The 72,089-nt window shown below is 38.8% G+C and overlaps 3 protein-coding genes across 3 annotated transcripts; 2 read left to right on the top strand and 1 right to left on the bottom strand.

The window, feature by feature from the left end:
• The first annotated feature begins 17,392 nt into the window (after positions 1 to 17,392).
• Positions 17,393 to 18,074, top strand: LOC128193448 (receptor-like protein EIX2). The gene has a single exon (XM_052866708.1). It carries the CDS (start codon positions 17,481 to 17,483, stop codon positions 18,072 to 18,074), a length of 594 nt encoding a protein of 197 aa, XP_052722668.1. The 5' UTR covers positions 17,393 to 17,480.
• A 308-nt stretch (positions 18,075 to 18,382) lies between these two features.
• Positions 18,383 to 20,548, top strand: LOC108344192 (receptor-like protein EIX1). The gene is made up of 2 exons (XM_052867883.1): positions 18,383 to 19,424; positions 20,469 to 20,548. Exons 1-2 carry the CDS (start codon positions 18,383 to 18,385, stop codon positions 20,546 to 20,548), a joined length of 1,122 nt encoding a protein of 373 aa, XP_052723843.1.
• Positions 20,549 to 26,707: 6,159 nt separating this feature from the next.
• On the bottom strand, positions 26,708 to 47,299 carry LOC128193780 (verprolin-like). The gene is made up of 5 exons (XM_052867882.1): positions 47,141 to 47,299; positions 46,785 to 46,944; positions 28,516 to 28,902; positions 26,854 to 26,868; positions 26,708 to 26,793 (listed from the first exon to the last, which is right to left on the bottom strand). Exons 1-5 carry the CDS (start codon positions 47,297 to 47,299, stop codon positions 26,708 to 26,710), a joined length of 807 nt encoding a protein of 268 aa, XP_052723842.1.
• Between the last annotated feature and the right edge of the window lie 24,790 nt (positions 47,300 to 72,089).

The raw sequence follows: 72,089 nt of genomic DNA, 5'->3' as shown, positions 1-72,089 counted from the left end.
TGTGACGTAACACTGATAATGTCACGTGTCACTGTTAGATCATGTGTAGGATTCAATCAACATGTTTGTTTCTATTTTTGGCTTAATTCGATTCATTTTAATCTTTTCATATATTATAATGGTAGTCTTGGCAGGTTCTTTTCAATTGTAAGATTCAATCAACCTATCTCGATCTTTAACTTAAATTGGCTTATCACAAACTTTAACTCAGGTCAATTCATCTTAACTTTTTGACTATAGTCACTTTGTCTCGACCTTAAATACATTTTTTTTTAATTTCTAACATTAAAAATAACCGTATATAAACGTTTGCTGCAGTAATGTTTTAAAGTAATTACATATTTACTTTATTTTTTTCGTTTAACAATGTAATAATTACTAAGAAATAAACATATATTTATTTAATTATCTTAATCATTAATAAATTTTAAAAATTACTAAAATTAAAAATTTTACACTAAAACTATAATTTTTTATTATTAAAAATAAAAATATCTGAAACATGGGTACTCCGAAAGATGTGGGTATACTGAAAGTGGGAGTTTTCATCTTTGGCATTTCCAATGGCAATTTTGTATAATAAGTAATTGTGAAATAGTATATCTTCTTGAGTTTAATTAATATATAAAGTACACAGCACGTTATTTTTTACTTTCCGGTTTGACCTTTCTAAATTAATTCAAAAGGATTTCTTTTTGTGTTGGTAATTTAGACGTAATAATGGCGGTATACATTAGTATAAAAAGACCTTTAACGTCATTCTTTAGACGTCCGATAACAGAATATTCAACATAAAAAATGATCGATGACATTGTTGTAATTAAAATCACTATATAGCAGATAGGGAGTCTCCGATGTCTAAAGAAGAATACACGTCAGCCTCTGCAATTAGACGCCAAAAATAGACGAATGAATTAAAAATATTAATATTTTAATTGGTTTTAGACATTTGGGTTTAGGGTGGCCGACGTCTAAGACCTATTTCCACGTCGAGGCCAACCATTGGACATCAATGGGGTAGTCAAAATTCCAAAAGTCACCACTTAGACGTCTGATCCCGCCACACTAACGTTTAAAGTCTTATTTGGACGTCGGCCCCCATCCCAGACACCAAATTGCCTGAAAATGTGACTGTTCCATTGCCCTTAGATGTCCGTCAGTCAGCCCCGACGTCTAAATAGGTCTTAGACGTCGGCCCCTCCTAACCCAGACGCCAAATGTGTCTGCTATTATATTTTAAACCCTTTAAACGTCGGCTCGGGAGGGGCGCAAACGTCTATAGTCATTTAGACGTCGACTAGCAGGGGGCCCGACGTCTAAACGTCTGCTATTACCAAAACCGCGAACATGAGGCAATAGTTATGCGCACTCATTGTTCATCATCTTCCTTGCATTTTCTCTCCACGACCAAAGCTTTTGATGTTCATTTTCTCTCTTTTGACCGTTTAAAATTAGTTTTACTTCGATTACATTACTCTTTGATGAATTATCTTCCATTTGAACCGATTATAATGCGTTTTCGTTACGTTTTGGTGTAGTTTTGAGCGTGTCCTTGGACGATGATTTTGAGCGTTTTTGGATGACAATTCTTGCATTTTTGAACGGTGTACTCCTCCATTTCCCTCCACTGCGTTTTTAATTTGTTAAAAAGGTTAGTTTTCTTGTTCAAAAATTTTTGTTTATGCATGTTATTAGCTTTTGGTTATGCATGTTATTGGCTTTTGGTTATGCATGTAATTGGCTTCTGAATACGCATGTGATTGGGTTGTTAAAACATGTGATAAAGTTTGTTGTGTTATTATGATTGACATGTTAATTAGATTATAAGTATGAAATCATTGAGTGAAAATTAATTCCCGTTTGAAATTTAACACAAATGATTAATGTTTTAATCGTTTGTGTTAAATTTTGAATTGTTCGATTGGACAGTTTGGGAAAATTATTTTTCATAATTTGCTATAACATGTACATTGGAGTTTATGGATAAGATTGATAAAATTTCGGTTAAGATTATTTGTGTTGTTCTCCGGATGCATATTTGATTGTGGTCATCCTTGACCACTCTTATTTCATGTATTTCAAAGACCAATGCGAAATGCTGTCGTAATCTTATCAAATTTATCATGTTAGACTTCTTTGCACGTGTCTTAGTAAATTATGAAAAATAATTTTTCTGAATGGGTAAAGCCTAACCTTGTGAGAGTTCAAAAATTGAAACTGATGAAATATGTTACGAACATAGTATGGATCGAAGCTGGATGAATGAACGTCGCATCAATGGAGAATATGAAAAGGGTGTTTCAGAGTTCTTGCAATATGTTGAACAAAATGCAAAGTTTGTGAATGGAACATATTTTTGTCCTTGTGTTCGTTGTCTTAATCAAATACTCCAAGACTTAGGCAATATGCGTGACCATCTATTCATGTTCGATATAATGAGAACTTATACCATTTGGACTTGGCATGGAGAAGTACTGGACCAGCCTACCACGTCACGAGGAACAAATTATGTGGAAGAATAATTGAGTGATCATTTAGAGGACATGATACATGATGTTGGTGAAGATAATTTTGGAAGAGCTAATTTACATGATTCTCTTATAAATGATTCATAGCAACTGTTGTACCCAGGATGCTCGAACTTTACACGTCTGTCTGCAACTTTGAAGTTGTTTAGTTTAAAAGCAAGGAATGGATGGACCGATAAAAGTATTGAAGGAGATGTTTCAAGAAAATAATACTCTACCTAATCGTAATTGTGAGGCAAAGAAAATTTTATGTCCAATGGGTCTCGAATATCAAAAGATACATGCTTGTCCTAATCATTGTGTTTTGTACATAAAGGAGTTGCTTCGCTGAAGTATTGTCCAACATGTGGTTTATCACGGTTTAAAAAGAAAAGTGACAGAAACACTGGTGATGAAGGTAATGATGGTGCACCTGCTAAGGTGATGTGGTATTTGCCTATAATACCTAGGTTGAAATGTATGTTTTTTGTTAAAGAATATACAAAGAACCTTAAATGGCACGTGCGATAATTTTCTTCGACACTCAGTTGATTCACCACAAAGGAAGAAGATCGATGAAACATTTCCAGAATTTGGTGCAGATCCAAGAAACTTAAGACTTGCACTTGCAACTGATGGTATGAATCCTTATGGGAACTTAAGTAGCAAACACAGTTCATGTCCAGTTATGTTGTGATATACAATCTTTCTCCTTTGTTGTGCATGAAGAGAAAATATGTCATGTTGTCCATGATGATATCGGGTCCTAGACAACCTGGAAATGACATTGATGCTTACTTGAAACCTTTAATTTATGATTTGAAAATGATGTGGGACAAAGGGGTCGAAGTGTTCGATTCAGATGTTCAAGAAACTTTCCGTTTGCATGCAATGTTGTTTTGCACTATAAATGATTTCCCAGCATATGGAAACTTGAGCGGTTATAGTGTTAAAGGTCATTTTGCATGTCCCATTTGTGAAAAAAACGCTAGTTACCTTCAATTGAAGCATGGTCAAAAGACGGTATATACAAGACATCGAAAATTCCTTCATCGTAATCACCCCTATCGTAGATTGAAAAAAACATTTAATGGAAGTGTTGAGGATGAGGTTGTGTCCAGACCCCACAATGGTGAAGAAGTGTACAACGAAGTCAAAAACATTGACATTGTCTTCGGAAAACATCAGAAAAAGACCTTTGCAAAAAACATTTGGAAGATACGATCAATATTTTTGATTCTTCCATACTGATGTAAACTTGATGTACGACATTGTATAGATGTGATGCACGTTGAAAAGAATGTTTGTGACAGTGTTATAGGAACTTTATTAAATGTGAAAGGGAAGACCAAAGATGGAATAAAGGCACACTAGTGCAGAATTGGCTTTTAACGTCCCCCCATAGACGTCCGTCCACAAAAGCCCCAACGTAAATAATTGACTGGTGGCATATTCCTTACTTGATAATATTATAGACGTCCGTGGGAGGGCGACGGACGTCTACTAGGCTGAACAACTGAACGTTTCAACTCCCCATGTCAGCCCCTTAAACGTCAGTCCTGGGAGGGGCCGGACGTCTATAATATTATAGACGTCCGACCCCCCATATCGGACGTTTAAGGGGCTGAAGACAATTAATTCTCCAACCACCCTGTCAACACCTTAAACGTCCGTTGGAGAGGGGCCGGACGTCTATAATATTATAGACGTCCGGCCCCTCCCGGGACAGACGTTTAAAGGGCTGACATGGGGAGTTGAAACGTTCAGTTGTTCAGCCTAGTAGACGTCCGTCCCCCTCCCACGGACGTCTATAATATTATAGACGTCCGGCCCCACCCAGGACAGACGTGTAAGGGGCTGACATGGGGAGTTGAAACGTTCAGTTGTTCAGTGTAGTAGGCGTCCGTCCCCCTCCCACGGACGTCTAATAATATTATAGACGTCCGTCCCCCATACCACAGACGTCTAAAACCACCCGCGAATATCAATTTTAAATCCCCAAAGACGTCATATTAGTGATGGGTCGGACGTCTATAATATTATAGACGTCGGGGCCCCAGAGTACCGGACGTCTAACAGTATTAATATGGGAAACACGAACCCGCGATCAGTTACGCTCACTGTTCATCGTCTTCCCCGCGAACGCTGTCTGCGCCATCGATTTTCCAGGTGCGTTTTCTCTCTTTTGGACCGTTTAAATTGACTTTCCATCCGATTACATTGCTCTGTGATGAAATATCTTTGATTTGAACCGATTAAAAATCATTTTTGGTCCGTTTTTTTGCAGTCTCTTGCGTGTTCTTGGGCTGCTTCTTTGATTGTTTTTGGGCTATGTTTTAGGCCGTTCCCTCCTCGATTTTAGGTCCATATTTTTTTAGACAAAGCTAGAAGATGACAAAAGTATAGTTCAAAATAGTAGGGTTACACTACAAGTTGAGGCTGTGCACTTTGCTAGTTCAAAAGACAAAAATTCAATCACAACATCCATGAGTTATCTTGGAATAATACAAGAAATATGGGAAGTTGATTATGTCAGTTTTAGAGTCTCAGTTTTCAAGTGTAAATGGGTTATTATAAATTTCGGTTACATATGACTTTGGTTTCACATTGGTGGACCTTAACAAGATGAATTACACCGATGAACCATTTATTATGGCTAGTCAAGCAAGACAAATATTTTACATAAATGATCCAGCAAATAAAAAATGGCCAGTGGTATTGGGAGGAAAAAACATGCACGGATATGATGATGAAGATTCTCTTGAAATACTTGAGCCAACAACTTTTGCATTAAGACCCATTGAAGGCACGGTTGATGACATAGCCGATCCACACAATTCGGAGTGATCAAAACAAAGAGATTTGGGAGAGAATAATATCTTAATAGGTTTTGTGATATTTTTTTTAGTTACTTTAAATGTTGTTTTGTTTATCATATTTAATGTCGTACTAACCATAAACAATATTTTTCAGGTATGTCGACCTCAGGATCAGGAAAGAACAGACGTGGTCGATCTGTCACACGATTGCCCGATGTGACATCCCGACGTGTTGTGGAGGAGAGGATACATGTTGACATTGACCCGAGATTAGGTCTGCCTTCAGGGCCAAATCCTGATGAGTTTAGGAGTTATTTGGGTGTGTTAGCAAAAACCCGTGTTTATATCGTTCTTGCATCTTGGGATGACGTCCTAGAGGTCGACAATAACCTTTTATGGCAAGACATTCATGTATGTTTACTTAAAAGAAATTTTATATACTTTTGTCTCTGTTCTTATTATGTCATTAACATGTTCTTTGTTTTAAATATCAACATTATGATATTCCAAACACTAGTCAAATTAGAAGGAAAGTGTTATCCCATGTAGCAATCAAATGGAGGGATTTCAAGACAAGACTCACGTCTATATGTCTTTGGAGACAAACAACATGAGTCTCCATGTGACAAATATAGAATAACATAGGAGGAGTGGATGAAGTTTCGTGCATCTAGAGAGTTTGAGGACTAACAAGTTTGTTTCTTAACATATTTCTTTACTTAATTAATGCATTTTATTATGATTTTACAATTAAGAATATACATGGTGTCACAGGGTAAAAGCTTAGCCGCCCAAGAAAGACAAAGGCTAAATGATGCACATACACGTGTTATCACGAGGTGGTTATGCAATACTTGAGAAGAGTCGAGCCGAGGCCTTAGGACTTGAGTCCCCCGACCTAGCACTTGCACCCGCTAGGTACGAGATGTGAAAGGTTGCTCGGACTAAGTCTGATGGAAACATGACATCTTTCTCAACTGCCTTGATCTCACAAAAAATTGTAAGTTCAAATTCTAAACAATTGATTGTGTATTTATCATCGCATGTATTTTATGTAACAAAGTTTTTTTTATATGCAGGATGAGTTGGTTGAGCAGCAGCCTCAAGGAACATTTGTTGGCCAAGGTAGGGACGACATTCAAACAACGACCATTGGAAAGCCCAAGCACCCAGGACATGTATTTGGAGGTTGTGGGGCGATTGGTCTTCGTGACTACTTTGGCCCTACACAATAAAGCACTCAATCCATGAATCAGGAGGCACTGAGGAAGATGGATCTTCAGTGGGAGGAAAGGCTCAACCAAAGCATGAGATCTATGGAGCAGCTACAAGAACAAAAAGAAATCCAAAGAGCGCTTGAAGAGAAGCTACATTCCATGACACAGGGCACCATGGGGTTGCCCATTGAAGCTCCCACAACACCTCAAGTCAGCACTAGAGGATCATGCTCTACTATAGACCCTACTGAGTATAGTGGTCAATATAAGCTATTGATTGATAGGGATCCTCCATGCATTGTGGTTGTCGGACGAGTACTTGAGGGAGACCAGACTATTCATGATGTTCCCTTATTACCCCACCACGTGCGTGTGATCATTGACGAGGTTCCAGATCCCCAGGCTGAGGTGCCTGTACCCACTTCAGAATATAATATTTTTTTATTATTATATCTATGTTAAATTTATAAATGTTGATTGATAACTTTGAAAATTTTATCTTTAGTTTCATACATCCTCAGAAGCAACCGATGCATGAGATGAAGATGATGAGATGGTTGAAGGGGAGGATGATCCTCTAGCAAAGCTCATGAAAAAATTACCCAGGTTGTCCAGAGGACCAGTAGAATTGTACTGGGATTTGGGAGTATTTAACGTCCAGTGCCATGTGCAGTATATATCACATTCAATGATGTACTGGAGGTCATTGGGGAGACAAGATGTTGAATATTTCCATCCTTCAACTATGGTGAATGTAAGATAGTTAATTGTGTCTTCCATATTAGTTATATTTAAATTCTTAGTTTCTAACAACTTAACTTTGTTGTTTTAGGTACATGGACATAGTCAATGTGGACCAAGATCGGTCTTCCATGTACAAATTTGTTGAACCTTAGACCATTCAACCTTCTCGTAACACAATTGAGATCAAACAAAATTATTTGTAAACATGGATGACTGAGTCAAATAGAGACGTATACCTTGTGACATACATTGATGAGTATGAGTTGTTTTATGTAAAAGTTCATTAAGGTTTACTTAATTAGTTTACTAATTATTTATGATTCATGATAGGTCTCACTGGCAGCTAATGGTCATCATTACCAAACAATGCAAAATTATATGGTTTTGTTTGCTGCATAGGAAGATGAAAACTGACTTGAAAAACAAGCTTCAAGGATAAGTGTTTCTCTTTTTATGTTCACTAGTGCAGAAAGGACTTTAGACGTCCGATATTTTGGCCTTTTGACGTCCGACGTACGCCCGACGTTTATGTGGGTGACGTCGCTCAGACGTCCGTTGTGTCAGGACGGACGTCTATATAGACGTCCGTTGTACCAGGACGGACGTCTATATAAACGTCCGTTGTGCCAGGACGGACGTCTATATAGACGTCCGCCTCCTCCCTTCCCGGACGTCTAAGTGGTTGAATTGTTTTTATAGGGGCTGGGGGTGGACGTCCGTGTGTGCACTGACAGACGCCTATAGACGACCGACTGTACACTAACGGACGTATACTAGGCGTTTTTTTTTTAAAAATTAGTTTATTTTTTCAATAAAACCACACCTGAAAAGCAGAAAAATGTCCCAAAACAATTTTGCAATAATATAAATATGCGTTTTATATAAACAAAGTTCTACTTAATGTGGAGTTTAATCCACTACCAAACTATCAACATAAAACTTAAACTAAAACTAAACAATGTTCAAGAAGAAATATAACTATTCCTAACTCCATCTTTGCAGAAGATAAGCGGTCCACTCCTGCCTTATCTGTTTAATTGTGTCCTCTGTAATAGGAGATGTACTCTTGAAGCGCTGCAAAATTCAAGAAAGATTCATTATTGTTTCATATATAGTTGAAGATGAATTTGATTTGTAATGTATTGAAGGTATACATCATTACCTCATTCCAGTCATCTGTAATGACAACTCGAATGATGGTCTTAATCCAACACATCACATAGAAGCCACATTCCCATGAATCTAGCTGCTGGTTACACTAAAATAACAAACTAAATAGTTAAGAATTTAGATCATTCAATAACATAGAAAATGAATTAGAAATTATAAATGACTTACAACCTTTGGATACAAAATTTGAACCAGTTGACCACGAGATTTACCAATAACTCTGTACAGATTGAAAACACAAAGTATAATTAATATGACTATTTTATCATAAAAGTTGAAGGTGAACATCAAATTCAAAGTCATTTTTGGAGAAACACTTAACCTTGAAGCATGGTTCTCAACTCAGTTTTCATCCTCCTGTGCAACGAACAAAACCATATAATTTTACATTCTTTGGGAATGATGACCATCAGCTGCCAGTGCGACCTATGACGAAGGACAAATAGTTATTCAACTAATTAAGGAAACTATAATAATGAGCTGACCACATATAACAACACCTACCCGTTAATGTATGGCACAAGGTATACGTCTCTTTTTGACTCATCCATCCATGTTTGCAAATAATGTTGTCTGTTTTGAAGTGTGTTACCAGACGATTGAATGGTCTGAGGTTCAACAAATCCATACATGGAAGACCGACCTTGGTCTACAACGATTGTGTCCATGTACCTAAAACAACAAAGTTAAGTTGTTAGAAACTATATAACAATGTAAATAAAAGTAATATGAAAGACCAAATTGACTAACTTACATGCACCACAGCTGAATGATGGAAATATTCAACATCTTGTCTCCCCCAATCACCTCCAATGCATCAGAAAATGTGATATAAACTGGCACATGAGGGGAAGACCAAATACCCTCAAATCCCAGTATAGTTCTAATGATGCTTTCTTCAATCTGGATAATTTTGTCATTAACTTTGATAGAGGATCATCCTCCGCTTCAGCCATCTCATCATCTTCATGTATGACTGTATCATGAATTGGTTGCTTCTGAGGACGTGTGAACTGAAGATAAGAATTTACGTCAAAGCTTTATCAACAATTATATGAATAATAAACATAGAAATACTAAGGAAAAAGACATTATACCTATGGAGTAGCGATGTGGGACATGATCAATGCTCTAGGCCAGGCAATAAATGATCCTATGGCCTCCCCCACAAAGTTAATTTCTGGAGTGGGTACAGGCACCTGAGCCTGGGGATCCCGAACCTCGTCAATGGTCACACGCACGTGCTGGGGTAATATGGCAACACCATGAATGGTCTGCCCTCCCTCAAGCACTCGTCCAACAGCCATAATGCGTGGGGGATCCCCATCAACCAACAGCTCATATTGACCGCTATACTGAGTGGGGTCTACAGCAGAGCATGATCCTCTAGTGCTAACACGAGGTGGTGTGGGAGTTTCATCGGCCCCCATGTTGCCTTGCGTCATGGAATGCAGCTTTTCTTCAAGCGCTCTTTGTATTTGTTTTTGTTCTTGTAGCTGCTCCATGAATCGTTGCTCCATTGATCTCATGCTTTGGTTGAGTCTTTCCTCCCACTGAAGATCCATCTGCCTTAGTGTCTCCTGACTCATTGATTGGGGGGTTTTCTGTGTAGGGTCAAAGTAGTCACGAAGACCAATCGCCCCAGGAACTCCACGTACACGTCCTGGGTGCTCGGGCCTTCCAATGGCCGTTGTCAGAATGTCGTCCCTACCTTGGCCAGCAAATGTGCCCTAAGTCTGCTGCTCAACCAACTCATCCTGCACATAAAAAAACCAAGTTACTTAGAAGACATGTTGTGATAGATACACAATCAAATAACTGCTTATAATTTGAACTTACAATTCTTTGTGAGATCAAGGCAGCTGAGGAAGATGTCATGTTCCCATCAGATTTAGTCCGAGCAACCTTCCACAGCTCGTACCTAGCAGGTGCAGGTGCTAGGTCTGGCGACTCAAGTCCCAAGGCATCCGCTCTAGACTTTCTCAGTTTCTTCTCCAGTTTTGCATATCCACCTCGTGATAACAAGTGGGGTGCGTCGTTTAGCCTTTGTCTTTCTTGGGCGGCTAACCTTTTACCCTGTGAAGCCATGTATATAAGTAAGTGTAAAATCATAAAAACTCAATGAAAGACGATCTTAAGAAACATACCTTCCATTCCTCAGACTCTCTAGATGCACGAAACTGCATCTAATCCTCCTCTGTGAAGGTATAATACTGAGATGTATTTTCATGTTGTCTATCTCCAAAGACATATAGTCGTGTCAGCCTTGTCTTGAAATCCCTCCATCTTATCGCTATATGCGATAACACTTTCTTTCTGATTTGCATTGTGTTTGGAATATGAAAATGTTGCTGTTTAAAACAAAAAACTTTTTACCAAAAGAAAACATAACAGATAAGTATATCACAAATTGCATGAAGTCTAAACATACCTGAACATCTTGCCATAAGAGGTTCTTGTCGACCTCTGGGACGTCATCCCAACATGCATGAAGGATAGAGACATGACTTTTTGCTAACTTGCCCAGATAACTCCTAAACCTATCAGCATTTGGCCCTGATGGATGACCTGATCTGGGGTCGATGTCAACATGCCTCCTCTGACCATCCACGCGTCCGGATGTCATATCTGCCACTCGGGTGACGCCTCGTCCACGTCTGCTCTTTCCCGATCCTAAGTCTGAGGCCGACATACCTGAAAAATTATACAACGTTACTAATAATTCAATTAACCTATTAATTAATTGTTTTTTCCCAAATGCCTTCGTTGTGGTCAACTGGGTCTTCAGTGGGTCTACATGCAACAGATGTTGTCTCAAGTATATCAAGAGAATCGTCATCATCATGTCCATGCATGTTTCTACCTTCTAAAACCACTGACCATTTGTTATTCGATGGATCACTTACGTAGAATATTTGTCTTGCTTGACTAGCCATGATAAATGGTTCATCAGTGTAATTCATCTTGTTCAAGTCTACCAATGTGAAACCAAGGTCATCCATCATGACACCAGAATTTATATCAACCCATTTACACTTGAAAACTGGGACTCTAAAAGTGACGTAATCAACTTCCCATATTTCTTGTATTAAAATAACTGATGGATGCTGTGATTGGATTTTTGTCTTTAGAATTAGCAAAGTGCGCGGCCTCAGCTTGTAGTGTGACGCCACTATTTTGAACTCTGCTTTTGTCATCTTCTACCTTTGTCTGAAAAGAAATATTGTTTATATAGTACCCACCATGTGGAGTCGCATACATCTTTTTCTTAAACCATTGCAAGAAGGTTTTCACATGTTCATTAAGATGCCATTTTTCACTCATTTTTAGGTTTGCTGCCTTTATTTCATTAACGTGGTCAGAAATGTAAGGAATCACATCAACAGTGTTGTTTAAGACGTACAAATGAGCTTGGTCAATTTCTTTTCTGCTAACACTTTGAATTCTCACACCTCGAACACCCTTACCTTCACATTTTCCTTCATTTTTGCTCTTGGGAAGACCGACGGGTTCACAAGATGGCATATAACTTGAACAAAATTCAATGGCTTCTTCTGCAACGTATCGCTCTATGATTGAAGCTTCTGGTCTATACTGATTCTTGACATATCCCTTTAAGATCTTCATGTATCTTTCAACTGGGTACATCCACCTTAAGAAGACCGGCCCACATATTCGAATTTCTCTGACTAGATGAACAATCAAATGTACCATGATGTCAAAAAAGGAAGGTGGAAAATACATCTCCAATTGACATAGTAGTCTTATTCCCTCATTTTCCAATTCATCTAAACCTCGAGGGTCAACAACTTTCTTGCAAATGGCATTAAAGAAAAAACTCAGACGTGTCAGAATACCCCTAACAGAAGGAGGTAATATACCTCGAATAACAACTGGTAACAACTGTTGCATCAATACATGACAATCGTGAGACTTTAAACCAACTAGCTTTAAGTCTTGCATAGACACAAGGTTACTAATATTTGAAGAATAACCTTGCGGAACCTTCACACTTCTTAAACAGTTACAAAAACTTTGTTTTTCTTTTTTGGAAAGTGTGTGATAGGCTGGGGGCAGATAGGTGCGTCTTCCTATTATCTGTGGATGTAACTCAGATCGGATTCCCATGTCAGCCAAATCTTGTCTTGCTTTTATTCCGTCTTTGCTCTTCCCTTTGAAGTTTAATAAAGTTCCGATGACACTGTCACAAACATTTTTTTCAACGTGCATCACATCAATACAATGTCTAACATCAAGTTCACACCAATATGGAAGCTTAAAAAATATCGATCGTTTCTTCCAAATGTTCTTTGCAGAGGTACTTTTATGATGTTTTCCAAACACAATGTCAATGTTTTTGATTTCGTTGTACACCTCTTCACCATTCCGGGGTCTGCACACAATCTCATCCTCAGCACTTCCATTAAATGCTTTTTTCAATCTACGATAAGGATGATTACGAGGAAGAAATGTTCTATGTCTTGTATATACCGTCTTCTGACCATGCTTCAACTGAAGGTAACTAGTGTTTTCTTCACATATGGGACATGCAAAATGACCTTTAACACTATAACCACTCAAGTTTCCATACGCTGGGAAATCATTTATAGTGCAAAACAACATTGCACGCAAACGGAACTGTTCTTGAACATGTGCATCAAACACGTCGATGGCTTCTTCCCACAACAATTTCAAATCATCAATTAAAGGTGCTAAGTAAACATCAATGTCATTTCCAGGTTGTCTAGGACCCGATATCATCATGGACAACATCACATATTTTCTCTTCATGCACAACGAAGGAGAAAGATTGTAAATCATCAACATAACTGGCCACGAACTGTGTTTGCTACTTAAGTTTCCATAAGGATTCATACCATCAGTTGCAAGTGCAAGCCTTAAGTTTCTTGGATCCGCACCAAATTCAGGGAATTTGTCATCAATCTTTTTCCATTGTGGAGAATCAGCAGGGTGTCGAAGAAGATTATCGCACTTTCTTTCGTCAGAGTGCCATTTAAGGTTCTTTGCATCTTCTTTAACTGAGAACATACGTTTGAACCTAGGTATTATAGGCAAATACCACATCACCTTAGCAGGTGCACCATCATTACCTTCATTACCAGTGACTCGGTCAGATTTCTTTTTAAAACGGGATAAACCACATGTTGGACAATACTTTAACGAAGCAAACTCCTTTGTGTACAAAACAAAATCATTAGGACAAACATGTATCTTTCGATATTCAAGACCCATTGGACATAAAATTTTTTTGGCCTCGTAATTACGAATTGGTAGAGTATTATTTTCTGGAAGCATTTCCTTCAACAAATCCAACAACTCGGTGAAACTTTTATCGGTCCATCCATTCCTTTCTTTTAAACTAAACAACTTTAATGTTGAAGACAAACGTGTAAAGTTCAAGCATCCTGGGAACAACGGTTGCTCTGAATCATTAATAAGAGAATCATACAAATTAGCCCTTCCAAAATTATCTTCACCGACATCACGTATCATGTCCTCTAAATGGTCACTCATCCATTCTTCCACATAATCCGTTCCTCGTGACGTGGTAGGCTGGTCCAGTACTTCTCCATGCCAAGTCCAAACGATATAAGTCCTCATTACGCCGTACATGAATAGATGGTCACGCACATTACCTAAGTCTTGCCGTATTTGATTAAGACAATGGACACAAGGACAAACATATGTCCTGTTGACAGACTTAGCATTTTGTTCAACGTATTGCAAGAACTTCGAAACACCCTTATCATATTCTTCACTGATGCGACGTTCATTCATCCAGCTTCGATCCATACTGACGCGTTCGTAAAACCATCAGTTCAAGTTTTTTAACTCTCACAAGGTTAGGCCCTACCCATTCAAAAAAATTAATTTTCATAATTTGCTCAGACACGTGCATTGAAGTCTACATCATAAAATTGATAAGATTTTGGCAACATTTCGCATTGGTCTCCGAAATACACGAAATGAGAGTAGTCAACGATGACCACAATCAAATATGCATCCGGAGAACAACAGAAGTACTGAACCGAAATTTTATCAATCTTATCCATAAACTCCAATTGACATGTTATTGCAAATTATGAAAATTAATTTTATCAAACTGTCCAATCGGACAATTCAAAATATAACACAAACGATTAAAAGATTAATCGTTTGTGTTAAATTTCAAACGGGAACTAAGTGTCACTCAATGATTTGATACTTATAATAACACAATACATCCATATTCAAAAGCCAATAACACATGCACACTTTAGAGTAAAAATCATGCATACACAAAACCCAATTACATGCATTCAAAAATTTATCAATAACAACAAGCTAACCTGGAAAGTAGATTCGAAATTAAAGGAGGGATATCGAGGAGGAAACGGCCTAACACGTCGTGCAAAAACCGTCAAAAAAGCCGCCCAAGAACACGCAAGAGACTACACAAAAATGGACAGAAAACGATTTTTAATCGGTTCAAATCAAATATATTTCATCACAGAGCAATCTAATCGGATTAAAAGTCAATTTAAATGGTCCAAAAGAGAGAAAACGCACCTGGAAAATCAATGGCAGACAGCGTTCGCGGGAGACGACGATGAACAGTGAGGGTTCTGCTCGCGGGTTCGCGTTTCGCGTATTAATACTGTTAGACGTCCGGGGCCCCCACTGACGGACGTCTATAATATTATAGACGTTCGTCCAGTCACTAATATGACGTCTATGGTAATTTAAAATTGATGTTTGCGGGGGGGTTTTAGACCACGGACGTCTAAAATATTATAGACGTCCGTCATTGGGGGGCGGACGTTTAAGGGGCTGAACAACTGAACGTTTCAACTACCCTGTCAGTCCCTTAAACGTTCGTCCTGGGTGGGGCGGGCGTCTATAATATTATAGACGTCCGCTCCCTCAGGACGGACGTTTTAAGGGACTGACATGGGGAGTTGAAACGTTCAGTTGTTCAGCCCCCTTAAAAGTCCGTCCTGGGTGGGGCGGACGTCTATAATATTATAGACGTCCGCCCCCCCAGGACGGACGTTTAAGGGACTGACATGGGGAGTTGAAACGTTCAGTTGTTCAGCCCCCTTAAACGTCCGTCCTGGGGGCGGACGTCTATAATATTTTAGACGTCCGCCCCACCGCAGGACGGACGTTTAAGGGACTGATAGGGTGGTTGGAGCACTAATTCTCCTACCACCTTTCAGCACCCTAAACGTCCGTCCTGGAGGGGCGGACGTCTATAATCTTATAGGCGTCCGCCCCCTTCCTGGACGGACGTTTAAGGGCCTGAAGACATTTAATGCTCCAACCACCCTGTCAAGACCCTAAACGTCCGTTTGGGGGGCGGGGCAGACGTGTATAATATTATAGACGTCCGCTCCCTCACAGGACGGACGTTTTAGGGTTGATTTTGTTCAGCCCTTAAACGTCCGTCCCCACCCACGGACGTTTATAATATTATAGACGTCCGTCATGGGAGGGGACGAACGTCTACAGTTTCAGTTATTTACGGAAATGCCACCGGTCAATTATTTACGTTGGGGCTTTGGTGAACGGACGTCTATGGGGTGACGTTATAAGCCAATTCTGCACTAGTGGTTTCAAATACATGTTGACCTTCAATTTTTATGATAAATATAGTTATATTAATATTACCTTGTGTTTTCAATGCAAATAGAGTTGTGGGTAAAGCCCGAGGTTAGCTAGTTCAAATCCAGTATCCAAAGGTTGTAAGTCATTTATAGTTCTAATTCATTTTCTATGTTATTGAATGATCTAAATGCTTGACTATTTAGTTTGTCATTTTAGTGTAACAAGCAGCTAGATTCATGGGAATGTGGCTACTATGTCATGTCTTGCATTAAGACCATAATTCAAGTTGTCATTACAGATGACTGGATTGAGGTAATGATGCTTACCTATAATTAATTACAAATCAAATCCATCTTTCAACAAATGCAAACATAATGAATCTTTCTTCATTTTGCTGCGCTTCAAGAGTACATCTCCTATACCAAAGGACACAATTAAGGAGATAAGACAAGAGTGAGCAGCTTATCTTCTCCAAAGATTGACCTAGGAAGATTTGTTATTATTGTTGAACATTTACATTTAGTTTAACTTTAACTTTTGATAGTTTAGGTTTTGGATTGTGTTTTAGTACTTTGTTAATTTCAAACGCATAACGTATATTATATTATGTTGTTCTCGGACAACTTTCTGTTTTTCAGGTGTGGTTTTAATGTAAAAATAAAATAATTAAAAAAATAAACACCAGTAGACTGTTATGGCACTGTCCGACGTCTATTGACGTTTGTCAGCGCACATGTAGACGTCTAATGGATTACAGAGACAAGATTCGTTCTAGGACATTAAACGTCTATCGTCCCATAGTCAGACATCTATATACTGTCCGACGTGTATATAGACATCTAACCTGTACTGTCAGACATCTATATAAACGTTTGACCTGTAGTGTCCGACGTCTACATTGTCGTCTCCCAAAAAGACGTTGGTGCGGGATCAAATATTAAAAACCCTAAGAGACATTAAAAGCTTTTTCTACGTAATAATATAACACTAAGAGAGAAAGAGGTGTGAACTGTTTTTATTACAAAAAGTAAATGCACAATCATTTCATTCTTTAAAATTAAAGCAATGCATAAGCTTAGTCATTATAGCTTAGTAAAACGTGGTAGGCAAAAGCACGGAAAGTAGCTCTTGCTATTTGGTGGTCTTTAAACTTAAATTAATATTTTCATTCCAATAATAGTAAGAGTAGTGGTGGAAATAGGTACCACTTTTCATATATAAAAACTAGAACGCGGGTTTCATCTTTATGTTGTAATTAAGGACCGACGACTTAGAATAAAGTAAGGGAAAGCAGTGCAGTAGAGTGAGAAGAATAGGTAATGAAGGAGTTGGTGTGAGTATAAATGTGGGTATAGGGAGCGCTAAATTCACAACACATATCAATCTAATTCTATACTATTCACTCTCTCTGTTTGATGATGAATATTCTGAAAGTAATGATGTTTATGTTTGTGGTGAGTGTGGTGTTGCAGGTTGCTTATGGACAACACCATATCAGATGCCTTCCAAAGGAGAGGGAAGCACTCATTCAATTCAAGGCTGCCATTGTCGATCGTTACGGCATGCTCTCCTCTTGGACCACTCCTGACTGTTGCCAATGGGAGGGGATTCGCTGCACCAACCTCACCGCTCATATTATAAGCCTTCACCTTCCTGGACAGTATAATGAAGTCTCTCCGCGTTACATCAGGGGAGAGATCCACAAGTCGTTAATGGAGTTGCGACACTTACAGTATTTGAAGCTCAGTTTCAATGATTTTACAGACACTAATATTCCAGAGTTTCTTGGCTCTCTTACCAACTTGAGATATCTTGATCTCTCTTCATGTCGTTTTAGCGGACAAATTCCTAGTCAGATAAGTTCTCTTTCTCATTTGAAATATTTGAATCTTGCAAGAAATTATTATTTGGAGGGTTCAATCCCTTGTGAACTTGGAAATCTCTCTCGACTGCAGTATCTTGATCTCAGTGTGGCAATTCTTTTGAAGGATACATTCCTTCCCAACTAGGAAACCTTTCAAATTTGCATAAACTATATCTTGGAGGAGGATATCATAGTACTCTCAAAATTGTCAGTAGTGATCAATGGTTATCTAATCTTAATTCTTTAACCCATCTTTCCTTCATTTCCATATCTAATTTTAACAGTTCTCCTAGCTGCCTTCGAACCATTGCCAAGCTACCAAAACTAAAAGAACTGAGTTTAATTGAATGTGGCCTTTCCGATCATTTCCTCCTTTCATTCAACCCTTCCAACTTCAATTTTTCTACTTCCCTTTCTGTCCTTGATCTTTCTGGAAACTCCTTCACACAACCAATGGTATTCCAGTGGGTGTCAAACACCACTTCCAACCTTGTTGAGCTTGACCTTAATGGTAACCTCTTGACGGGTTCCACATCAAATCATTTTGGCATGGCCATGAATTCGCTTGAGCGCCTTGACCTCTCCGATAATGTGTTGAAGGGTGAAGATTTGAAATCATTCATCAACATATGCAACCTACTTTCTTTATACATGTCTGCAAACGATATGGCCGAAGACCTTTCGTCAATTCTTCAAAATTTGTCCAGTGGTTGTGTTAGATACTCACTACAAGATTTGAGTTTGGAAAACAATCAAATCAAAGGCTCCGTACCTGACCTTTCAGTGTTCTCATCTTTACAGATATTGGATATTTCTGACAATCAATTGAGTGGGAAGATACCTGAAGGCACTAGATTGCCATCTCATTTGGAGCAGTTGTCAGTTGGGTTTAACTCTTTAGAAGGTGGTGTTCCAAAATCTTTTGGGAGCACATGTACTTTGGAGTTATTGGATTTTTCTTCCAATAAGTTGAGTGAAGATCTCACAGTGATATTTAATCATTTATCAGGATGTTCTAGATATTCATTGCGAGAACTATATTTCCGTCAAAATAAATTCAATGGCACCTTACCTGATTTCTCAATATTTTCAAAGTTGGAAACGTTGGATCTCAGTATCAATCAAATTAGCGGTACTTTGCCTAACACCCTCAAATTGTTCCCATCATTAAGAAGATTGCGCCTTGATAATAACAAGCTAAATGGGACTATTTCTGAAGATCTTCGATTTCCAACAGAACTTGAAGAATTATCCTTGATGTCAAACTCTTTGAAAGGTGTGTTAACTGACTCTCATTTTTATAATATGACAAAGTTAAAGAGATTGATGTTGTCATATAACTCATTGACGTTAGAAGTTAGTGAAAATTGGGGTTCAACTTATCAATTGGAAATTATTGAATTGAGGTCTTGCAAGCTTGGTCCTTTGTTTCCCAAATGGCTAGAGAAACAAAATGCATTTGATTACCTTTTGATTTCAAATAATGGAATATCAGGTACTGTTCCAAAATGGTTTTGGACCAAATTTGGATTGTCAAATTGGATCATTATTGATATTTCATGCAATAATTTACAAGGAACTATTCCAAATTTACCAATAAAGAATCATTATTATTTTCTTAGTCTTGCGTCTAATCAATTTGTAGGTCATGTTCCACCATTTTTACGAGGCTCAATATTTCTTGATCTATCAAACAATAAATTCACAAATTCTTCTTGGTTTTTATGCTCTAGTGGTGTAGTTGAAACTTTATACCAATTAGACCTTTCAAATAATAAGTTTTCTGGACAAATCCCAGACTGTTGGACCCATTTCAAGTCATTGGCTTACTTAAATATGAGTCAGAACAATTTTTTAGGAGAGATTCCTTCTTCAATGGGATCATTCCTTGAACTTCAAGTTTTGTTTTTGAGAAGTAATAACTTAACAGGTGAAATCCCTTCCTCTTTAAGGAATTGCACAAAGTTAGTAATGGTAGACATATCAGAAAATAGATTATCAGGATGTTAGGGCCTGGCGAGTGTATGAGAGAAAGAGATACAGGAGGGAGAGGATGGGCGAGGACGAACGTTCGGAGCAAGGGGCGAGGACGAGCGAGGACGAGCAGAACATGGACGAACGTCCTAACATGGACGAGAGGACGAGCGTCCCTACGATGGGCGAGGACGAACGTCCTAACAGGAACGAGCGTCCATAATAAATTGCTGGCAAGCGGAAGGATAGGCAGTAATAAATAGAGTTAATAAGGACAGATTTATTCTTTCCAGATAATTATATTAAATAGGCAATTAAGTTTAATTATAATAAATTGGCAATTATGATTATTCCTTACCTTTTCTGGAAGGAGTAATTAGTATTAATTAGGAGAGGCACCTAGAGTCAGGATATGTTTTGATTGTTTGAATATTGTAAGAGAGGTTATGCTCTCGTGTGACTGAAGGAGAACCTGCTCCCAGTCATTAGTTGTGTTCGTGATTTCCAGAGTTTCAATAATAAAGAGTTTTTATTCACTTGAGCATCGTTCCATTCACGGTGTAAGGCAAGTTACGTGGTCAGGCACGTAACAAATTGGTCCGACCTGCCGGATCGTCGAGGGAGGAAACTGTCGGATCTTACTGAAGGGGGGAGAGCGTAATGGAGGGGAAAATGACTGCTATGGACGGGAGGATAGAGACCCTAGAAATCTCCATGGGCGGGCTGGAATCGGCAGTCCAGGAACTAGTAAGGATACTAGGCGAGCGAGGTCGACGGGAGGAGGGACACCTGGATAGTAGCCAGGGGTCAGTAAATGGAAGAAGGAATGACGAGGATGAGAGAGCTGGCGGAGGCGTAGGAGGGGGACACCGAGAAGAGCAACCTTATTGGAGGAAGAAGGTTGAATTGCCCGTGTTCGAAGGCAGCGAACCTATGAACTGGATTTATAGGGCGGACAAATTCTTCGAACTCCAAGGGGTGCCCGAGGACGAGAAGTTGCGGCTGGCGTACATCAGCATGGAGGGAATAGCAGGACACTGGTTTAGGTTTTGGAGGGAGAAAGCCAGAAACCGGTCATGGGCCGGGTTAAAGGAGGCATTAGTGGTTCGGTTTGGAGGCCGAAATCAAGGAACGGTCTTTGAGAGACTGGCAGCGTGTAGACAGTCGGGTTCCGTGGGAGACTACATCCAAGAATTCGAGGTGTTGGTGAGTCAAGCAGAGCAAATACCCGAGGCACAGTTAATGGGGTATTTCATGGCCGGCCTACAAGAGGGGATTCGTAACCAACTCAGGTTGCTAGACCCAAAGGACTTTATGGATGTCATGAGACTAGCCAGGGACGTAGAGGCGTTCCAAGCAGGGACGCGGGGGAGCGGAGGAATCAGCAACAAAGGGCAATCGTGGGGAAAGACGAGCGGTTCAGTGGCAAGGGTGGGCCCTAGCCGCAACACCCAGAACCGAACGAACGCCGAAGGAGGCCCCAGGAGGGGGGATGAGCGTACGTTCTCTAACGCGCAAGGCAGGAACGTACGGGATTTACCGTACGCAGAGTACGTCAAGCGCAGGGAGGAGGGGAAGTGCTTCCGCTGCGGAGGACCGTTCGGTCCAGGCCACCGCTGTCCAGAAAGAGGGATTCGGACGCTGATCTTGGCCGAAGAAGAGGAGCCAGGAGGGGAAGAAGAGGTGGGGGTAGAATGCGAACAACTGGAGCTGTCTACTCTCTCAGCCGGAGGGCTCACCCAGCCCCAAACGATGAAGCTGCACGGCCAGATAGGGACGCAGCAGGTTCTGATCCTAATTGACAGTGGCGCCAGCCACAACTTCATAAGCAGGGAGTTGGTAGAAGACCTATCCTTACCCGTGGTGGATACACCATCCTACCGGGTGAGCTTGGGGGATGGACGGAGGAAGGAGACGCGAGGATGTTGTGAGTCAGTAAAGGTCCAGGTAGGGGATATTGAGATCAACGAACGTTTTCACTTGTTCGAATTGGGCGGAGTGGATGTGATACTGGGGGTCGAATGGTTGGCTAAGCTGGGCGAGGTAGTCATAAACTGGAGGCAGCTAACCATGGCATACGTACAAGCAGGGAACAGGGTGGTTATCAAGGGAGATCCAACGCTAACTAGGAGGTTGGTGGAACCGTCAGCCTTGCTTAAAATGACGGAAGTCGAGGTCTGGTTATTAGTGTGGGAGCTAGGGGAGACAGAGAAGGAGAAGGAACCCAGACCGTACGTCCCGGGAAAAGAGACGTTCGGTCCAGAACTGACTCGGGCACAGACGCTCGACATGCAGCGAATCCTGGAGCGATACGCTGAAGTGTTTCACGAGCCGGAGGGACTACCTCCTGATAGAGGAATGGTTCATCGAATTCCCTTGAAGGAAGGTACAGACCCCGTAAATGTAAGGCCGTACAGATATCCCCATGTAATGAAGGAGGAGATTGAGAAACAGGTGGCGGAAATGCTGGCGGCAGGCGTCATAAGGTCGAGTACCAGCCCATATTCAAGCCCTGTAATTCTGGTGAAAAAGAAGGATGGCAGCTGGCGGTTTTGCGTGGACTACAGGGCCCTAAACCGAGCCACCGTGCCGGACAAATTCCCTATTCCCTTGATAGAGGAGTTGTTGGACGAACTGAGGGGAGCCAAGTACTTTTCGAAGGTGGATTTAAAGTCAGGCTATCATCAAATACGAATGGGCGCCGGTGACATAGAGAAGACTGCTTTCCGGACGCACCAGGGCCACTACGAATTCATGGTAATGCCGTTCGGCCTAACCAACGCGCCAGCCACCTTTCAGAGTGCCATGAACCAACTGTTACAGCCTTACCTGCGGAAGTTCGTACTGGTATTCTTTGATGATATACTGGTGTATAGCCGCACCTGGGACGAGCACTTGGGACAGGTGGCGACGGTGCTAAGGGAACTGGTGGCACATAGATGGGTGGCCAACCGGAAGAAGTGCGAATTCGGCAGAACTCAAATAGGGTATCTGGGCCATCGGATATCAGAGAAGGGGGTGGAGATGGACGAGGACAAGGTGCGGGCAGTGCTGGAATGGGAGAAGCCGAGGACAGTAAAGGCTTTGAGGGGTTTCCTGGGGCTGACGGGCTACTACAGGAGGTTCGTAAAGGACTATGGGAAGATTGCCCGGCCTTTGACCGACCTCCTCAAGAAAGGACAGTTCGCGTGGACGGAACAAGCAGAGGACGCCATGCTTAAGTTGAAGAAGGCCATAACGACAGCACCGGTTTTGATTCTTCCGGATTTTACCCAGCCGTTCCACATTGAGTGTGACGCATCCGGAAGGGGGATAGGAGCGGTACTCATGCAAGGGAAGCAGCCCATAGCTTTCTTTAGCAAAGCGCTGTCGGAGGGAACGTTAGGGAAGTCAATCTATGAGAAGGAACTCATGGCGCTGGTTCTGGCCATACAACATTGGAGGCCGTACCTATTGGGGCAACGGTTCGTGGTTCACACGGATCAGAGGAGTTTGAAGTATCTCTTGGAACAACGCATCACCACTCAAAATCAGCAGAATTGGCTGGCAAAGCTCCTGGGATACGACTTTGAGATCGTGTACAAATCCGGGGTGACCAACAAGGTGGCTGACGCCCTTTCACGCAAGGATGAGGATGAGCTGCGGGACGAGAAGGAATTGACGGTGGTGGTTCGGCCATATTGGCAAGACTTCAGAGAGATTTTGGAGGAAGTCGAGGCGGATGAGGAGTTACGGAAGGTGATTGAGGACTTAAAGAAAGACCCCAACTCCCACCCCTCGTTCACGCTGGAGAACGAGCGTTTGCACTATAAAGGGAGGCTCGTGCTGTCAGCCCGTTCGGCCTGGGTGCCCAAGCTGATAGCCGAATTTCATTCCACACATACAGGAGGCCATTCAGGGGTTTACCGGACGTACCGCAAGGTGGCACAATCGCTTTATTGGGTGGGAATGAAGAAAGCAGTGACCGAATTCGTGGCCCACTGTCTAGTCTGTCAACAGCATAAATATCTAACCTCATCTCCGCAAGGACTGCTGCAGCCGTTACCCATTCCCAACGCCATCTGGGAGGAGATAAGTATGGATTTTATTGTCAAACTACCCAAGTCTAGAGGATATGATGCTGTATTAGTGGTGGTGGATCGACTCAGCAAATACGGACACTTCATACCCCTAAAACACCCATATTCCGCTCGCACTATAGCCGAAATCTTCGTGAAAGAGGTTGTCCGCTTACATGGGGTACCACTCTCGATCGTAAGTGACCGGGATCCACTGTTCTTAAGTAATTTTTGGAAGGAGTTGTTCAAGTTACAAGGCACTCGACTGAAGATGAGCACAGCCTATCATCCGGAGACGGATGGGCAGACGGAGGTTCTCAACAGGGTCCTGGAAGGGTATCTGAGATGTTTTTGTTCTGAGCAGCCCAAGGGCTGGAGCACTGTGATACCATGGGCGGAATATTGGTACAACACCAGCTATCAGGAATCAGCCAAATGCACGCCATTTGAAACTGTCTACGGGAGACCGCCACCCTCCCTGCATAGGTTCGTCCCAGGAGAAACCTTAGTGGAGTCCGTCAGTCAGGAATTACAGACGAGAGACGAAGCCCTCCGCCAGCTAAAGTTCCATCTAGCCAGGGCACAGGAAGTAATGGTAAGGCAGGCAGATAAGGCAAGAAGACCGTCCCAAGTAGGAGTGGGAGATTGGGTCTATCTGAAGATTAGACCTCACCGTCAAACGACGATGTCGTCCATGGTGCAGTCCAAATTGGCCGCCCGCTATTTTGGTCCCTTCTTGGTCATTCAGCAGGTAGGAGCAGTCGCATTTAAGCTGCAATTACCAGAGACCGCCTGAATACATCCCGTGTTCCATGTGTCACAATTAAAGAAGGCAGTAGGGGACCACCAGGTCGAGCCAGAGTTGCCCAAAGAATTGGAGGTGGAAGAACCGTCTCCACGACCGGTCAGAGTGTTGGACAACAGGCAAGTCCACCAGGGGGAGGACGCACGGCAGGAAGTCTTGGTCGAATGGCAAGAGGGAGGACCTGACGAGGCTACATGGGAAGATGCCCTTACCATCCAAGACCAATATCCTGACTTCAACCTTGGGGACAAGGTTGATCTTCAGGGGGTGGGTAATGTTAGGGCCTGGCGAGTGTATGAGAGAAAGAGATACAGGAGGGAGAGGATGGGCGAGGACGAACGTTCGGAGCAAGGGGCGAGGACGAGCGAGGACGAGCAGAACATGGACGAACGTCCTAACATGGACGAGAGGACGAGCGTCCCTACGATGGGCGAGGACGAACGTCCTAACAGGAACGAGCGTCCATAATAAATTGCTGGCAAGCGGAAGGATAGGCAGTAATAAATAGAGTTAATAAGGACAGATTTATTCTTTCCAGATAATTATATTAAATAGGCAATTAAGTTTAATTATAATAAATTGGCAATTATGATTATTCCTTACCTTTTCTGGAAGGAGTAATTAGTATTAATTAGGAGAGGCACCTAGAGTCAGGATATGTTTTGATTGTTTGAATATTGTAAGAGAGGTTATGCTCTCGTGTGACTGAAGGAGAACCTGCTCCCAGTCATTAGTTGTGTTCGTGATTTCCAGAGTTTCAATAATAAAGAGTTTTTATTCACTTGAGCATCGTTCCATTCACGGTGTAAGGCAAGTTACGTGGTCAGGCACGTAACACAGGATCTATCCCAAATTGGATCGGGAATGAACTGTCAAAGTCACAAGTTTTAAGCTTAAGAAGCAATTATTTGTATGGAAGTTTACCATTGCAAATTTGTTATCTAAAAAGTATTCAACTCTTAGATCTCTCGCTAAACAACTTATCTGGATAAATTCCTAAGTGCATACAAAACTTTTCCTCAATGGCTCAAATGACATCTTTGAGAGATTATCAAGGCCATCAATATTTGATCAACATTAGTAACAGCATAAGTAACCAATCTTACAATTTTAATGCAATTTTGATGTGGAAAGGTTCAGAACAAAGGTTCACAAACATGGGATTATCACTTTTTAAAAGCATTGATTTTTCAAACAATCAATTATCAGGAGAAATTCCAAAAGAAATAGAGCGTTTATATGGATTGGTGTCATTGAATTTATCAAGAAACCAATTGTCAGGGAAAATTCCTTCAAATGTCGGAGAATTAACATCACTTGAATTTCTTGATTTGTCACGAAACCAACTTGTTGGTTCTATTCCTTCGAGTCTTGCACAAATTGACCGACTCACTGTGTTAGATTTGTCACATAATTATTTATCTGGAGAAATTCCAATTGGCACACAATTACAGAGTTTCGATGCATCAAAATATGAAGATAACATTGATCTTTGTGGACCACCATTAAAGAAATTATGTAATGATGGAGAGCCAAGTCGAAAACCAATTACTAAATTTCAAGAAGATGAGATTTTCCACTACAAAAAAGAAGGGCATTACCGAAGGCCAGAAGCCCTCGAAAACAGCCAAAAGCCGTCGGTAGAAGGTAATTACCGAAGGCTTATCGACGGCCAAAGAGCTCCCGATAAATCCCTTGTCGCTAACATTTACCGAGGGCTTTTGCCCTTCGGTAATTATCGAGGGCCAAAAGCCTTCGGTAATTACCGAAGAGCAGTAGTCTTCGGTAATTACCGAAGGGCAGCAGCCTTCGGTAATTACCGAAGGGCAAAAGCCCTCGGTAATTTCCGAAGGGCTGAAGCCTTCGGTAATTTCCGAAGGGCGGAAGCCTTCGATAATTTCCGAAGGGCAAAGGCCTTCGGTAAGTGCCTAACGTGGGAATTTACCGAAGGGCAAAAGCCTTCGGTAATTTCGAGGGAAATGTAAGGGACAATTGTGTTCTGGCAAAACCAACAACATATAACATACCTGCATAACAGTTTTCAATCACAAACAGACCTGCTAAACAGTTTTCAAGCACATACAGACCTGCATAATGTGCATCTGAAAGATGCAATCATTGATCAATATCCATAGAACATACAGTAATCTATAGAATATCCATTAATCCATAGAACATGTATTTATAGTTAAAACATAAAACAATCAATCTTAATGATGTTCTAACATTCAAAGTCACCAAGTTCATCTAACATCGAAATTATCTAAATTCCAAATGTTCTAATATCCAAATGTTTCTATAACAAGTAATAAGAAAATGAAACTAATAACGTACATAGTTATCATCAGAATGATCTTCATCATCCTGCTCCTCTATTGATGGCTGGACTGGTGTGGGTTGGACTGGTGTGGGTTGGACTGATGAGGGTTGGACTGATGTGGGCTGCTGAGGGACAGCGGGTGACGAGGAGGGCTGTGGCTGGGTCGGAGGGATATTGAATTCATCCTATGAAGTACCAGGCAACACTCTCATGACCAGGGCCTTAAAGTTTGTAAACTCTGCTCTCAAATCAGTGATTTCCTGGTCACGTTGCTGCAATGCTTGCGTGAGGCGGAGAACGACCTCGTTAGGAGTAGTGGTGGAAGAAGAAGGTTGGTGCTTCAGAGTACCTCCTCTCGATGCTGTATAGTTTGCAGCAAGTTGTCCTGCACCGTACACTCGTCCCTTTTTCTTCCCACCAACGATGTCGATCCAACACTGTGTATTACGGATGTCATCTTCTGCATTACTGGCATCATCCGGTGTAGGAGCTGACTCATGTTCAGATCTAACCTGTGAAAGTCTCGTAGAAAATTCTTCCTGTTGAAACATTAAAAGCAATGTTAGGGAATGATAGAATAACATAAATGAAAAATTAGTAATAGTAATAGTGTTATTTGCTTACATGAGTCTTCCGAGATCTTTCATCAACGAATTGATTAGTGCCCTTCCTGACATGAGTCTGTGCAAAGACCTCATCAACATGGACCGCCCGTCCCAGAGCTTGTGCCTGTAACATAATTTAGAATTAGAAGTGTACATATGAAATAGAAAATACATAACTTATATATGAAACAAAAAGTTTAGTAATGAAATTATACCATACGAATGGCATGCTCATGAATGGTGATCGACCCACCAGTATGCAGGGTGCCACCCCTTTCAGATGCTCTGTTCCGCTGGGCTTTGGCACACTTATTGCGAAACTCTACTGTATTCCAATGAGCCAGTAAAGAGTTCCAAATTTGTTCACCTAGCCAGTAAGGGCGTTGTCCTGCATTGCGGGCATCCCTAAACATCTCTGACAGCCGATGGGATGCTTTCATGTGGAAATTTCTGTGTATCTGACTTTCATGTTCAGGTTTCCACTGCACCTTCATCTGTAACATTCCGAGAACAAACGTTGATTACAAAACATACTAAAAATAAGAGGGACAATTAGTTTAATGGATTGTTCACCTGAAAGCGCTCCCAGAATGGCTTTTTGTCGTCATCAGATATTGCTCCCCAAGTAGGCCATGGACTTAAAAACTGTTGCTTAATTGAACGTGTGATGGCCTAGGAAGCAACCCTAGATGGAATAAACCTGCATAATAAAATTCATTTGAATTAAAATAGGGTTTAAACATCAAATTATATCAAGAGATTAAAAACTTACCCTTTACCACACGGCTCAATCCATGGTCGATCATGGAGGGGCGGGTCAAGACCTTCACCATCACCACTTGGATCTGGATCAACAGATGGCGTGACAGTCTCTGAAGGCGGTATAACAGATGAGGAAGGTATATAAGTAGGGTCAGTGAGAGGAGTGAGGGTAATAACCACAGGGGGAGGAGTGGGGCTTATAATCACAGGAGGAGGAAGAGGGTCTGCTGCAGGGGTAGTAGAATGGTTTACTGCAGGGGTAGAATAAGGGTCTATTTTAGACGTAGGAGTATGGTCTACTGCAGGGGTAGGAGGCTGTATTGTAGGGGTAGGAGGAGGCCCCACATATGATGTACTGCTGGCAGCAGTGGTAGGTAGTCTAGCAGGCACCCTAAGTACATACTTTGGTGCCTGCCGTTGCCTCTTTCTAGGCCTTGCTACCCCCTTTCCTTTATCAGGACGTTCTGAACCTTGTCCTGTCATTACTGCATTGAAATGGTTACAAATAAAGCGAAAAAATAGAAATGATTAATGAAGGATCAATGGTTTTTAAAGTCAATGTATAAATAATTGCATACAACTTTTAAGATGGTATTTTAGATAACTCTATTCAAATGATAGTTCAATTTGCTACAATAGATGTCCAACATTCAATCGTCGTCATCATGATCGTCATCTTCATCTTCTTGTTCTTCATCGTCATTATCATCATCATCTTCTTCTTCTTCGTCGTCGTCGTCATCATCATCATCATCATCTTCTTCTTCTTCTTCTTCTTCTTCTTCCTCTTCTTCTTCATCACCTTGTATTGTTGCTTCTAAATCATCTCCATCACCATCAGGGTCGACCAATGCAGTTATACGTTCAACTTCAATAATTTCTTGTGGTTGTGACATTTGGTCAAGTTGGTAGGCAATATCTTCCTCAACCTCATTTGAGTCAATGCGACCTCTAGGCTTGGTTTGTATTGCTACGACCCAACCACGCTTGTCAATATTGTGGAATGGTGGATATGGCACATAATACACCTGTCTGACGTTAGTTGGTAGAATGAAAGGATCAAACGGTCCATATCTTAATCTCTGGTTGAGTTCGACAATATTATAGCGTGGATCAACTCTAGTACAAGCTCTAGAAGGATCAAACCATTCACAATAAAAAAGTACTACTCTGTTTGGAGAAGTAGTGTTGTTGTACTCTAGCTCATATATTTTATGAATGATACCGTAGAAATCATCATAAGAACCCTTTGTTAGGCCCTTGACATACACACCACAATTAGATGTTTTCTTTCCTTTAGACCATTCATGTGTATGGAATTTGTAACCATTGGTGAAGTAAGTGTGCCATTCTTTGACACATCTCACTGGCCAATTCGAGAGATGTCTTAACTCTTGAACTGTGGGAGTCAATGCCTGATTAAAAACCTATAAAGACACTAAACAAATTATAAAAGCAAGAGTCAAAATAACCGATTTCTAAACGTAGGAAAAACTACAGACCTGATTTCTAAACCAATGGGGAAACTCAGAGTGTATTCTAGCAGAAGTATTTCCTTCTGCGACTTGCTCAGCAACAAGAAATGAGCTGGTACAAATGAAGTTCATTAGTGTATAACAATTGTGTCGTTGGAAAGATAACAGATGGATGATGACATACTCAAGGTACGGCTTAACTTCACTGCAATTGATTAAGACATGGACATGAGCAGAATTGAATTCAGCATCAGTTAACCAATGTGTGAATTCTTTCCCTGATGGACGGCCTGATTGTCGGAAAACTGATAATGCACCTTCACGTGGTTCAACTTTCCATTGCATTTCATTTCTGACATGAGTGGGGGATAACATGAAGTTTTTGAAATAATGTGAACAAAAATACGTTGTCTCTCTATGCAAGTAAGGTACACAAATTGAGCCTTCTACTCTAGCTTTATTTTTAACTGAACGTTTGGATTCTCCCATAAACCTTTCAAATGGATACATCCACCTGTACTGCACCGGTCCCCCAAGCCAAGCTTCATATGCTAGATGAATTGGAATATGCTCCATTGAATATTCTCATTTGCTTCATAAACCTCAAGGGAATATTCTTTCCAATTTGCAGAGAATATTTGGGATATTTTCATCCATCTTTTTAAGGGAATTCTCCTTTAGTGTCGTGCAACACAAATCTTTAACGAAGTTACTGATTTCTATCAGTGAATTTAACACGTGCATTGGCAAACAACTGAACGCAAGAGGGATGAAAGTCTCCATGAATACATGACAATCATGACTCTTCAACCCTTGAATAGTACCGTTCTGAACATTGGCACATCTGGACAAGTTAGAAGCATATTCATCTGGCATTGTAAGCTCCGTGATCCACCCACACACTATTCTTGCCTCGTCTTTTGACATGGTGTAATTTGCTTTTGGTTTAAATAATCGGCTGTTACCTTGCGCCTTCAACTCTAAGTCTTTTCGTCCACAATACAAAGGTAAATCTTTTCTTGCTTTCTCAATATCTTTTGTCTTACCAATAACATTCATAACTGTGTTGAAGACATTGTCAAAGAAATTTTTTTCTGTGTGCATGACATCGAGGTTGTCTTAGCAAGTTGTCCTTCCAATAGGGAAGTTCCCAGAATATGCTTCTTTTAGTCCAATTATGCCATTCTCCAAACCCTTCTATCCTATTCTGACCACATTCAGTGACTTTTGGATAGTCTTTCACTCTTCTCCAAACGTGTGATCCAGTCAACTTTGGCGGGGGCATATCCGTTTCAACTTGCCCTTTGCGAAATGCCTTTTTGTTTCTTCTAAAGGGGTGATCAATGGGCAAGAACCGTCGATGGCAGTCAAACCAACTACTTTTCCGGCCATAAGTCAATTGGAATGACTTTGTATGTTCCATGCAATGTGGACAAGCTAATCGACCATGCGTGCTCCAACCAGATAACATACCGTACGCTGGGAAGTCATTAATAGTCCACATCAAGGCTGCCCTCATAAGGAAATTTTGCTTCCTTGAAACGTCATACGTCCAAACACCATTCCATAACTTCTTCAAATCATCAATCAAAGGCTCCAAATAAACATCAATCAATGATTTGGGATTAAATGGACCTGGTATTATACACGATAAAAACATGTAAGGCTTTATCATACACATCTCAAGTGGTAGATTGTATGGGGTAACTATCACGGGCCAGCATGAATATGGTGATGCAGACGCCTGAATGTACGGGGTAAACCCATCAGAGCATAGACCAAGTCTGACGTTACGCGGTTCACTAGCAAAGGCTGGATGTTTACGATTGAAGTGCTTCCAAGCTTCACCATCAGAAGGATGACGCAAAAATCCCGGAGTTTTGTTACCATCATGCCATGTCATGTGTTCTGATGTTTGCATTGAAGTAAATATTCTTTGTAATCTTGGAATTATAGGCAAATAGAACATGGACTTTAAGGGAATGGGTTTTTTTTGCCTCCGGCCAGCATGCATCGTATGATATCGAGGTGAGCCACAAAACTTGCATTCAACCAACAATGCATCTGTTTTGCTACTTTCATTGTCGTAGAATAACATACATCCATTAACACAACAATCAATCTTCTTCACTTCCAGTCCCAACTTTGAAACACACTTTTTGGCTTGGTAATAATTCTTCGGCATAAAATTGTTTGGTGGTGTCAAATCTAACATCAATTTTGTATAAAAGTCCACTGCTTGAATGGGCATGTTCTAATTAGATTTGCCAGCCATGAGTCTAATGCACACTGATAATTTTGACTCAGTTGAACCTTCAAATACAGGTAGATTTGCCTCTGTCAGTAAATTGTAAAACCTCTTAGTGGTTTCATTTGGAGGCTCTTCATAATTACTATCGTTTGCTTCTTGTTCAGCATGGCGACGAAGAGCATTGTGGACCATCTCTTGCATATCGGCAAATTGATCTATCTCAGATGTATGGTACAATAGTATTCGAACCTGATGCAAGCCACTTTTCAGCTGTAGTGGAGGTCAAAGGAATTTCTTCACCATGAAATGTCCAAACCTTGTAATTTGGCATGAACCCTTTTTGGTATAGATGAAGCTTGATGACTTCATCTTTCAAAATCCTTGTACATTCGCACTTGATGCATGGACATCGAATCCCTCCATCAACAGCATAATACTGATATCGTCGGGCCGTCTCCACAAACTCTTCAACTCCGATGACAAAAGATTCCTTCAAACCTCTCCTTCCACTATAACAACGGTCGTACATCCATCCACGATGGTTGACAAAATGGGCCATGTTCTGTGACAAGCCAAACAAAAAAAAACTTAACCAAAACAGCAACACTCCATGTGACATAAGTAATAAACCTATTACTACTCAAGTCAAACATGGAAGGCAATTTCAACATTATTGTCTTAGGCATTCAATAAGGGCATCCAAAGAGAAGTCCTCAGTATTGAAATGCCTTTGACATCCTAAGTGGTTGTAAATAAAATTTGGGGGAGTCATTATTTTGACATTACTAAAGTTCTCTTTTATAGAGTACTTTCATATATTTTGTCAATTGTAAGTGGTTAAGGTAGTGTTACCCTTCTCATTCTACTGAGAATGTTTTTAACACCATAGGACTTTAAATGACTAATTAACTTAATCAATTCGTAGCCTAATAAATCAACATACAATATATAGGAACATACAATATATACATCAACATACAACATATAGATGAACATTCACTGATGGTCTAAATGCAGGTTTGCACTTTTAGTGTATTTTAGATACTACTTTTAGGTTCTAAGTTGTCAGATTTTGAGTTTAAGGTACAACTTTTACCTATATCTTTAAGTGTGAGTTCTTAAATAGCTAGGTTCTACCTTTCTTAACTTGTTAGGATAGTTTATTTGTAGTATATTTTCCTACTTTAGTGCACTTTGCAAATTGTGTAAATTTTTTTGGAGGTTTGAGTAGTATTTTGAGCTACTTCATCTACTTCTTTGGGTGTCAAGTACGCAAACTTAAAGATATAGCTAGTTCATCTATTGTATCATGTTTCTTACCTTCCTTTAACAACCTAAGTTTTTGGTTTGCCTAATGCTTCTCCTAAGTCTAAACTGTGATAGGAAAAAAGAAAAAAGGGTTTTGGAGGGGAAAATTAATTGAGATTGAATTTGGAAAACAACAAAGTTGAAAAAAGGAAAACAACAAAGTTGAAGAAAGGAAAGCAACAAAGTTTAAAAAAGGAAAAAAAACAAAGTGTTGAGTGTAGGTGGATCAAGGGAAAAGGACAGGGGAACTCTCATGTCCAAGAGAAGTTTCATGATGTGATGTCTTCTGTGGTGAAATTATTGCCCAAGTTTATTGAAGCAAAGCAGATGCAGATTTTTTATTCAACAATGTGATGAAAAATTCTCAGTTATTCTTGATTCAACGATGTGGCATGCATACAGATTTTTCCTAACATCTTTGTGACACAGTGTCTCCGTCTCCTTTAAACTGTTGATGAATGGTGATGCAGAAGGGCGTGACTCAACACTGCTAATCGCAATATTAAAATATCAAACCAGAATCATAGAGTCAAAAACATTATGATTTTTTTTGCAATCTGAAACTAAGTTTTTTCGAATTGATCATCTACTTAAATGTGTATAACTAATATTACTTAACATCATTTATTTGATTTTGTACAATAAAAATTGTTATTTTACTGAAGTAAAACAAATGACCGCAAAACTATGTAGAAATTCGGACATAAAAAGTTAGTTTGGAGAAATAAAAGTGTAAGTGGTAGCATAGTATCATGGTCTGGCCATATATTGTATGTGTTTCAAGTAAGCTTTGATTATCATCATTCAGAAAATGACGGGACCAACATCTTCACGTGTTCCAGTTTTCAAACCAGAAGTTAGTTCTATTCCCAACCAATCACACTTTTTACCAACATCTTATAAAAATGGTCCAGGGATATCACATACTGTCCATTTTGTAGTGTTTTTTAGTATTAATGAATGAACCCCAGATTTAATTACTTTAAAGTATTTTAAAATCCTACTAAAAAGTATCTAAAAAGATTCTTAACAGGTTTGCAGTGAAAAAAATAATTCTATAAATTCCTCTTGATCAAAAGTAAACTCTAAACTGTATTGCAATCTTCTTATAAATTAAATTTTAAGAGAAAATTGCATTATATTAGTTCCTTGTTACAGTTATTTTTAGAAGTTGGATTTTTTTAATCATAATTTTAAAGATATTTGACGAGAGTAAAAAAGGATCCAAATTAAACATGAATATTTATCACCAAGTAAACACCAAAACCTTCAACGAAACTGATGAAAAACTAGTTGATATTAAATCACGTTAATACAACAATAATAAAGATTATATATATTTTACATATCTTTTTTATAATTTTATTATTAACACTATATGTATAATAACAGTTTTATTATTGTGATAAGATATCTTTTTTTTCTATTATTGAAAAAAAATGCCATACAGTCAGAGTGTTTGTAACGACAGAGTAAACTATCTAAATATGGTGGTTTAAGATTAGAAATTCTATTATATTAAAACCTTAGTTTGTTGTGTTTTTTAATATGACTTGACTTTACATTAGTTAAAGTCTTAGGTTATATAATATGTTTTATTATCTATATTGAAAAAAAGAGTATTTATGTTTCCACATGAAACACTTTATGTTTAAGAAAACATGTTTCGATCTGTCCTCTTCCCTCCATCCCAGATCGCGGTTGCCTAGGGTTCGTTTTCGAAAATTTTCCTTTTAAATTGATTTTCAAATGTCAAACTAGTGACTTCTTATTCTTTTTTTTAGGGGAATCTAAGAATCATGTGCTAAAGAATGTGAAAATATTGCTATTGATTTCCTATCCAAGATAAAAAAAAGGTGAGTCTGTCTTGTTAGCCAAAGCTACAAGGCAAAAGGTCATCTGAACCTAAAGCTTCTTATGTGTTCTATTCAAACAACCAATTTGGAAACATTGTAAACTTTTTTTAATGTAGAAGACACTTGGGAAGTGGAACAAAATTGACTTCAGTTGTTGAAGACCAATTGCTCTGATTCTAGTCAAGAAGCTAATTGACGTAGAAGACATTACTAAACTGGAGAGCCTAATCTAAACCTACACATTCTATGATCTTACAAACATGGTAAGATGTGTCATGAATAATTCTAACAGATTAGAACCAATGGAAGAGGCCATTGTACATGCTTTATTTTATCAAATTCATCATTCACAAATTAAAGTACCAAAACAAACCTCTTACATATTTGGCAATCAGTTTCAAACCATTCACAACAAAGTTTGACATACCTCAATGTTTACAATATCATAAAACTTCAATCAATATAACTTAACATTCAAACTCAACATTCACAACATCTAAGAACAAGATCAAATTCATGAAATAAAAATGAAAATAATAGGACATAGATACAATCATGCAATTTCAGTTTAGGTCCCCATACCTTTGCCTTTGCTTTCCTTTCCTAGTTAAGTCTCCTCCGTAGACTCTTGTCCTCCCTTTGTGGCCACAATCCAAACTCCTTTAAAAGCTCACCCTAACACATGAAATGGAAGTTCGTCTAAAAACACCTTTAAATGTCCACAAATAATTGAATCCAATTTCAGGAACTTACAGTCATTCCAAATAGCCTAAGACTTTAACATAAATAATATTTTCGTAATGAACTTCCTAACAACTATAAAAAGCATATGGAATTGATTTAAACAAAGAAAGTAGAGAAGTGTGTTAAGGATGAAAGCGTAATTACAGAAACATGGAGTTGTGCCACTAATTAGGTAACAATTAATTCAGAAACAGAGCCTGTGCCACTAAAACAACCCTGCTTTAGTATAATGACAAAGCTTAACACCCCTCCATCCTTTTATTTTTTCCACTTTTCTGGAACCTTTTTAATCATTTGACATTTACTTTGATCAAAAGTTAAAGAACTCTCTCAACCATATAAAAACAAAGCATGCAAATTAACACAGGAGATAAGGCAGCTGCATTTGGTTTTGGACATCTCACTCATATCATTTCTCATACTAAAACATCACCAAACATCACCAAACAAATTTATCATACTGCACCAGAATTGAACAAACCAATTTGTTTGAATTTTGACAACTTTTGGCCAAAGAAAATAATCAAAAAGTAGCTTGAACAGTAATATCAACTTTCTTACACCAATTTAAACTTGTTCAAGCTTTCCAATAGCACAAAAAAAGCATAAACCGAAAACCAACCCTTACTGTTGGCAATTATGCAGTAAAACAAACCATCACACCACCAAAATAAAGATGCAAAGTAAGTGAGGGACATCAACAAAACCAATTCAGACTTTAGACAATGTACTTATTAGCTTCTAATCTTATCAAAATCATTTTAGATATTAGAAAATTCAAACAAAACCACTTGTTTCATAAATTAACCAGTTGAGTAGTTTTAAGTATGGCACTATTGTATCAGCACCTTGAGAAGTTCACTGAACTGAAAGTAGTTATCCTACCAAACAAAGAGGTTCACATATGAGGGTAATGTATTATTATTATACCATGAACTGGATATATTTTCCCTAAAAGCCACAGTCAAATATGTGACTTAATATTTGTGTTTATTTAATAAACAAATCGGATGTCCTTAAGGGGAATTCTCTGTAATTGGCACTTTTCATAGTTCTGGGTTTTGTTATGTATAGGTAATTGATGCTTTGCATACTCTATAGGTATTAACCATGTGTGTGTTTATGTATATAATTCAAAATTATTGTGTACAGGTATTGGGTAGCAGTCAAACAGTAGTAGTACCATTGACTTAGAGAGGCACAAGAGTAAGGTTAGAAGATGCAGAATTCAAATTACAAATTACATCAACAAGTATGGTATATGATTAAGAACTGATTTGATAAGATAACTCATGCAGATTTCAAATTACTCACAAAGGCAATGGTCCAAACCTAATTTTACTTCATATATTCAACTCAACCATCCAAATTTTGATTCAGAAATTGAAACAGGTTGCAAACCAGGTATTTGACTCAAACATACCACTCCAAAATTGCTCAAATAAGCATAGTGACAGTATACATGGCTACTAATGGTCTAAATGCTACAGCCAGAAATTTAACACTTTAGAGATTGACCAAATATAAAGCAGATCGCCCAACTGCTATACCAGCAATTTTGAGCTATTTCTCAAGGTGCAACCAACATCTTGCTTTAGGAAATCATAGCTTAAATGGTCTGCACTTAGTAATGGCTCAAATCACAGTGAAGAAATCAGTTGTAATGTCACTAACTGGTTGAAATTATAACAGCTTATGGGATGAACCAGGAAGGTGATTTTGATGATGTGAATTACACACCCGAGCTCTGTATAAACATATCATTGCTCAGTTTTGTGTGCTTACTATTGATCAATCAGTTAGATGCACCAAAACAAAATTTCACTCAGCAGAATACTTGGAATGAGAACAAAACAAGTAATATAACGTGACTTTGGACAAAACTGGACAAATTTCAAAATAAAATGACTCAAATCAGAATGAACTGACTAAAAATGGGGAAACCAAAGCAAATCAAGGTTGGCACACAAGAATAGACATAATCAGAACCTAACAAATCAAAATTCGATGTTCTAATGATGAACAGAAGCAATGAAACAGTGAAGGAAACAGAGTTGACAAATTCCAAAATAGAAGAACTAGACACTTAGTTGGACTGAGTAGCTCCATGGCTCTGAATACCACATGATGTCACATCCAGTCAAAGATCCTTGGGTGTAAGGCTTCATAGATGACAACTCTTATTCATTGTGCATGACTTTATTAGTGATGGGCTCATGGTTGTCTATTGGGCTTCAGCCCAATTCATCAGTTTTTAGAGAACTTGCCTAGAGAATTAACTGAATTCAACAAATGTTTCTCTCTTTACAAATGGATTACAGAATAGATAGGGTAGCACTTATGGTACAAAAGATGCGTAGGAACTCAACTTTGGTGTTGTGGCATGTGTGGAGGGGATTTGTATAAGCTCTAGTAAGGAGAGTAGTTCAAATAGAGGGTACCTTAATTGCTAGACACAAAGGGAGAGGACAGAAAATTATAGGTCAAACCATTGACAAGGATTTAACAACCAATGATGCTTAAGAAAATACTTAGAATGGGGTCTATGCCTAGCTCAACCCACAAAATTTAATTATAACATCATTTTATTATATATCATCTTTTCCTCACTTATATATATCATCATTTTATTATATTTTTAATATGAAATCTTAAACACACCTTCTTCTGCTAAAAAATAGGTATCTTGAGTGTGGGACTAGATATTTTAAAAGTGGTTCAATAGTAGTTTGATAGCAAGTAATATGATAGACCCAATAATAGTTGCAAAGATAGACTCTTATACTATCTTAAAATGTAAGATTGGAACTTAATCAGTTCCAGAAAACTTGCTTGTTTAGGATTGTTCTTCACTTATATAATATAATTTGATATCTCTCTTAACGATTGAAGACCTCTAGTAGACATGATGTATGGTAAATCATTATGTTGTTTGTTCCATTAAGCAAGCTCACGTATAGGTGGAGAGGAGAGGAAGATGACGTTTTGGAGGAGCAAAGAGGAAGGGTTTTCGAGGAAGGGTTTTGGACGACGAATGTGCAAGCAACTTTGTTTAATGATTTTAATTGTCTTTAAACTCTAAAATGAGTTATAAACAACTTGCAACTCAAAATCACTATTCCACTTCCATTTTAACTCAAAATGTGATGGTTTAGAAAGAAAATCTTCATATAAGGCATTAGCATCAGCATGCCATTGACATGAAGACTTTATATTAAATCCCTGCAGAATGCTAGGTAAACCAAATGAGCAATGAAATGAAAAAGCATAGATCGAATACCTAAAACTAGTAGCATATTTTTTCTATTTTGGATTAAGGAGGGCAGTTCCTCTACTCACTCTTTCCTTATTTCAGATGTGGGAGCATTATGGAAGGCAATTTCAGTGGGAAATAATGAATAACTTTGACAGAAAGTTATTTTGGATTAGTTTGGATTGTTATTTATAAAATATAACAATAGCAAAGTAACATGTGTTTCCACTAACTCTGTCCGTGAATTAATTTGGTCCATGAGCCATGTTCATTTGCTTTTGTCATATAATATAATTCTATTGTCCACTCACGGTCAGATTATAGACAAAGCTACTTACTTCTTCATCATACACAATTACCACTTCATATTATATATATATATATATATATATATTGAGATTCCATGGTGGCTAATATTACTTGACTGTCATATGCAGAGATTTCTACACCAGCAAAATCAAACTTGTACTCCACCATTTCAAATGATAATAAAACTAGTTAAGCTACTTTTTGAAAGGACTCCAATTTGGCTCCTAGTAGGTCCAATTGTTAACTAATTAATCACATCCTTTAATTAAATAAAACACTTTAATAATTTGTGGAAGAGAAATAACAAAATAAGGATAAGATGGTCTTTCCTCTAATATTTTGTCCACGAATCATTTACTTAATCATATAACTTCCAATTCATAGACATTAAGTCATTTGCTCTTTCGCTCTTTAACCTATACTGCATTTCCTCATTATTTACTCTAACCACACCTAATTATTTGATTTTTTATACATTATGTCTACCATTTTTCACTTTTTAACATCAACTCAATAGGATCTTATTGACAAATATTTTCATTGTTTATTTAAAGATTTCTAATTACATTTCAGAATCTAAGTCATACCAAGAGAAGACTTAATACTCTAGAAAGCTTATTAAAAGGGAGGACATATGATAGCAAGGAGGACTCTACACATAGAGGGCATACAACCTTAAATATCTTTGCACATCAGTATGTTAACTATTTTGGCCAAAGGTAAACCTTTACGGTTACATGATATTTGTTCTACTTCCAAACCGGTAAATAAGGTTATAATTTGAATGTGATAGGTTGGCTATCAAAGAAGGAACATAACTCTCCCTGTTACAACTTTTGTGCAATTATACAATAAGGAAGAGTAACTCATGACCTCAAAGCTCATGAGGTAGACAGTCCAAACAAAAATTCATTTGCATATTCAAGTGTTGCAATACTAAAACGTTTAACAGGGGAACTTTTTTTAGTTTCCATTGGATTAAGCTACTGATTTCATGAGTTATTATGTTCTTCATGGATTTAAAATGACTGAGGGTAATAACTCTGCATCTCAAGGCCGAAAACAAGTCTGCTGATTAAGGAAAACCCTAAAAAATCCACACTAAAAGAGAAGAAGGATTTTAATAGAACAAATTCACTCTCGACTACTAAAGATTTGTAATTTCTGATTCAAATCTCATAAATTTGTTTTGGCTTCATTCACCCTCATCAGATTGGAATACAATTTAATGACCAAAGGTGTCTTTGGTGCCAACTAATTCCTACGTATATTCATGCTCACAAGGCCAAGATTTTAAAGAAAAGATAAATGAAGTAAAGCTTGGTTTTCCTTATGAAAATATCTGAAAAAATACAGACTAAGGAGGCTCCTTCACACAACTGAACCAACTAATAAGAGTGACAAATGAGGAAGGTCACCAGACATGTTTGAGTGGAGACAAAACCAAGGACAAAGTTATCCCAAACTTCAACCATGTAACGTGAAAACCAGAACAGGAGGCCACACTTCTCTAGCTCATGAGCCCACTTTCAATTGGGTCCATCTATAATCAGGGATCAATCATAAAAAAAATATTCATTATAAGGAATAATGAAAGCCAAGCCAACACCGTGACTAGAGGGATGACCAACATTGGTTAGTTTGAAGTCTTCAAATAAATATTAAGAGAAGGAAGGATGACCCACTAGCCCAGCCAACCAACGTCAATAATTGACACAAAAACTAGTTACATTGGAAGACAAACTTTGTTCTAATCGACATTTGCCAAAGAGGAATCAGGCAGAAGAATACTACCCTACCTATGCTTATCTTATAATACAATTACGAAATTATTACTCCAATCCATGCTTATTTAAGGCAGAAAACACAAACAATGAAATGTAAAATGTTCCTCTTCAACTTCAATTTATTCATAGCGGTTCCATCATATAAGCATAATAAAAAAAATATTCTTGACAGTAGTAAACTATTCTGCACATCTACGACAATCGCTTCATCCAATCTAATTGTAAAAATAAACATAAGGCTTAGACAAACACAAAGAACATACCTCGACGCAATGGTCTCCCAACAGCCTCCCTTGACGAACACAAGCACCCTCCTCACAGCAACGCCCACATACCGTGATGTTAACGGACCACCCACCTGACGGCAACGCCAACGCACTGGTGGAAGAAACACTCGAACACCACTACAGTGGAGGTTCGGCAACTGAACCCTAGCAACACAATGCCACCGGACGCAAAGGAGAGGGAAAGGGAGAGGGAAAGGGAGAGGGAGACAAACGTTAAACAGAAGTGAGAGGGAGAGAATGGGAAGCACAATGGGACGAGAAGGAGCGAAACACAACAGAGAGGGAAAGAATGGGAAACAAGACGAGAAGGTAAGGGTAGGGTTCTGTCTAACAAAATTGGGGACGACCTTTGTTTAAGAGGTCGAGCCTCTTACCGAAGGCCATAAACCCTTCGGTGATTCTCTTTTGACCTTCGGTAACTATATTTCACTATGTCCGTCTGTAATGCTCATTTTGGCCGTCGAAAATACACTTTTACCGAAGGCCTACAGGCCTTCGATAATAATCCGCCGGTATTAAGCCAAAATCTGGTAGTGTTCGGTCATGAGTATTTTATAAGTATGGCAATTGGATTTGCTATAAGTTTTTGGGGAAGTATTTGTCTCAATCTTAATAGTACATTCTTGTCGTGATGCATATTTCAAGTACATAAATAATTTAGGAGACACTCTTTATGTCATGACAACAATGAAAGTTTTCAAGACTTGGTGTGAAACATAGCAACAGGTAACACTATTTTAATCTTGTGTTAACAATTTGAATTTTTTTGTTCTATTATTGTTATTATTAAAATAAACAATTTTCATATTCTTTAGTTTTCTTTTTCAAAAGCTGTTGAACATATATCTTATAATAGGACATTCTTACTTTTCCTGTTATATTAAGATCAAAGTGAATATTCTTACGGAAAATTTCAATATTCGTTTACTTTTTTCAATATGGAAATAATTTTGTTAATAGAATCTCAAAAATTAAAAGAAAAAAAACTAAAGATTTTAGATTTAAACTTCACTAGTGCAGCCAAGAGAAACGACATCGGTTATTTTCGCCTACAGACAGTGGTTCGGCGATCGAGGTATATACAGGCGAGACAAAAAGGGTAGACTTTTTGCTTCGATTGTGAATCGAGGCAAAAAGGTGTAGGCTTTTGCCTCGATTCCTACTGAACTGAGGCAGTATGTCAAACTCTACTGCCTATGTTGTGACTTGAACCGAGACAGTAGAGTGTTTTTTATTTTATTTTTTTTACGTTTGGTTTCGCTAGCTTTTTCTGCTTCTCGCGAGACCGATCGGTTTTGACCTGCGTCCACCATTTAGGTTGCTTCGAATGTGGAAACTACCACAGCCAGATCGAACCGCAAAAGAAAATACACGAGCAAGACCATGAGATCAAAAATCCAACTCGAAACGAAAACCCTAAATCCTTAAATCACAAAATCAAATAACAAGAACATAAATTCTCAAAACCAGAGAACAATTAAAACCCTAATTTCAAATCTCAAGATACGCCTAAGCTGTTGAAGTCTCCTCCCTTCCTACATAAACGAACCAACATCTAGAAGTGAAATGGACTTTTCCCTCCATGCGAAACACGAACTAGAGTTAGAGAAGAGGAAAAGGAGGTTCGCGCCTCCCTCACTACGAGGCAAATAAAAACGAGAAGAAAATAAAAAGATGAAGATGAGTGCTTCCCCTCTCTTCTGAAGCCGCGAAAGAGGAGTGAAGAAGAGAACAAAATATTGCTCGAAGAGAACCCTAAGGGCGAGAGAGAGCAGCGACGCAAAACCTAAACGAAAGAATTTTGTCTAAAAGTGCCTCTTTTCGCAAAATTTAAACTTAAATGCATGTTATTACCTTGGTTCGTGGGCAAACCGAAGCATAAAACGCGTCCAACATCGGCCAAGGAGGAATCGAGACAATAAAGGTTACCAAAATGGATTTTGGAATGTTCGGTTTCAGAGGATGTGTGCTTGTGGCAGGACAGAATGAATTAGAACGTTCGGTTCAAGGATGTTTATTTCTGGCAGGAGATACTGCCTCGGTTCTGAGTAGCAATTGATGCAGTATAACTGTTGGACATCAATTCTCAATGAACCGAAGCATATAATGTCGTCATAACTACGAAAATGCCACTACGTTATTATACGCTTCGGTTTTTGCAAAACCGAAACCTATATAGCGCGTTAAAAACTCGGTTTTACTGGTGAATGTTTTTTCTCTCCAAGTGTATTTATCCATATTGTTTTTTCTTACCTTTTATTTTTCTTATTCTGTGTTTCATGATGGCTTGGTGAGTTTTCTAATTCAACATATCACCATTTAATAGAAAAGATATGACAAAGAAAAAAAAATTTTAGGAGCGTAAAGAAAAGAATTTCAATATTTCGCGGGAAAAAATGCATAGATATTTCAAAAACAATTAACAGTCAAAGCAAATATGGTAAAACATTTTGCTTTTTTGCTTCGGTTGTGAACCGAGGCAAAAAGGTGTAGGCTTTTGCCTTGGTTCCTTCTGAACCGAGGCAGTATGTCGGGCTCTACTGCCTCGGTTGGGACCTGAACTGAGGCAGTAGAGTGTTTTTTATTTTATTTTTTTTTACGTTCGGTTTCACTAGCTTTTTTTCTTCTCGCGAGACCGATCGGTTGTGACCTGCATCCACCGTCTATGTTTCTTCGAATGTGGAAACCACCACAATCAGACCAAACCGCAAAAGAAAATACACGAGCAAGACCATGAGATCAAAAACCCAACTCGAAACGAAAACCCTAAATCCTTAAATCACAAAATCAAATAACAAGAACATACATTCTCAAAACCAGAGAACAATTAAAATCCTAATTTCAAATCTCAAGATGCGCCTAAGTTGTCGAAGTCGCCTCCCTTCCTGCATAAACGAACCAACATCGAGAAGTGAAATGGATTTTTTCCTCCATTCGAAACACGAACTAGAGTTGGAGAAGAGGAAAAGGAGGTTCATGTCTCCCTCACTGCGAGGTGAAACGAAACGAAAAGAAAAGAAAAAGATGAAGATGAGTGCTTCCCCCTTCTTGTGAAGCTGGGACAGAGGAGTGAAGAAGAGAACAAAATATTGCGCGAAGATAACCCTAAGGGCGAGAGAGAGTAGCGGCGCAAAACCTAAACGAAAGAATTTTGTCTAAAAGTGCCTCTCTTCATGAAATTTAAAGATAAACACATGTTATTAACTTGGTCCATGATAATGCTAAATTTTACCATATTTTAAGCATCATTTTAGTGGCAAAATCAACCCCTTTCTAACTTATAACTTGTTAAATCCTCTTCTTTTGTCTTGTTTTCTAAATATTTGTGTTTTTGGCTACTTTGATGTACTTTCATCAATAATCCCTTATTTTGTAGCTAAAAATGAGCTTGGAAGACTCTCCAACCATGTATAGAACTGGACCAAGAAGTTAGCACGCAGAAATGCCATCAGCAGCTAAGAGCACGCTCGGCCAGGAGCTCATGGAGGACGTTCGTCCAGACAAGACTAGGACGCTCGTCCAATAGCGAAGAGAGAACGCTCGTCCTCGTCCAGAAAAAGAGAAAATAGGACGCTCGTCTAGAGTGGAAGAGCGGACGCTCGTCCAAGGCAGAAGAGCGAACGCTCGTCCAGGCAGAAGAGCGAACGCTCGTCCAGGCAGAAATTGACGCTCGTCCAAGCAGAAGAGGACGCTCGTCCAAGCCAGGCAGGACGCTCGTCCACCGGAGAGAGAATTGGACGTTCGTCCAGCTAGCAGAAGTGGACGTTCGTCCAGCTAGCAGAGAGGACGCTCGGCCTGTGGACTTACGAGAGGACGCTAAAGGACGCTCGTCCAGAGAGAGCAGAAGACGCTCGTCCAGCGAGAGAAGAGGCGCTCGTCCATAGAGGCGCGCGATGAACGCTCGGCAGCGAGAAGTGACGCTCGTCCAGGACGCTCGTCTACTTTCAGGACGCTCATCAACTTCAGTGGACGTTCGTCCACTTTCAGCTTCCAGAGAGTTTCACGCCCGGGCGTGAGAAATGGGGCGCCCGAGCGTGACTTTCCAGAGAGTCTCGCGCCCGGGCGCGACTGACAGGGGCGCCCGGGCGCGACTTTTGCTGATGTGGCTATTTAACCCAGAAACGCGAAGGGGAAAGGGTCTTTGGTTCGTTGGAGGCGCAATTTCACTGAGAGGAGAGCTTGGAGGGCTGCTAGGGTTCGTGGGAACTCTCCCTTCCTCCTCTTGGGTTCTCCCTGCTAGGGCCTCAGTATAATAATGGCCGTTCGGCCTCAACGTATTATTGGCCGTTCGGCCTCAACGTATTATTGGCCATTCGGCCTCAACGTATTATTGGCCATTCGGCCTCAATGGATTTTTGGCCGCTCAGCCTCAACGCATTCGATTGAAGACCGAACGGTCTCACTTTGATCAACTGCTCAATTAAATTTAGCTGCATATTTCTAACCGTTCGAAATCTGTGCGTTATGTTTTCTTCGATGCAGATGACAGAACTTGGCACTCCTTGAGCAACCGAGCGGGTGGGGCAGTCTCTTCGTGAGCTCCCACCTTGGTCTTAGAGCACGCTCCTCGAGAGCTTCTAAGACCTAAACCGAGCGGGTGGGGCAGTCTCTTCGTGAGCTCCCACCTTGGTCTTAGAGCACGATCCACCAATAGCTTCTAAGACCTAAACCGAGCGGGTGAGGCAGTCTCCTCGTGAGCTCCCACCTTGGTCTTAGAGCACGATCCCCGAATAGCTTCTAAGACCTAAACCGAGCGGGTGAGGCAGTCTCTTCGTGAGCTCTCACACCGAGCAGGTGAGGCAGTCTCTTCGTGAGCTCTCACCTTGGCTTAGAGCACGCTCTTCGAGAGCTTCTAAGACCTAAATCAGGCAGCAAAGCAAGCTCAAGCAAGCTCTTTTATGAACTGTCGCCGGGGAACTATTAGCGCAAAACCCGCTCAGGTGATAAGGAACACATGCTAGCGTACTAAACTAAGGTAAAATCTACTACCGATTGATATAACATTACAAACCCAACGCAATATCATAATTTTGCTAGGGCTTGGGGGGCTTATGTTACTACCATGGATGGACAACCGCCCGGAATACCCAGCATGCTTGGACAACCGACCGGAATACATTCTCAACAGTCCGCCGATTGGTCCCGACAGCTTTTGATCGGTCTCGACATAGCCTCCGCGGTCGGTCTTCTGCGGTCGGTCTTCTGCGGTCGGTCCTGACAGCTAATGCACAATCAATGTGTAATTAGCAAATAATTGAAGGAGACATTTCTCCAGCTATTACGGGAAATTCTGGCGTTACTCTCATTTTTTAGAAACATTTGGGAATATTCCTTAAACTAATATAAATAAGGGGTAAACGGAGAAGGTAAAGGATCTGATTCTGATTTAATGAAAATTGATAAAAACCCATTCTGACTTGATCGTCGGAGGTTTTTTTTGCAGGTCCACCCCCCATTACACTGATACCGGCAGCAGGAGGAGGAGCACAGAGGCGAGGGAAGGAGCGCATCAACCGCAGGAGAAGGAGTGTTTCAGCATGGAGGAGGCCGGAATCTTCCCCGGTCCGATTCCGCATAAACACTACTTTTTTGTAACTTTGTTTGAGATGTGTTTAAAAAATTAGTTGTATGATTGAGATTGAATATAGTTAAATAGGTGATAAATAGTTTTGGTTTTAAGTTGCATTTGTATTTCTTTAATTGTGGTTTCTTGCTTTTTATCATGACATCTATGACATATTTTTCTTGTAAAAAAGAATACTAGGTGCAAATTCGTTTGAATGAGGTACAAAATTGGGATTAAGTATATTGAGTTTGATGTTTGCTTACATGGTTTAAAATGGTTGTTTCAACTATTTTTAATTAGTTTTTACTGATTAGATATATTTTCACTAGTACAAATTTGACATTTCACATCAACATTTTAGGTTTTTTTTTTTGAAATCGATGGGACACTTTCTACTCTCGGTCAATATTATTGGATTTGAGAATTGTTTTTCCGTTGCTATGTTTTGATTTTGATTTGAGGATTGAGTATAACTTATTGTAAAAAGTTTGCAAGAAAAATAAAATAAAGAAAAGGGTCAAACAAGAGAGAGATTTTTGAAAAAACCATGCATATACATTGTACTCTGACACTAACACAGGTTGCTTTTAATGTAATCGTCCAGCAGGTGAATCACCATTAGTCAATAAGTCAACATTAGTTCACATTAATTTGCATAGAGAAAAAACATCATGGTATGTGAAACGAAATCTGAAAAAGCACAGAAAATTTAAAGATGGAATCGTTTAGGAAACTAATACAAAAAATGAATGAATAACCTGTGGGAACTTCGAATCTATTCAATAAAAAATCTCTCAACATAAGAAATCGTTTTGGTGTAATAAAAAACCCACTCCAATGAAACAAATTGCAACATACCTGCAATTATGCGAAAGAAACACTTGTCGTTGAGATGCAAAAGCGCTTTTGTTTTTATACATTCAATTTCAAATTATAGTTATAGATTTTAAACTCGTTCCGACACCACAAGGAAACTTGAATATTTTTACTTTTGTTTTAATGTGTTTCTCAAGAACTTTTTTTTACTAGCAATAATTAATAATAAATTTAAAAATGAGACATTAGAGATGTTCGAAACTGTATATATAAAATGTCAGTAGATAAATATAGGTTTAATCATTCTCGAAGTCCCTATTTATACGTGTCAAATAAGTTCTTCTATTATTCATTATTTGAATTATGTCCCTATTCGTGTAAAATTGATTCAATTACACCTTTACTATCAATTTGAGTGAACGACGATAAGATTGCAGTTACGTGACGGATTGAGGGTCTTAGTGATGTGGATTTTGTAATTTTGAAATGAAAAAAAAAATTAGGATTTCATGCGCCAATGAAGGCTTAACATGTGGCAGTCCCTTTCTCACCCAAAAAATAGGGTTTTCGAATTGGGGAAAATTTGCTCATGTTCCTTTTCTCTCTTCGTGATTGCTAACACAAATAGGGTTTCACCCCTTTCATCTACGACGACACATGGCAGCGCAATGGTGTTCGCGTTCTGATGATGACTTTCCTTGTTGTGCGAAGTTACAAATTCATGGCTGGAAGAAATTGATGCCTGAAGACGTGATGGAGAATTCGCGAATTGGGGATGACTTCCTGCAGGTTCAACTTTCAGAGAAGATGAACTCGGGAACTCGGTTGTGTTTTCTGATTGCAGGTTCTGAATTGCGATTTGGGTGCTTGAAGATGATGGAGGACACAGATCTGGTTCGTGAGATGTGATTGGCGGCTTGCGTTTGCTATACTGGTTGGGGATTTTTCAGGGTTTGTTGGTGAAGACCCGACGATGATGACGATTTGTGGTTGGATGTGTAGTTGCTTGTGCGATTCTCACAATTTGATGAAGGTTGGGCATCACAGCGGTGCTCTGCGGCGGCTTGCGGTGGCTTTCGAATTTGGGTGGCGACGTAAGTCTACATGCCACCTTACTCTGTCACATGTTTCACATTTGCAAAGTCAGCATGCCACCTCGCTGTAATTTTAACGTCATTTGTTTCAAATTGACGATAATGGTTCAATTGAATTATTTTTACGCGAATAGGACCTAATTCAGACAACGAATGATATATTTGAGAAGATTCTACATCAGAGACATTAAAAATTATTAAACCATAAACATACATAGGAAATACCAATATATATAGGCTTTGGAATTTAAATTTCCATTCTAAAAACTAATTTTACAAAAAGAAAATCATCCCTACATAACGAACTCTAAATTATGATGTAATTTATTATTTGTTCAAATAGGAAATATTGCAAATTATTATTCAAATTATACACTGTTTTCTGTTTAGTCTATACATAACAAATATAATACTATATAAAAGCATGATAAAAAAAGTATGACCGAAATTCGACAAAAAAAAATTGAATAATGTTTTCTTATATGTGAGAGTTATAAAGTGGGAGATGTAATAAAGCAAGTACAATTCTCAAATAAACTTAGGCTGTTTCATCTGCATCTTCACTCACTTCATCTTACACTTCTAAAAATGTTTAAAATTCTAATACTGTCTTTTGCAATTCGAAAAGCCTTACATTCTATTTGATAAAGAATTTTATATTTTCTTTATTAAATTTAGAAATCCTATTAAATTTTTGAAAAATGGTTCACCATCGAAATTTAATGAAAATAAAATTTCTTATCAGATTTCGAAACTTAAGAAAAAATGCTTCATCAAATATAAAAAAATTAATGAAGAAAAAAATCTTTGATTGAATTTTGAAATTCAATGATAAAAAATGTGGTCTCAAAGATTATTTTTGAAAATTAAAGTTGCAGGATCAAATTATTATAAGTGCAAGGTGATAGAGCCATAAAGTTATCTGTAGTTTGGGTTACTTCTTCATTTAATGTACCATGAAGAAAAGCATTATTAACATCTACTTGCTTAAGATGCCAATTATGTGTTGCCGTAAGAGTTATAACCAGTCTATCCGTTGTGATTTTAACCATTGGAGAAAACGTATATAGGTAGTCTTGACCTTCAATTTGAGTCTAGCCATTGGCTACCAATCTGGCTTTGTATCTTTCAATGCTTCCATCAGCCTTGTGCTTGATTTTGAAAACCGATTTGCAGCCTACAACAATTTTGCCAATGCAGCAAGCTCATCATCCAAGACTCTAACCCAGTGAGGATATTTGGATGCCTCAGAATAAAATCTAGGCTCAATGTTAGTAGAGATATGCATAATAAATCGATATTAAGGTGCTGCTAGTTTCTTATATGAAATGACAAAAGCAAGAGGATGTTTGATACTTGAAGAATGAGAGGTAATAGCTGATGCATAAGAAGTTTCAAATTCAGATTTGAAGGTCTATCGGGTGGATCTTCTAATGTTAGGAGCAGGTAGAGTGAAAGGTGAGTTGGGTGGAGAAAGATGTGAAGTATCTGTATGAGGTGTGAGCATACATTGGTCAATATAGAGCAAAGGTGGGAATTACAAGTGGTGTATAATTCATTATGGTAAAGAAAACAACTTTCATGGAAGACAACATTTCTAGAAATCTCAATGGCCCTGATTTTGAGGTTGAAGGTGATAAATGTGACACCCGGACACTGAGACGAGGGCGGGGAGTGATCGCCGGTGCAAGAGGCATGGTGCAGGGGGCACAGACAAGGAGCGACTCCTGGCAGCTTCGAGTGGAAGGGACACATGGATGAATCGAACATACACCAGAATGAGAGGGATCTGGAGACTGTGTAGGTATGGGACTATACAGTTGAAGGATAGCTTAAAGGAATTGATTTGACTACTCATATCACCAAAATGCATTTGCTTTTCGGTAGCCTAACTCATAAGAACTTCATGGTTAAGCGTGCTTAGCCTGGAGTAATTCTGGGATGGGTGACCTTCTGGGAAGTTTTCCCAGAAAGTGTGCGAGTGAGGACAAATCAGGATGGGTGACCTTCTGGGAAGTTTTCCCAGAAAGTGTGCGAGTGAGGACAAATCACACTGGAAAGCCTGGTGGTGGTCTGTGGGGGCAGTCGATGGTCCCTGTGAGTTGCCGGGACGTTACAATAAAACCTTCTTTGTGTGGTTTATAGCCAAGAAAAATAGCGGGTAAGGCTCTTGGATCAAGTTTATGACTATTGTTTGACAAGGTGTTGACAAAACAAAGACAACTAAAAACTTTAAGGGTGGTGCTGGTAAGTGTGCTTAGAAAAGAAGGGAGCGGATAACATTTAATAAGTGGTGTTTTCTCTCAACTAAGCCATTTTGCTGGGGGGTTTCAACACAAGTTGTTTGGTGAACAATTCCAGTATTTTTATAAAATTTAGCCATAATAAACTTAGTTCCATTGTCAGATCTAATGGTTAGGACCTTGGTTTTAAATTGTCTTTCAGCATATGTAATGAAAGATTGTAAATGTGATTGAGTTTCAGCTTTTGAGATTAAAGGAAACACCCATACATATCTAGAAAAATCATCAACAATGGTTAAAAAATATTTATGACCATGAATGGAAGTAGTAGCACAAGGACCCCAAATATCAACATGTAATAAGGAAAAAAAATAGAAGAAGCATGAGAAGTACTATGAGGAAAAGAAGGTTTTCTTTGTTTAGCCATACGACAAGGAGTACATATAAAAGAGTGATCAAAATTAATAACAGGATATAATTGTTGCATTACATGTAATCTATCACGGGATGGGTGGCCTAATCTATAATGCCAAATATAAATGGCTTCCTTATTACAAATTGTGGTGTTAATGGAGCTAAAAGAAGTCTTGAGTGTATACAATCCATCTTGTCACTAGTGTAGTAAGGGGAAACGACAGCGGTTATTTTTTCCCATAGGCAGCGGTTCCCGAACTGAGGCAGATCCAGGCGAGGCAAAAAGTCTACTACTTTTTGCTGCGGGTGTAAACCGAGGCATAAAAGAGAAGGATTTTGCCTTGGTTCAGCCTTAACCGAAGTAGTAGATGTTTTGATTTTTTTAATTTATTTTTCGTAGGACTTTATGCCTCGGATATTGTTGAACCGAGGCAGTATGCCCCCCTCTATTCCCTCAGTTGTAACCCTAACCGAGGCAGTAGAGCCCATTTTTGTTTTTTTTTTCATTCGCTAGCCTTTCTGCATCAGGTATGACCTTAACCGAGGCCGTAGGGGGCTTTTCTACCTCGGTTATGACCTCAACCGAGGCATATTCCCCTGTTTTTTTTCTAAAATGGGGTATGTTTCTACTACATTCCCAACTACAGAAACAGACCTGCATATATATTTACAGCCAGAAGAGTCCAGAAACGTGTATTTTGAATGAAAATTATATTAAAACATAAATACATTCAATGGAATCATAAATCAACTTCTTAGAAGCATAAATCAATCCAATGTAATCATAAATCAAGTTTGAAGCATAAATCAATGCAATGTACAAAGTTAAACTAATAATAATGTAGAAAAGCATAAAATAACTTTGAAACATAAACTTAGAACTTACTATATCCTAATATCTACTACATACTATTATATAATTGAATTACATATTTAGCCAGTGCTTTCCTCACGAGTTGAAGTGACTTCTCTGGAATTGGAGCAGTCCTATTGAATCTCTACATAAAACAAAATGATTTCAATTAGTGGATATGAAATCTAAACTATAGAAAAATAAAATTCAAACCTAAATATTACCGTTTCCCATCCACTAGTGTAATGTGCATGAATAATGGTCATCATCCAAAACATGACATAGTAACCACATTCATATGACCCTGTTTGTCTATTACACTACAATATATCATCATAATTATAAAATGTTAAATAACATCATTTGAATGGAACCAAATGTAACAAAGTATGGACTAAAATACAAAACCTTAAGGGCAACCCATGCAAGTTTTTTAGCTATAGTAGTAGATATCCCAGATAACATCATATGTGTTGCAAGGGAACTATTAAAAAAAATTGCTTTAGCATACATTTATATAACAAAGAAAGTTGAAACATTGAGGTTCTTACCAATCTACTACATGTCTAAGAAGGCTGGGAGGAGACTTGTGCAATGAACAAAACTAGACAACAGTGTTCTCTGGTATGGAGATCACAAGTAGCTGCCAATGACACTTGAATTTGGTAATAACTTCATTGTCATATACAAAATTAATAAATGAAACTTTAAAGTTAACAAATTTCACTTACCCATGTATATAAGGGAGAAAATATATCTCCTTCCCCATTCCAAAGTAGGTGGTGATGTATGTTTGGATATAATCAAATTTATTTCTTTCATGAGTCATAGAGGGGTCAATGAACCCATATACATCGTTGAACCCCTTCTTATTACTAACATCAAACATATACCTAAAATTAAGAAATAATTTGATATAAGTAACTTGATAAAAACTAATTATATAAAAAATTTCTCATAAACTTTCATCATTCATAGCTGAATGAGTGTAATATTAATTTCTTCTCTCCCCGACCCAAGCTCCCTAACATCTTGATTATGCAAGTACAATGGGATCTGAGCTTCTCTTCCAAATGTAGTAGAATCCCAATGTACATTCATCGGTGCATCTGAAATGATTTTAGCAAGCTCGTCTAACGCACCAAGATGGTCGTCCTCAGATAAATGAGTCTTCTTCAGTGTAGGACTTCCCTCTTGACCTATCTGCTGTTACATGAAAAAATGGTTATGTTATAACGTCAATTAGAAGTAAACATTAAAATTGAGAAGTATATAGTACGAGTGTTTACCGGGGGATTAGATACATCACCAACCAAATGTCTAGGCCAGGCGACAAAGGACTTAAATGTTGGTATCGGAGGGGGTATTTTTCGAAGAGTATAGCGCAGCGGAATAAAAACTCAGAGAGCGGGAAGCGTATTCGATCACAATTAAAATTAATTTTGTCCTTTTAGTAAAAATAATTTTCTTTCAGAAAATTAATCAAACAGTTGATATACGTAAAATAATATGAGTGTAGGGAATAAGAAGATCAACACAGAATTTTTATCCTGGTTCGAATCAAAAGATTCTACGTCCAGTCGTTAATTTCTATAAATAGTGACTAACCTTTTTCACTAAAAATATAGTTGTACAGATTACAAGATAAATGAAATGAGCAAAGAATAGAAAACACCTTCCTTCGACAAACGAACCGGAAGAGCTTCCTTCGACGCACGAACCAGAAGCAACAGCTTTGTCAACTTGAAGAGAACTGCTCCGACCTTAGACACACAAAGCGCGAGCTTCTCCTATTCACAAGACCAGACAAGAGCACTCTATCACTTTGAGAACTTCTTTAGACAAACTGTATTCTCAAAATGGCATAGATCCTTTTCACTCACAGAGAGCTTCCCTTAGGCACAAAGCTCTAATACTCTCAATTGAAAAGTTTTTTCTAAGAGCTGTGAAGACCTCTGTTTATAAGCCTAGTTTCGTGCAGGGTCAAAAATTGAAAAGACATCTCCCAACTGCCACTGATAATCGATTATGCAAAGTGATAATCGATTATTTGTGTCCGTTATGGGGTTTTCAAAAAAGTGATAATCGATTATATGATGTGATAATCGATTATTCCTGTATGACTCTGTGATAATCGATTATTGCCATTCCATAATCGATTATTGCAGTTAAAAATGCAAGTTTACAAGAATTTCCTACTACATTTAATTTCTACAAATTGCTTTTAACTAATTCTAATATCTTCTTCAACTAAAAATTCTTGCAGCATCATCAAAACAAATTTCTTCAAGATTTACCAATACTCCTTATTGGTAACATTAAATGCCTCCTCCATAGTGAAGAACTCATCTGTAGGAACAGGAAGAGCGACATCTGGTATGACAACTTCATCCACCGTGACCTTGACCTCATCTTCTGCAAGTTGTACACCATGCACTACAGTGGTTGTCTCATAAACTGTACCACGAGCCACTAGCATGGTCCCGGTATCAGAGATAATATATAACTGACATGGACGAGTGTCATCCATGTCGTCCCCTAGGGCACTGGCAGCTGAGCAACTTCCTTTACCGCTTCTACCTGTCAAATTAAATGTTAGGTTATACAAAAAGTAAATTAATAAACAAAAATCATTAAGTTTACCTGTAAGGGGCACAACATGTTCCGTTACAGGAGATGGTGGAGGACGATTGCCATAATCCTCATTTGCATTATCCTGCGTCATCTCTTTTCTTATGTCCTCCTTCATCTTTTCGTATGAATATGGACGCGAGGAAGACCCAAAGAATTGTCGTATGCCTATGCCAGTCCCAACACCACGCACCCGTCCTGGGTGCTCAGGTCGTCCAATAGTTGTGGCAAGAATATCCTGACGACCTTCTTGTGTGAGTTGACCTTGGGAACTCTGCTCAACCAAGGAGTCCTGCCACATAACAAAACTTCAAAATCATTTGAAAGATCTATGTAATATATATAACAAAAATGTTGTAAAAATATGAGAAATGACATCTTACAATTCTTTCAGATATCTCTCTAGCAGAGTCAGAAGTGTAGGAGCCCCGATGCTCTTATACGGGCTAACTTCCACTTCTCGTGCCGAGATGGTGGTGAAGGAGGAGGAGGAGGGTCACCACCCTTAGAAAGTGGAAGGCAAGCAAACATAACCATATATAGTGATCGAACATCAATCAATCATCTCTCAGCATGCGTAAGGAAAGCATATCTACGAGGAAAACATATCTACGAGGAGCATGACCAAAGAGCCTAGGTAAACGAAAACTAACCTTCACAATTTCAAGAAGCTTCTCCTTTTAGTTAGGAAGGCAACCGTCTCTCCTTTTTCTCTGATGCGAGGTTTCTTGCTCTCTATGTGGTGATGATCGGTGATGGTGGTGAGTTCCATGCTCTCTGAACCAATTTTCTTTTTATCACCAAAACTGTTCTCGGATGACCCAAAAGGTGAATATCATTGACAGAATGGAGGTCCTTTCTCTAGCCGTGAGGTCTCCCCTTTGAATGAACGTGATTCCCCCCATTTTGAAAACCACCAACCTCTTTTTCTGCTGCACTGCTTCTGGTAGCTCTGGCATATCCTCTGACCTGAGATCTTCCTTTGTCTTTTTCCTTCTTTATGTTTAAATTGAATCAGCTGGGAAAAGCCATTCAGATATCCTTTCCCTCTTTGATGTATGATTACAACTCTGCATAGGGAATTTTAGCAATAGGAACCAAAACTTTCTCTTGCTGCTGGAGTATTTTGAGCATTACTGTGTAATGTTGCAGTTGCTTTGTGTTGCTGGTTGTTTTGCGTTGCAGAGAAAGGCTTAGTTGACTTTTGTGTTTAGTGTTTTGTTTTTGTTTTTTTTTCTTTTTTTTTAAAACGTTAGAAATGCATCATATATATTATTTAAGAAAATCTTCCTTTCTTGAATCTAAGAAACAAATGAAAAGAAAAATAAAAATAAAAAGGAAAAACTTTAATAATTAAAACAATAAAAATAAATAAGATAAATATATACATAGATAGAAAAAATGGTAGAAATACCAAACAAAAGAGAAAATAAATAAAATAAAACAAAAAGCAAAAACAAACAATAAAAATAGAAATAAAAATAAAACATAATAATAAATAAAGGAGAAGAAAATAAAAAACAAAATGTAGAAAAGGAAAAATAATAATAAAAAAAGTAACAAATAAAAATAATCAAAAAAGGGAAAAGAAAATAACAACAAAAACCTCCTTTTTTTTTTATATCTTCCTAAAAGGCAATAAACTTATATGAAATTTGTCTTTGTCTTTTAATATTTTATTTTATTATTTTCTCTTAATTCGAGACGTCTTTATCTATCCGGACGAAATTAGGTATTGATAGCTGCCCCTCTTTACTTAGATATTACAAGATAATATGAAAATTTGATATTTTCGTATTATTAGAGTAAAAGCTAAGTAAAGAAAGAAGCACTTATTTCGTCCAGATTTCGAAATGAATGAGGAACAATAGGGAATTTTAAACAAAAAATGAACAGCGCTAAGAGAATTGAGGTGTGCAAACCTCATGGAGAGTGTCATAAACCTATGTATGAATAAGTGAGGTGTAACAACCTCGGGGAGGGTGTAACAACCCTATGGATAAGTGAATGAGGTGTAACAACTTCGTGGAGGGTGTAACAACCCTATGGATGAGTGAATGAGGTGTAACAACCTCGTGGAGGGTGTAACAACCCTATGGATGAGTGAATGAGGTGTAACAACCTCGTGGAGGGTGTAACAACCCTATGGATAAGTGAATGAGGTGTAACAACCTCTTGGAGGGTGTAACAACCCTGTGGATGAATGAATGAGGTGTAACAACCTCGTGGAGGGTTTAACAACCCTATGGATAAGTGAATGAGGTGTAACAACCTCTTGGAGGGTGTAACAACCCTATGGATGAATGAATGAGGTGTAACAACCTCGTGGAGGGTGTAACAACCCTATGGATAAGTGAATGAGGTGTAGCAACCTCGTGGAGGGTGTAACAACCCTATGGATGAGTGAATGAGGTGTAACAACCTTGTGGAGGGTGTAACAACCCTATGTATAAGTGAATGTAGTGAGCGTGATCATTGGGTTCGACCATTCTCTTAGAGAGGACCGAAATACAAAAAGAAAAACTTGAGCTTAGGGTGCCAGACAAAATAAGGCTTAGGGTGCTAGGCAAAACTAGGCTTTTTTATTTTAATAGATGAAACTTGGCTTTGGGGGCTAGTGTAGAAACTGGGCTTGGGGGCCAGGCGAGATTGGGCTTTGGGGCCAGGGTGGAAACTGGACTTTGGGGGGCCAGTGTGAAACTGGGCTTTGGGGGGCCAGTGTGAAACTAGGCTTGGGGCCAATGTGGAAACTGGGCTTTGGGGGCCAAGTAAAACTGGGCTTGGGGGGCCAGTGTGGAAACTGGACTTGGGGGGCTAGAGTGGAAACTGGACTTTGTGGGCCAGTGTGGAAACTGGGCTTTGTGGGTTAGTGTGGTGATGAGGCCCAACTTAACTTGTTAGCCGTTGCTAGGACTCGGGTTCAATCCCCAAATCCTCGGCAACGGCGCCAAAAACTTGATAGTCCAATAACTTGTTGGGCTCGATTTCGGCAAGTGCACCGAATCGTTCAAGTAATAAACCGGTAAGACCGGATATCGTTTTCCCAAGAGACTCATAATACTAGAGAATTGTGCGATTAACAACTCATATAGACTTAAGAACATAACATCAATTTACAGAACAAGTGCAGAAAGATAAATTCATACATAATTACAAGGTTGGACTTTGGTATTGAAGACACTTGGAAATGGAAAAGACTAGAAATGATATGAAATGACATTGTTAAGGCTAGTTTTCACCAATGCACTTTTGTGTATGACCAATTTCGTCTCCTCTCTATCAATTTACTAAAGTCAATCCACTAAAACACTCTAGCCCTAATTCCTTAGGTGAAAGAGCCTAGGTTTTCCTTATCAAACCCCAATTCCTTGGCAATCTAACAAGCAAAACCCGCATTAAAGAGCTGGGATCTAAGACAACATGTGAATCATCTTCCATTCCTAGAATCAATGACCCACAAGGACTCTTATTTCAGTTCAAGATTTCATCTTACGTTCCCATAATCCATAAAACCCCAAAATCAAGTCATGAACGTTCCCAGTACATGCAAGCTTTAAGATTGGAAACAAGAATACTAGCAATTGATAGAAAAGGCATATATATAATCAAATCATTCAACAATTACACAAGAATTCAAAGGCTACAACTAATCCCAACAAGATGGGTTTGGTTCTCCATTTCCATGGAGAACCCTAAAGCTTACAAAATGGCCATGGAAGAAGATGAAGAACCTAAGAGGAAGAAGGGAGTGTTCCCACGAACCCTAGCAGCCCTCCAAGCTCTCCTCTGAGTGAATTGCGCCTCCAAAGAACCAAAGACCCAAAACCCTTCGCGTTTCTGGGTTAAATAAGCTGTCTGCCACATCAGTAAAAATCGCGCCCGGGCGCCCTCTGTTAGTCGCGCCCGGGCGCGAGGCTCTCGGAAAAAGTTGCGCCTGGGCGCCCTATTTCTCACGCCCGGGCGCAAGCTTCTCGCAAAAAGTCGCGCCCGGGCGCCCCTTTTCTCACGCCCGGGCGCAAGCTTCTCGCAAAAAGTCGCGCCCGGGCGCCCCTTTTTCACGCCCGGGCGCGACCAGCACACAAAACTGGCACCTGGTCACTTTTCTGTGCAAAAACTGGCCCTGGTGCAGCTCGCGCCCGGGCGCCCCTCAGCCAGGGGGGGCCCGGGCCTGACTTTTCAGCACTGCATCATTTTCACTTTTTCTGCAGATCTGCTCGCTTCTAGTGGTTGGTTGAGCCTTAGACATTGTTGGAGAGTCTTCCAAGCTCATTTTTAGCTACAAAATAAGGGATTATTGATGAAAGTACATCAAAGTAGCCAAAAACACAATTATTTAGAAAACAAGGCAAAACAAGAGGATTAAGCAAGTTATAAGTAAGAAAGGAGTTGATTTTGCCACTAAAATGATGCTTAAAATATGGTATAATTTAGCATTATCAAAATACCCCCAAACTTACAACTTTGCTTGTCCTTAAGCAAAAGTACTTCTCCTAGCAAACAATTCAATCACAATGGTCTAGCAACTCAAGCATAGTTTCAATCAAATAAACAAAATCAATGATGCTTGCTCAACTTATAAATCACATTCAAGAGACAATATAGTCTTAGCAAGCTAAACTTCAATCATGGTGCTCACAAATTCATAGTCACAAGATAGATGCAATTGATAGATCAACAAAAATGGCAAGTTGTTTTCAATGAATGCATGGAACCAATCCTCACCAAGGAAAGTGTTTCACTCAAGCACAATGGTGTATAAGGATGTGTGTCTAACTCTCAAATATCACAATGTTACACAAATCAACTTTGCCTTTTGTTTCAACAATATCAAACACATTAACAAGCAAGTTACATCACAAGGACTTTGATTGGCTTGTATTGTGGCTGGGCTAAGAAGAAAAATTGGTTTTTCTGGACAACAAAGCACCTTGAGATAAGAGACCAAACAATTTAATTCATGATATAGCTTAGTATCTCTTTTTCTCCAAAATTGAATAAACCACTCTTAACTTATTTCCCAACTCTTTTTCATTGAATTCATGTTTTTCTTTCTCTTCTTCTTTCTTCTTTTTCTTTCTTTTTAACTCAACTTATTGTTTTTCTCAATGCTCCCCTTTTGACAAGAACTCCCCCAAACTTAAACCATTCTCCTCATTCTAACAAATATGTTCATCTCAACTCAAGGTAAGGAGGCTAAGGATTTTTCAATAGGCTTAAGGTTTCGGGAATGAGAAAGTTTTATTTTTTAAGGTTCAAAGGTTTAACATTGGCTTTTAGGTTCAAAATGTAGAAGAGGTGGAAGAACAAGATGACCTTGATCATTTACAACATGCAAGTAACAAGTTCAAATAGAGAAACTTAGGCAAAATCAACCGTGATTCCAAAGTAATAACATTCATCAATAAACTCTGAGGCACAACATCTCACAGGTTTACTCAGGGTTCCAAAATTTGATAAACATCATGCCAAGAATATTGATCACAATTAAAACCAAGCATCTATCTAAACAGATACAAGCAACCACAATCTCTGTTCAACAAGCTCAACCACATAATCTCAATCAGATTTTCAAAACAATTCTTATGGATAAAGAGCAAGCACAAGAGATTTGCATTCATTTCAAGCTTAACATATGATTCACTCAAATCACCAGACCAATTGCACAAGAACTATCCACAAGGCAAGTCAAAAAGAAATCCAAATCACATAAGCTGAAAACAGATAAAACAAGAAATTAAAACTGAAAAACCGATTTAAAATGGACTCTTTGTAGCTCCAGCAGTGTAGGACACTAGCTTCACTTTCATCTGAAACATCTTCCTCCAACAGTAGCTTATACTCCGCAACTGCTCCACCTCCCCCATCAGTAGGGGCCTGGCCCCCAGGCCATGCTACACGAGCAGCAAAATCTTCAAGTCATATGGTTGCTCAGCTCACACTTGGCTCAAAGGTTGGCCAGTGGTGGTTTTCAAACCAGTAAACTCCTAAGGAAAATGTTATCCTGGACAAGAAAGCTCAAAGTAAAATTAGCATCCCTTAGTCAACAACTGAAGAGAAGAATCCATAAACACACTAAAAGAAATCTGCAAAAGAAAGCAGCAAAACAAGACAATGAAAGCCAAAACAAACAAAGACCAAAGTACATAAACAAAGAGGGAAGACTTAAAATTAAGCTTCCCAAAGGTACAACAACACAAAAAGGTATAAAAACACATCAAAAGGAGTGTGTGAAAGATTGCAAAAGAATGGGAAACTCATCATAAATCAAGAAAAACAAAAGTGCAGAACCAGAATTTTTGGTGCTGGGCGCCCCTGGTGCAGCTCGCGCCCGGGCGCCCCTGGTGCAGGGGGGGCTTGGGCGCCACTCAGTCAGTTGGGTGCAGAGGCCCTTGTGCAGCTCGCGCCCGGGCGCCCCTGGTGCAGGGGGGCTTGGGCGCCACTCAGTCAGTTTTCTGCATAATGCAGATTTATGCGAAATTGGCCACTCACCATGTGATTTTTGGTTCTAGACCTTCATTCAATGCACTCACACACCAAACAAGCCAAAACTAACCTAATACACTTATACAAACCATAAAAACAACATCAAAACTCAAAAATCACAACAATGCAAAACTACACAAACATACAAAACATAAGCTACTAAAGCACATAACACAAAAATCACACAAACACTAGTAAAAACGGTAAGAAAATTGGGTTGCCTCCCAAAAGCGCTTGTTTAACGTCATTAGCTTGACGGATTACGCAATGAAGTGCAAATGTTGTTGTTGGTGTGCTCCTTCCACCAACTCTTCTTGAACCACTTTCTAGCCACCAAATCAACTCTCAAAGCTTAATTCTCTTCATCTTAGTCCTTCCACTACCTTGACATCTTTAAATACTCAATCCTCTTGATCAACTTTGGCTTGCTAGGCTTGAGTTCCTGGTCTCTCATCAAAGGGTGGTGGTGACTAGTCTTTCTCTTTTCCTTCTCCCTTTCTTCTTCATCTTTCACTTAGCAGTTGGAGCATCTTCAAGGGAGGAAGAATTTGGGGCAGCTTGTGATGCTCAACCTAGTTGTCTCCTTGTGTCCTATAATTTCCTTCAAACTCAGGGTCTTCATGATGCTTTTGAGGCTGCAGTCCTCCATGTCTGAACATCTCCTGCATATACACTTAGACACAACTAGGCTAAAGCCACAAATTAGCCCAAACAAAACTGAAAATCTATTTACAACAAAAGAGTTAGTTCTACATACAAAATCAAGTCTACATAAGTTAGAAACCTCACAAAAGTCTAGTATTGACACGAGTCCCCGGCAACGGCGCCAAAAACTTGATGAGGCCCAACTTAACTTGTTAGTCGTTGCTAGGACTCGGGTTCAATCCCCAAATCCCCGGCAACGGCGCCAAAAACTTGATAGTCCAATAACTTGTTGGGCTCGATTTCGACAAGTGCACCGAATCGTTCAAGTAATAAACCGGTAAGACCGGGTATCGTTTTCCCAAGAGACTCGTAATACTAGAGAATTGTGCGATTAACAACTCATATAGACTCAAGAACATAACATCAATTTACAGAACAAGTGCAGAAAGATAAATTCATACATAATTACAAGGTTGGACTTTGGTATTGAAGACACTTGGAAATGGAAAAGACTAGAAATGATATGAAATGACATTGTTAAGGCTAGTTTTCACCAATGCACTTTTGTGTATGACCAATTTCGTCTCCTCTCTATCAATTTACTAAAGTCAATCCACTAAAACACTCTAGCCCTAATTCCTTAGGTGAAAGAGCCTAGGTTTTCCTTATCAAACCCCAATTCCTTGGCAATCTAACAAGCAAAACCCGCATTAAAGAGCTGGGATCTAAGACAACATGTGAATCATCTTCCATTCCTAGAATCAATGACCCACAAGGACTCTTATTTCAGTTCAAGATTTCATCTTACGTTCCCATAATCCATAAAACCCCAAAATCAAGTCATGAACGTTCCCATTACATGCAAGCTTTAAGATTGGAAACAAGAATACTAGCAATTGATAGAAAAGGCATATATATAATCAAATCATTCAACAATTACACAAGAATTCAAAGGCTACAACTAATCCCAACAAGATGGGTTTGGTTCTCCATTTCCATGGAGAACCCTAAAGCTTACAAAATGGCCATGGAAGAAGATGAAGAACCTAAGAGGAAGAAGGGAGTGTTCCCACAAACCCTAGCAGCCCTCCAAGCTCTCCTCTGAGTGAATTGCGCCTCCAAAGAACCAAAGACCCAAAACCCTTCGCGTTTCTGGGTTAAATAAGCTGTCTGCCACATCAGTAAAAATCGCGCCCGGGCGCCCTCTGTTAGTCGCGCCCGGGCGCGAGGCTCTCGGAAAAAGTCGCGCCTGGGCGCCCTATTTCTCACGCCCGGGCGCAAGCTTCTCGCAAAAAGTCGCGCCCGGGCGCCCCTTTTCTCACGCCCGGGCGCAAGCTTCTCGCAAAAAGTCGCGCCCGGGCGCCCCTTTTTCACGCCCGGGCGCGACCAGCACACAAAACTGGCACCTGGTCACTTTTCTGTGCAGAAACTGGCCCTGGTGCAGCTCGCGCCCGGGCGCCCCTCAGCCAGGGGGGGCCCGGGCCTGACTTTTCAGCACTGCATCATTTTCACTTTTTCTGCAGATTTGCTCGCTTCTAGTGATTGGTTGAGCCTTAGACATTGTTGGAGAGTCTTCCAAGCTCATTTTTAGCTACAAAATAAGGGATTATTGATGAAAGTACATCAAAGTAGCCAAAAACACAATTATTTAGAAAACAAGGCAAAACAAGAGGATTAAGCAAGTTATAAGTAAGAAAGGAGTTGATTTTGCCACTAAAATGATGCTTAAAATATGGTATAATTTAGCATTATCATGTGGAAACTGGGTTTTGGGGCTAGGCAAGCTGGGTTTATGGGCCAGTGTGGAAACTAGGCTTTGAGAGGGACCAGTGCTGAAACTGGGTTTGGGGGTCAGTGTGCAAACTAAGCTTTGTGGGCCAGTATGGAAACTGGACTTTGGGGGCCAGGTAAAAGTGGGCTTTCAAATTTTGAAATTCTTCAAATTTGTAATTTTGTGAAATGTTTTGTAATTTTGACAGAAATTTGATTTTTGAAAAGACATCAAGGTGTTGAACGCTTCTTTACAAAGTATTAAAATCTTGATGCATGATCAGGATGTCAAGACCCTAACATGAGAGAAAAAGTTTGATCGACATGAAACAATATGGCTTGAAAGAGAAAATCTGAAAGTTATTCTTTTTGTGTTTTTGAAGAAGGATTCAATAACCATTCATATGAATGAAAAAGGTTTCGATCATAAAGACTTTCTTTTTGATGGATTGATGACAACTTATGTTATGCACATATGAAAACATTTGCTTTGTTTTGTGTTTTTTTTTTCGCTTGAGGCAATTGTCTTACTTGCAATCATCAAACTGGTCATTATTTTCAATGCTTCGAAAAGTGAGGAATGTCATATATCCGAGATCTAACTTTGAGATTATTACATTTTGACTTTTTCTTCCGAGACATCAATGCACACATGCTTGAATTTACTGGCAAGTGAAGAATGAGAGTTGTTTAGAATGGTTTGGAAGAGAATGGGATAGCCATGCGTGCATGTCACCTCATACGCTCCTTAAAGGAGATGAGTGACAAAGCGAAACACGAGGTACACAAAAGTTGTCCCGGTTCGGTGTAATGAGTATGGTGATGAATCCATGATAATTCAGGTGGAAAATTCAAGTAAGATCCGTAAAGCTACCCCAGTCTTGAGATTATTGGTTGATGAATTTCAAGGAAAAGACGCGGGGTGAAATCCACCAAGCTGCCCCAGTTTTTGTTGTTGTTGTTTTTTTTCGCATGGGGTTTATTTGGAAGAGGTAATGGGCATGAAAGGATCGGCTAAAAGGATGGCCCAAATTGGTTTTATTTTCTTTTCTATGCTTCTGGCTAGTTGGTAGGGAGATCCCCTATTCCTGAGACATTACTTTTTTTTTTCACTCATTCATTTTCAACTTCTCTTCCTTTTTTTACGACACATTGAAAGTCATTTCGCCTTATCGCAAAATTAAGCTTTATAAAAATTTGAGCAAACATTATCCAATCTGTGTGGACTTTATTAGGCTTGTAACATGGCTAAGGGCTAAAAGGTATTGAAAAAAGATATAAAGGCTCAAATGAATGTTTGTCGACTATATTATTTGGGAACAAGGGTTGTCATCTGGCATTGTGTCAACTATTTGACCTTTTGAGCACTTTGTTTTTTCTTGAACTCCATTTTTCATTTTTTTTCATCATCACTTTGTGATTTTTCGCGCTTTTTGTTTTTTCTTTGTTCACTCTTCTTGATGAAATTTCTTCATTTGATCATTGAGTGCTTTTCATTTGCATCATGAGTTGACTCCTACCTGATGAGAACCCTTGCTTGGGGATAATTTTGAAAAAGAATTTTTTTTTGGATCAAACGGGGTAACAATGGTTATAGTTTTTGTGTTTTGGATAAAGAAAGAATGTCGCACATCATTTCGAACTCTTATTGCTTTATTTTCAAAAGATTAATTCTACAACTAGATGATCTCAACATGAGTCGTTTTTTTTGCTTTCTAGACCGCCCTTTCGGGTTTTTAACCTAGTGGATTTATTCTCTTTTTGAAAATTCTTTTGTTTGTCTCAATGGATTTAGGGATCACCCAACTAGCACAAGCGAGAGTAATTTTGGTTAGGCCAAACTGCCCTAGTGTAAGGTTTTTGTTACTAAGGGCAATGACAGTGTTTGTTGGGGAAAATCCTTTATTTTAGAGAAAGTGAAGGGTGGAGGCTTTCAAGCAACACCCGCACAAACATCTCGAAAGAAAACATCAAATTATTATTTTTGATTAAACACTTGACCTCAGAAAAACTTGACATCCCAATTTTCCTTTTGATTATTCATCATTTTTCCTTTTATCTATTTTCGAAAAATAAGAGTTTGACGATTCACAAGAAAGACAAGTGACTCAAGATTTCCTTCATTTTTTTTGTTTTTCAATTTCGTTTTCCTTTTTTTTCGCAATACCCTTTTAGGACTCGATTTCCAGCAGTACTTGGAGAAACCCTATAGCGAATGTTCGCATTGCAAGTCATGGATGAAAGTGCGATATCAATGCGCATACTTCCCCGGTAGCAAGACACTTCACAACATCAAATTCACTTGTACAATGACTTATGCTTTCTTATGTGGCCATAAAGCCCACTTCATTTCTTCATGGCATTTGTAGTGGCATTCTCAAGCCTTGCCTCAGTGTTGGGTTGACTTTCTTCACATTTTAATCATCTTGAATGAATCAAAGTTTGCCTTTGTGCTTGAACCACCAGCACTTTTGGTGGAATGACCGATAGCCACTCCATGGTAATCACCTTTTGTATATGATGTATCACGAGTCTTGAGGTATTGAGGCTTTAAAGGCTTCGTGTAACAAGTAGAGACCAAGCCTTTTTGTGCAAAAGACTTGGAAGAAATGTTGCATAAGTTAGAAGGTTAGGAGTGAAACTCATATGCCTTTCGTCTTGATCAACATTTTTGCCTGGCGGCTTGGTAGGAAGTTGAGTTTGGGTCAAGTCTCCAATTTTTCCTCAGAACGGTTTTAAAGGGTAGGCCAACGATATTTGAGCGGTGGGATGTGATTGAGCTCTTTCTTCTCTCCTTATCCCAAGCTTAGACCAGACTTGTTAACAGTTACTGCCATGGTAGGACCTTGAGCGATCTTTTCAGTCTTCACACAAAGTTCAATTCTTTATCTGATTATCACCAAGTTTGCAAAGTTTAGGGAAACACTGCTCACCATGGTCTCACAGAAGGGTGATTACAGAGTATTGAGGAATATGGGAACCATTTCCCTGTCACTCTCATGAAACTTCATTTGAGCAACAATCTCTTTCCACCTTAGGCATATTCTTTGAACAATTTGGACTCCTTAACCAAGGTCTGCAGTTATAATCTATCAGGTGCCACATCCCTGATATAACCAAGGTCTGCAGTTAATCGATTAACACTGCAATGCTGGGCTTCTTCACGGCGCATTGGAACAATCGATTAACACCCTCTGTTAATCGATTAGCACTGCACAGTTTTGGCTTTTTGGTTTATTTTTACATCACTTTTGAATGCATACATAAAACTACTAATTTTCCTATGTTCATACAATTATTACAAAAGGTTACAAGTCTTCAAAGATCATTCTTCATGAGTCTTGATTGTTCTTGACTTGATTTGGACATCATCAAAACTTCATCTTCATCATTTTGCTAACAATCTCCCCCTTTTTGATGATGATCAAAACCTTCTTGATTTAAAGCTTTTGGTAATAATCTGTTTAAAATACAACTTTAAGGAAGAAACAATTGTTAGTGAACTTAGAAATAAGTTTAAGACTTTAAATATTTCTCCCCCTTTTTGATCATTATTAAAAAGTGATGTAGAATTGCTCCCCCTAAAATTATTATAAATTATACTCCCCCTTAATGTATGCATAGAAATAATAAGAAAAGCAACATACATTTTATTGAATTTAAAGAGGCAAGCATACTAAGAATATAAAGGGCACATACTAAGAAAAACATAAAAACATAAAGTACCCCTTTAGATATGCCTCCAATTTCGTAATGATAATCCTCTAGGTTGTTTCCATATTTTGTTGAGATCTTTATCTTGAGGATTGTCATCATTCTTCACTTCATTTTCATCATTACCTGCATGTAATTCAAATGACTCAAGAGGTTTTGCCTCAAGGTCTACAATTTCATCAAAGATAACATGCACACATTTTTCTATTTCAAATGTTTTCCGTTTGAAAACTATATATGCTTTGTAAAATAAAATAGTTCCATCTACCTTGGAATAAAAATTAAATATTTAGAACAAAAACAATTTTTAAAACAAAAATTTCTCAAATATTGTTTTAAAGAAATTCTAAATTTTAAACAATAGGTACCCAACAATTTTGTATGGGTCCTTTGGGTTAATTTAAAAATTTGAAATCATTTTACAACCCAAATATATCTACCACTTGGAATACCATAATGCTTAATTTTACATTTGTTAGATGTATGACCCTTTTTCATACAATAAAAGCATGATACAACATTTGTGTTCCTATAAGTTGTTTCTTTTTCTACCCAAGTTCTACGGGTTCTATGATTATGTTTATTTTTAATTCTAGGAACATACCTATTTTTAACAACCTTATTTTCATTATTTTTACTACATTCTCCTGAGGTTGTTTCATCTAGTAGTTTCTTATAATTAACACAAGATGCACATTCATCACTACTAGTATATTTACCCTTTTCAAAAAATATAACTTTATTTTTCAAATCTTTATTTTCTTCAAAAATATTTTCAAAATTTAATTTTAAATTTTTGAAATCCTTTTTCAATTTCTGATGGGCTTTATCTAATTTTTCAGATTCTACTATTAAAGCAGCATAAATTTCATGCAATTCATTTTCACTAATTTGACTAGAATTATCAGAATCGCTAGATGTACTTACTTAGCTTCCAGCGTCGTCGTTCACTACTAAACAGATGTTTGCTTCTTCATCCGAGTCGCTTGAATCTGAAATGGTCTCATTGTCGTCTTCCCATGCGATGTACGCTCTCTTTTTCTTGAAGAATTTTTTTTCTTCACCCTTCTTTTGATTTGGGCAGTCTGCTTTTAAATGTCCCTTTTCTCCGCAACCATAGCATCGGTAATATGAGGAAGATACTGGATTATCTTTCTTTTCGTATCTAAATTTTCCTTTACCTTTAGACTTCATGAACCTGTTGAGCCTTTTTATCATGAGTCTCAATTCTTCTTCTTCGTCTGAGTCTTCATCTTCCGATTTACCTTTGCTTCTTTCAACCTCAGACTTTAACGCCAAACTCTTATTGTTGTTTTTGGCTTTTGCTTCTTCTTCATTAAGTCTTCCGAGGTCAAGTTCATGCTCTCTCAACTTTGCAAATAATGCCGCCATAGTCATAGTGTTGAGATTTTGTGACTCAGAAATTGCAGTCACTTTTGGTTGCCAAGACCTGTCTAAAGATTTCAAAATTTTTATATTAAGCTCATCAGTATCGAAAGATTTACCTAGTCCAATAAGATGGTTTACGATGTTGGTGAAGCGTTTCTGAACATCTACTATTGTTTCCCCTTGCTTCATCCTGAACATTTCGTATTCCTGAATTAAGGTATTCTTTCTAGCTCTCTTAACATCATCTGTACCTTCATGGGTTACTCTTAGTACTTCCCACATTTCTTGTGCAGTTTTACAAACAGAAATCCTGTAAAACTCATCAACAGTTAAAGCAGATGAAATAATATTACGAGCTTTTACATCATTACCAAATTTTTTCTTATCTTCAGCAGTCCATTGGTCACGGGGCTTTGGTTCCTGCATATTGTTAATTGGAACAAAAGGACCAGATACAACAGCATCCCAAATATCTATATCAATAGATTCCATAAAAATTTGCATTCTAACCTTCCAGAATGCGTAATTTTCACCTGTGAATAATGGTGGTCTATTGATAGAAGCACCCTCTGCAAAGGTTTGATGCGATCCCGCCATTTGAATGACTATCAAAGCAAGCTCTGATACCAATTGTCAGGAGCGGCTGCAGCGGAATGGTTAACGTGGGATAAGTGTGGTCTCCTTGGGAATTATGATGAATTGGCTAGTTGGTTCCTCATCATGTTTTGAAATGATAATATATATCCTGTTGTGTGATAAAAAAAAAAAAAAGACAGGATGGAAAAAAATTTTGATGGGAAAAAGAGAAAAATTGAAAAATAAACGTGTGAATAATGGAGTCGAGAAGAGGATTGAATTAGAGGTTTGGGTGAGATTTCACTGTGTTTACACTTGTTCCCCAATGCTCCTCTATTTCTTCTGAGCTGTAGCTACTTATCCATATTTATCCTCCCCTGTCCTTGGCCCAATTACAACCCTGAAAGACCTTTAGATCTGAACATGCATATGTTTTAAGTGTTGATATTAGAAGCTTGCCAAGTCTACTTGTGTTTGCTTTCTTGAGTGCATTGAGTGACATTGATTTACCTTAAACACTTGAGAGAAACACTGTGAGTGCATCTGTGAGGTTTTGTTATTTTGAAATCACCTCTTAAGCTGATTGATTATTTTTCCGTGTATTGAATTGCTTGGAAGATTTCTATAAGTATCTGCTTTAATTGATTTGTGTTGGATAATTTCTATTTCTTTTCGTTGCCCAGAATTCTTGAGAACTATGTAAATTCTTTTTATTTTTCTTGCGAATTTTTATTTTTCTGTCTGCTGAGTTTTGTGTCACCAACCTGAAAGTCCTTTGAACCATTCCCTGATTTCAGTCTTAATTTTGCCCAGGAGTGCAAAAGACTAAGTGTGGTCTATTTTGATGAATCATTATTTTCTTCACTTCACTTAGTTTATTGTGCTAGAATTAATCAGGGAATTGTGCTTAATTGTTCAGTATTTTCCCATTTTTCCTAATTGTGCTCAATTTGATCAGAAATTCTTATTTTAATTAATTTGAATTATCTGAGACTAATTATCTACATTATTGAATGCAGGAAAATTGTTGGATAATATTTTGGGACTGAAAAGAAAAATTTCTCATCAATTACATGCTAAACTAAAATGAGATTTTCACTTTCCATACGTAATGAAGCTTATTCCAAATTGAAAATTTTATGATGGACAGATGGAACCAGCAAACAAGCACACGGCCTACACCTCACGGTTTTATCAAAATAACTTTGAAGACAATATCATGCCATTGTCCATTTCACGTTGGCAAACATAAAATGATGGAGAGGGACCACCTTGCATTCAACCCACAGTTTTTATCAAATGAATTGGAAAACAATAGCATGGTCCATGACCAATCCACGTTGGCAGCAAAGCACACATCACATTGGAAGGGCTCTATAATGAAATGCTGAAACTTATTGAATTATTAATAAGGAGGTGAATCACGGTGTAAGTTGTTTTAGCAAGCATCCAACAAAAACATCTTTTTGAATTCAGGTGGGAGCCGCCACACCTTTGCCTTGCAACATGAATTGTAATTGAATGGGCAATTTGGAAAAGCAACCAAAGAAGGCCACGACCATTCATCCTATTAGCCTTAGTTGGAAACAAAAGAAAAAGGGGGCCACTATATTGAAATTGCAGCCACGTTTTTTTGCAGATTTGGAAAAGAATAGGATGGCCTTATGTGGACAATTTACTTTAGCAAACTTAAAGAAGTGAAAGGTGGGAACCACCAAACTCTCTGCTGGAACGTGAATCTGAAGCCATCAATTGAAGAGATTCACATAATTTAATTAAGGTGGTATCCAGCTCACATTTCACGGCACTTTGGCTTAAGCATGTGCAGATTTATTTGCTCTTCCACTCCACAATACATTCACGATCCAACATTAGTCTTGTCCAGCCACATTGAAATGAACTGATAGAAGCACTCACGGCCTCATATCCAGCACAATAGCTTGGGAAGTTTTCTGCCACATGATAACAGTTGAAAAACTGTTATTTTCATGCTTAAAATTGATATTAAAAGCAACCTTTAGACTTAGAAACTAGCTTGAAATCAATGCTTTTATCTATATTTTCAGAAATAAGAGAGCTGGACAGGTTTATGCTTGATTTGAGTGTTTTTGTGCAGGTTTTGAGGTGAATTTAGTGAAAGAAGTAAAGAAGGAGAGAAGTGGAATTATAAAA

Source organism: Vigna angularis, chromosome 8 (genome assembly GCF_016808095.1).
Source record: "Vigna angularis cultivar LongXiaoDou No.4 chromosome 8, ASM1680809v1, whole genome shotgun sequence".
In the NCBI taxonomy this organism is placed as follows: domain Eukaryota; kingdom Viridiplantae; phylum Streptophyta; class Magnoliopsida; order Fabales; family Fabaceae; genus Vigna; species Vigna angularis.
The sequence above is the reverse complement of the archived record's forward strand: the minus strand, read 5'-3'. Positions and strand labels throughout refer to the sequence as shown.

What these genes read in the sequence shown, in the direction of transcription:
- LOC128193448 (XM_052866708.1), top strand. Translation starts at nt 17,481, where the DNA reads ATGATGAATATTCTGAAAGTAATGATGTTTATGTTTGTGGTGAGTGTG.
- LOC108344192 (XM_052867883.1), top strand. Translation starts at nt 18,383, where the DNA reads ATGGTATTCCAGTGGGTGTCAAACACCACTTCCAACCTTGTTGAGCTT. An exon ending in TTCAAATAATGGAATATCAG is followed by an intron (nt 19,425 to 20,468) that starts GTACTGTTCCAA and finishes TCACGGTGTAAG; the next exon opens with GCAAGTTACGTGGTCAGGCA.
- LOC128193780 (XM_052867882.1), bottom strand. Translation starts at nt 47,299, where the DNA reads ATGCGGAATCGGACCGGGGAAGATTCCGGCCTCCTCCATGCTGAAACA. An exon ending in AAAAAACCTCCGACGATCAA is followed by an intron (nt 46,945 to 47,140) that starts GTCAGAATGGGT and finishes ATTGTGCATTAG; the next exon opens with CTGTCAGGACCGACCGCAGA. An exon ending in CGGGCGGTTGTCCATCCATG is followed by an intron (nt 28,903 to 46,784) that starts GTAGTAACATAA and finishes GTCCTGATAAAG; the next exon opens with GAAAGGGGGTAGCAAGGCCT.